The sequence below is a fragment of the Phoenix dactylifera genome, chromosome 1 (genome assembly GCF_009389715.1).
Source record: "Phoenix dactylifera cultivar Barhee BC4 chromosome 1, palm_55x_up_171113_PBpolish2nd_filt_p, whole genome shotgun sequence".
NCBI classification, from domain to species: Eukaryota; Viridiplantae; Streptophyta; class Magnoliopsida; order Arecales; family Arecaceae; genus Phoenix; species Phoenix dactylifera.
The window spans coordinates 2572492-2623557 of NC_052392.1; the positions used below are offsets into that span (position 1 = coordinate 2572492).

The 51066-nt window shown below is 40.0% G+C and overlaps 3 protein-coding genes and 1 long non-coding RNA gene across 4 annotated transcripts; 3 read left to right on the plus strand and 1 right to left on the minus strand.

Annotated features, from left to right (window-relative positions):
• Positions 1-15889: 15889 nt before the first annotated feature.
• LOC103698358 lies at positions 15890-17830 on the minus strand. The gene is made up of 4 exons (XM_039114898.1): positions 17759-17830; positions 17191-17676; positions 16177-16338; positions 15890-16069 (listed from the first exon to the last, which is right to left on the minus strand). The coding sequence occupies exons 1-4, from the start codon at positions 17828-17830 to the stop codon at positions 15890-15892; spliced, it is 900 nt and encodes a 299-aa protein (XP_038970826.1).
• Positions 17831-25328: 7498 nt separating this feature from the next.
• Positions 25329-26209, plus strand: LOC120109975. The gene is made up of 2 exons (XR_005510793.1): positions 25329-25610; positions 25700-26209. It is a non-coding gene; the product is annotated as an uncharacterized LOC120109975 (long non-coding RNA).
• Positions 26210-26631: 422 nt separating this feature from the next.
• LOC120104207 (nucleosome assembly protein 1;1-like) lies at positions 26632-28279 on the plus strand (the record flags this gene model as incomplete). The annotated part of the gene is made up of 6 exons (XM_039114905.1): positions 26632-26822; positions 26913-27090; positions 27190-27233; positions 27506-27698; positions 27794-27811; positions 27892-28279. Coding segments are annotated over 6 exons (681 nt in total), but the record flags the coding sequence as incomplete, so codon positions are not given.
• A 21095-nt stretch (positions 28280-49374) lies between these two features.
• Positions 49375-50255, plus strand: LOC120104208. The gene is made up of 2 exons (XM_039114914.1): positions 49375-49922; positions 50007-50255. The coding sequence occupies exons 1-2, from the start codon at positions 49851-49853 to the stop codon at positions 50253-50255; spliced, it is 321 nt and encodes a 106-aa protein (XP_038970842.1). The 5' UTR covers positions 49375-49850.
• Positions 50256-51066: the final 811 nt, after the last annotated feature.

A 51066-nucleotide genomic window follows, 5' to 3' on the forward strand; every position in this document is an offset into this window, starting at 1 on the left:
CAATGCTTCTCAAACATGTTGCAGTACAACTTGGTCTCTAAGCCATGAAAACCTCACCTAACAGTTATTGGTCCCATTTCTTAGTTAAGTCAGACCCACCATATAACCGTAGGAATAAAGTCGTCATTGGGTTCTCACCTAACAGTTATTGGTGCCCAACCCCACCTTTACCCTACAACATCTCATGTCTATAGAGAGGTCCAGCCCCCCGATGCAACTTGACCACTGTGTCCAGCCGAGACAAATCAACATCAGAAAGGCCTTAGCAGCTCTACTACAGTGGAAGACCTATTGACTTAATATTGGTTAATCAGGTATTAGTGTTTGCAACTTGAGCTCTTCATAAGAGATAATCGAACAATTGGCCAGGTAAGCAGGTGGGAGGCTCCCCTTACTTAGAGAGTGAGGTCCTAATTAAGTAACCACCTTTCATGCTTTCCTAGACACCAATTAGATTAATTAATCTAATATGACTTGCTCATGTCGGTTCACTCTCGACTTGATTGAGGAGGTTTTAATTTAGGTCTCAATTGGGTTTGTTACATCACATGTAAACCTATCTACCCGACTCTCATTCACATCACATGCAAATGGCACATTGCAGGCAGTTATAATCGCAGCAATAATTAAAGCTAAACTTTAAATAGGTGATGATCATAGATTCTAGTTAGGTCGTATTACAAGCACATGCACGTCAATCGATCAACTGGTCTTCAACTCTTGAATTGGTTCCAAGCCTCCTTGATTCGATCCTTGACCAACTCTTGATCCAATCGCCATCAACCGCTTAGACCCCTGCTCATCTCATGCATCATCTTCGACTTGATCGTTGACGTACATCACATCACAGAAATACAACCAGATATAAAATAAAAACAAAATAAATTACATCTCCCTTTTAGGAGGCACGTAGGCCTCTCAAAATATTAAATAAGATGCATGCAAGCATCTGAAAAATTACATGACATTGCAGATCACATCGCAGGTCTTTACATTTAATACCAAAAGGGTTTGAATCCAATGATCATCACCATATGCAACAATTATAATTTTCAGATCTGAGAATTAATTGATTATGTTATGACATAGGTTGCTGATCATGGTAATCATGATTCTAAACTTTGTAATCTCATTATCAATGCAATTAGAATCATCATCTTATCACATAAAAATCAGCATGCAAAAATTCAGCAACCCTGAAAAATCTGCATGCAGAAATTTTCAGCATGCATGATCATTCAATTTTCAGATCTAATAAGCCTTTAGATAATTAATTCTTACCTTAATCTACGAAGCCTAGGCTCTGATACCACTGTTAGAAACCCGCCCATGCCGCTGATATTTCAAAACAAAAATCAGATGGCAGCGGAAGGGGCATGCGCGGGATCAACGTTCATCGCATGAATGTCGTTTGATAACCGTTCGTAGATAGGTAACGATTAAAAACTTTTTATAACTTTAAAAAGATCAGATCTTCACCTTGTGCGGGTAGATGATCACCGCAAATCTGAGTTCGTGATTTTAGGAAGAGGGTTCGCTTGAAGCCGTTCAAGTGTTCGGCCTCTACAGGTATCCACACGAAGCAGAGATCCGATCAAAGCTCTCTCGTCTTTCCGGGGTGCTAGCTCCCTTGCAAAGACTTCTTTTGATGGCTGATCTCCTCTCTTTCTTTCAACTCTTGAATGTACTTGAGAGGAGGAAGAAGGATGAAGAAGAGGAAGAAGAAGAATCCCCACGCAGCCTTCTTTTCTTCCTTGCGTTGGATGAAGGAAGGGAAGGGGAGGAGGCCGCCAACACTTGGAGTTGTTCTTCCTTTGATTGCAGCCGAACCAAGGGAGGAGAGGGGGTGATGACGGCTGAAGAGAGGAGAGGAAGCACCTTAGGGCGTCAGCGCATGATCCCTCCCTTTTTTATAGCCATCTAGGGCTCCTACAATTTAGGAGCCCTAGACTAGATTCCTTAAGAGGGGGCGCCGGCCCCCTTCTCTCTTCATCCCGCACCAATCAAGAGGAGAGGGGCTCATGCCCCTCTCACATGGTTAACCTAATCCTCTTCCAATGAGGATTGGGTGCCCTTCTCATGGTTTAGTCCTAATCTAATTAGGATTAATCAAATCATGAATCAATCGGGTTCAATCTATGCTAGTCCTAATCCAATTAGAACTTGAATGAACCATGACTCAATTAAACTCTTCAATCCTAATCCAATTAGGAGTCATGTTGATTCATTAGATTAATAATTAATTAGAACTTAAGGAATCCTAATCCAATTAGGATTTTGTTTAATTCTAGTCCTAATCCAATTAGGACTTTAATTTGAATTCGGAGTCCTAATCCGATTAGGACTCTAGGAATCCTACTCCTAGTAGGAATCTAAACTTAATTCAAAACTCCTAATCTAATTAGAATTATAGGAATCCTATTTCAAGTAGGAATTCATTCCTACTCCAACTAGGATTCCCAGTCCTAATCCAATTAGGACTCTAGGAATCCTACTCAAAGTAGGATTTGTGTTTAAGTCCAATTAATCAATTCCCTTTGTTCCTTCTTCAACTGAATATCAATCGAATTGATTACTAGTTGATGACCCAAAGATTGATTCATAGATTGATTTTGATGATCACAAAACCTTGAAGTATAGATACTAATGTTTATGTTGCAAGGAGAAAGATATTTATGTTGCAAGGAACATAGCAAGTTGGAAGAACACAAGAAGGCCTCCAAAAGCACTCAAGAAAAGTTAGAAGAAAGCTACAATTCATTGGCCCAACTTTAAAGTTCAAAAGATTCAAATTGGAGGAGCAAATTCAAAGGAAAATAGTCGACTCCTGAGGAATTCGAGTCGACTCCAATGGTTGCCGGGTCGACTCCAAAGAAAGCGAGAGTCGACTCTCAGTGGTACACAAGGGAAAACTCAGAGAAGCAGTTTTTGGACACTGAGATTCGAGTCGACTCCCACAAAGTCCGAGTCGACTCCAAAGACAGCGCAACCCCAAGACAGAAGACGGTATTTTCGTCTCTGAGAGGCGAGTCGACTCCAAGACAAGTCGAGTCGACTCCAAGGCAGCGCGGCTCCAAAATACAGAGGATCAGTTTTTCCGACTCTGAGATTCGAGTCGACTCCCAGACAGCTCGAGTCGACTCCAAGGCAGCGCTACACTAAGATGGCACATGGCAGAAGACCAACTTTCGGAAACTGAGAGCCGAGTCGACTCCAAGGAAGTTCGAGTCGACTCCAAGACTGGATGAGCCAAAAGACAGAGAATCGGGAGTTCGGGCTCTGAGATTCGAGTCGACTCCCTGGACAGTCGAGTCGACTCGAGTGGACAAAATTCAAATTAGGATCCACGGACTACAGAGGATGAGCCGACTCCAAAATTGCCAGGTCAGCGCCAGAAGTTGGCGAGTCGACTCCGGGTTAAGTCGAGTCGACTCCCAGTCAAGACGGCAACTTTAATTCAAACTTGGAACAGTTGCCGAGTCGACTCCGGAAAAGCTCGAGTCGACTCCTGCTACAGCCGAGCCGACTCCTGATCGCGCGAGTCGACTCCAAACCCAACGGTCATATTGTCAGGAGCTGCAGACTGGTTCCAACGGCTCTATTTTTGTCTCTAACAGCTATATTCTTGTTTCCACTCCATCTAAAGCTATAAAAACAAGAAGAGAGCTAGGGGAGAATGCATGGAAGTGGGAGAGATCATCTAGGAAAGAGATCTCAAAGAGATTGCAAAGAAAATCTCCCACAAGCACAAAAGGGCCATCCAAAACGAAATAGAGAGAAGAAGAGCATCCAAGTGAATCCGAAAGCTTCCTCTCCATCCGTGTGCTGCCTCGGGGATCCTCTACTTCATGCCAAATCAGAAGAGGATCAAGTAAAGAAGAAGCCGAGCTCCTCCATCTTCAAAACTCGTTTGAGGGCTTCTCTTTACTCTATTTGTTTATATTGTCATATCTGCTTGCTTAAGAAGCTTTGATTTGTTTTTATTCTTTGTTTTAATATCTGGTAACTTGATTCAATCAAGAGATTGAATCAAGGGGTTAAAGGTTTGTTGGTGAGCCAAAGGGAAAACCAACGGTGTAAGGTTTGTTGGTGAGCCAAAGGGAAAACCAACGGGATTAAGGTTTGTTGGTGAGCCGAGGGTAAAACCAACGTGTAAGGGTTTGATTGTGAGCCCGGGAAAACAATCGGGGTTGGTTCTAGTCGGTGAGCCTGGGAAAACCGACCGAGTTCGTTGTGCGCTCGTAAAACAACAAGTTGGGTTGTGAGCTTGTAAAACAACCGACTGTAATCTGTAGGATTATAGTGAAATTCCCAAGAAGTCTTGGGGAGTGGATGTAGGTGCTGGGGTGCACCGAACCACTATATGTTTGCTGTGTTTGTAATGTTTTTTTGTCATTATCTAACTCACACACTTACTCACTTAGATAAATTGCTTGCTTAACTATTATCCGCGAATTCTTTAGTTGCAAGCATACTCAATCGAGTCACATTCTATACATCAAACTGTCGCTAAGTTTAACTTTCACTGCGCATATATACAACTTAGCATAATTAATCAAAAAGTGCTAGAAGTAGCTTAAAAGTTTTAAAAGACCCAATTCACCCCCCCCTCTTGGGTTGTATCTACTGGGCAACAAGTGGTGTCAGAGCAGGTGCTCAACTATTATTCGTAGTCTTAACCGACTAGAGCCAAAGATCATGACAACTCAAATAGATAGTTTTCTAGGAGAAGGACAATCAATTGATACACCTCCACTATTTAATGGCACAAACTATACACATTGGAAAATACGCATGCGAATTTTTATTCAATCACAAAACTATTATTTTTGGAAAATTATAATAAATGACCTTCACACACTCTCTCAAACCTTTAATGAAAAGGACTTAGCACAATTGAATGCTAATGCTATGAACATATTGTATTGTGCTATTCAAGAAACAAAGTTTAATGAAATTTCTGCATGCTTATCTGCTAAGGAGATCTGGGATACATTAGAAAATATTTATGATAAATCTCAGATTAGCTCTCATGTGCTTCAATCATATACTAACGATGAGATTGCAGAAAAGGGTGTTGAATCTCCCTCAGTCGAGTTGACTCCAAGTATCTCAGAGTCGACTCTCAAGTTAACCGAGTCGACTCCTATAAGGTCCGAGTCGACTCGAAGGCAAATCAGCTTTCTAAAGACAAAGAAGAAGAGGAAGCAAGAAGAAAGGAAGAAAGAGATAAAAAGGAAGAAAGCCTTGACCAAGAAAGAGTCAAGCAAGAAAATAAAAGTTAGGAGCAACAATGAAGATATTAGCTCCAAGGAACTACAAGAGGTAACTAACCTGTGCTTTATGGCACAAGAAGACAAGGTAAAAACTGAACCTACTTTTACATCAAATGATTTTCTAGAAGAATTTTCTTATGATGAATTATTAAATGCTTTTCATGATTTGTATGATGAATGTAGAAAATTAGCTGTGAAGAATAAACATCTTAAGAAACTAAATCTAAAAATTTCAAAAGAGAGAAATTCTAATGATGAAATACAAGATAAACTAAATTCTGAAAATGAAACCTTACGGTCAAACTCAGAACAGTTGATCCAGAAAAATCAGAACCTAATTAAAGAAAATCAAAACTTAAGCAAAGAAATTAACCAATTAAGATCTATTATTAACAAATTCACTGTAAGTTCAGAAAGATTAAAAATAATGTTTGAAAGCCAACATGCTGATTTTGATAAATCAAAACTTGACTTGACTCTTTTACTTAACAATAAATCTTTAGATAAAAGGGTTATCAATTCACCAAGGAAACCCTTAAATAAGATAACCTATTTCAAATATGAAAAGAATGGGCATAACAACTTTTCCCATCATTCTAACACAATTAAATCAAATGGTAAAGTTATTAGAATTAAACAAATTTGGGTTCCAAAAGGAACCTTATGTCCTAACTCTCAAGGACCCAAGCAAGCTTGGGTACCCAAAATGAAAATATGAGGATGTAGACATAGGTATGCCAAGATACCCATGGACCAAATAGATTCATACAAATGGGTGTTCTAGACACATTGAAACTCAAAAAAATATAGTCTTTTAGTAAACGTAATAATAATAAGAATAAGGAAATTAGTAATTCTTGCATCTCATCATTATTCTTGTTCTAGTATTTGATTAAAGTATGAATTGCATGTGTTTTGTGATATAGAAAATATTTTTGGAAATATAACCAAATCACTTCACATTATAAGATACTTTACTCACCATTGGATAAAGTTGCTAAATGATTAATCATTATTAAAGATAACTCTATGAATTCTCTATATGCTTGATTAAGAATTATTATCCACGGCATTATCCTTATTGACAATAAACACGAGAATGTGTACTTGGTGTACCTTTTGAATACATGTGCTTAAATACTAAGATCAAAGAATTCTTTTTGGCATGAAAACTTACCTTATGCTAGTATGGACCTAATTTCAAAAGACTTTGTCATAGGCTTACTTAGATTATATTCTGATAGGTCAAAGTTTGCTATGCATGATAACTAAGGAAACAAACAAAAATCATTTCTAAATCTAAAGATGTTGTTTCCATCACTAAGTTTTCAAAAGCTTACATTGGATGTGTTCTTGGCAAATAAAATTGAAATATTTTCTGTATTTGCTAAATCTTGTAAAAATGTTTCAAATGATAAAGGTTTCCAAACTGTGAAGATAAAGAGTATCATGGCACAGTGTTGAAAACCAAAATCCTGATAAAGTTTATACAGAAATTAATTATTTCAGCACCAAGGACACCTTAAGTAAAATAGGGTTAATAGAATTCTTGAAGAAATGAAAAAGACAATTGTGTATGATAGTCATCTACTTAAATGATTTTTTTTTGGGCTATCATCACTGCTTGTCATACATATGACTTCTATTAGATCTATTTTTGATGAAAACTTCTTTTGATCTTCTGAAAAACAGAAAATGAACTATTGCATATCTCTCATATTTTTCAGTCGTACATACTATGCTTGATATGTTCTTATGAAAATAATGCCAAATCTGATAAAGATATTTCTATCCTTGGATATCATTCATCAAGCAATGCATATAGAATATTCAATGAAAAGATTCTAGTTAAAGAAATATCAATTCAGTTTATTCTTTATGAGACTAATGATTCATTATCAAGATACTAAAATCAAATTATATATGGATATGTTTAATCTTTTACATATGACAATCTGAAAACTTGTTAATAATTAGAACCAAATTGAGTTTTCAGAAATGCACTTAATGAAGAAAAATTGGTGACTACTAAAAGATTCAATCAAGAAAAGATGAATTAGATCTTGATGAAATTCTTGCATGATTAGAAGTAAAGATCACCATTATCATTTGCTTGCTTTATGAGCTTTATATTCTGTCAAATGAATGTGTAGAATACACTCTTTTGTGGTTATTTCATTAAAAAGGGATCTATGTAAAATAACCACCTTATTTGAAAACACTCATTACAAATATGATAAAGCAATTTGTGATTTGGAACAAGCATCAAAAGCATGATAGAATAATTATTTAATAGACCAGACTGTGTGATCATTATGTGCCCTTGTGCAAGACTTCAATCTAACTCTAATGAATCATAATTTATTGATAACAAATGAATCATAATCTGAATTTTGATAGAAACAATTGGTTAAGGCAATTTGATCAAAACTTAGCTAGCATGCCTTATTGATAATTATCTTAAGCAAATAGAATCTAAGCTAAATTGATGTTGAAAATAAGAAATTAATTTGACCTTGATGAATCTTCCTATTGCTTCACATGCTTGTCCTTGAACAGTCTTGGTTAATGAAACTATCTCTTTAGTCCAAGTGACATATGTTTGCTTATATTCAGGCAATCTCTTGAGTAAAGTGACTCAACATTCAATGATTATCATATCTTAGGTTGAGTTACCTAGTTAAGAAATATGCTATATGAATGTTTTGTATCTTGAAGAAACTAATGACTTTCTTTCAAGAAAGAAAAGAATTTTGTTAATAATGCAGGATCCTTGAGCAAGAAAATGAGAGATTTCAACTTGAAGGATATCTCCACGTAAAGATACAATAAACATTCTCATGCAAACAAGAGAGAGGACCTTCTTCAGCCAAAAGTTCATACATAAGAAATCTAGTAGGTATTTGACTGAAGAATGCAGAATGGATTGGTAATTCTAGATACCTCTCTCATAAATTAATTGAGCAAAGTCAATAACTTAAATCTTAGTATGGCATGGTTAAAATCTTTAATTATTAATTCCTTGATATTATGTCTATATATATGTATTGATTGACTTATGCTTTTAGAAATTGTTTCATGGTTTGCCCAAACTAAAATATATCTTTGCCTATGTCATAACCATGAACTACACAAGTTTATGCTTAAAATTTTTGATTTAAAATGACTTGTGAGAAGCTATGAATTCTTGAGCACAATGAAAATGTTGTTTGCATAATATACATCTATATGATACATAAGATTATCTCTTTATTCTACTCTTTCATGTAAATTACTTGAGAATGACAAAAAGAGAGAGAGATAAAGAAAAGAAAATGGACATTGTTCAAGAGATGAAAAATCTGAGCAAAGGCAAGTACTTCAATCTTAAGGAAAAGCAAAACAAGCATAATATATTCGGCACATTTGGAAGGGATAAAATCTATAATTAATTACACTCAAACAAGGAGAGTTTGGAGTAAACATTTTAACCTTTCTATATTGCTCATCATAGGGATGGTGCCAATGGAGAGGCTAGTGGTAGTACCCGGCACTATTTGACCCAACTATTCGGTGTAGGGCATATTAGGGACGGCACAAGAGGGAGGCTAGTGGTAGTACCTCGTGCCCCTTCCCAACTCCACCGGATAGGGAGCAAATAGAGTATAAAGCATAAGAAAGTAAAAATGAAAGACAAAGTTAATAAAAGTATATAAGAAGAATCAAGTCAATTTTTTAATCACTTGAAAACACACTTTAAGGATGAAATCATTGCAAGATTATATTTAAATAGGGGGAGTTTATTTGAAAAGAATTGATTTTGATCCTTGACATTCTTGTACTTAGTATTTTAATGCATGACTTAACACATGGTATATTTTGCATATGGTATGATGTCTTGATTTATTGATTCTCAATATTTTGTAATGATTCATCCTTGGACAATTTGTTTGAATGTTTGAATTGCTACATAACATCTTTTGTTTGGTTCTATTGAAAAGAAATTTCAGATTTGTCATTCATAATCATCTCTAAAATCTGAAAGTCGAATAAAATTGTAGAAAGGAGAAGAGAAGAGTATCTCTATTTAGGGAAAATAAATTGATTTTGATCTATCTTTCTAATTGCCTAACTTTGATACATAATGTTCTAATACTTGTTAAAATATCCTTATTTTGTAATAATTTAAGATGAGCCACAATGTGAAAGATACATATCTCAAACTATGACTTAAAAAGCCTCTATTGAAAATCCTTATGAAATTCAGAATATGATTTTGTATAAAAGTTTAAACTCCATATGATTACTAAATAAAATGTTAATGTAAGAAAAACAGAATTTATTTTGATCGCTCCGATACACTTCCGAAACATATCATTTCTTATCTTCAAAGTGTACTCATATTGGTCTAAATGGTGTGTCTTTCAATGATCTTGATTACAAGCAAATATTTTTAAATATATGACTTTATTTTAATATTTAAAATTTTATTGAGCTTCATGTGTACATAGCTGAAAAACTGTGATTAAGAAATTGAAGTTTATAAATATATATACCTCAATGATCATCTATATGTTTTTCCCTCCTACATTATAAAAGACTTCCATTAATATAGTGAATGATCTTAAAGCCTAGAAATATTTCACCTCACTCAAATGAGTCTAAAAGAAAGAAAATGTAAATGGTTTTGAAGGAAACTGAGCTTCAAATGAATCATTTTTGATTAATATTTCAGTACATTTTTTCAAAGTTGAAGAGGAAGCATACCTTGTTCTTAAAGGATTAGAAAGAGTAATTGCTACAAATTTTGAATAATACTAGATTACTCTACATTCTCGATGTCATAGAATTTCAGTGTCATTCACGTTTATCACTATAATCTGAAATTCAACAATTTAAAATGATTAAAAAAGAATGCATCTTTTGAGGGGGAGCTTTAGATATTCAGTATCCTATCCCAAAGACACTTTATTTTGATGCATGCTTTGAATTTTATGGATTGATTTTGATGAACCTCCTTATATTGCAAGACATGCTTTAATTACCTTGAGATGAGTTCTATAAAGGTTGTCTTATCTCAAACCTTGAGTCTTATGAAAATAAGCTGAAACTTATAGAAAATATATTTTTGAGATTGACAATTTTGTTGAACATTATCTTAGGATTCTAAACTCTTAAATGGAATGATCAATTGAGGGGGAGAAAGAAAATTTCAGAAGGAGAGGTCTTATGGAACTTAATTACATAAATCTATAGGAGAGGGAAAGAATACTAAATGAAAAGTGATCCTAATACTCTCCAATATGTATCATCTGAAATTTAAATCTGAAAATCTTTATGATACACCTTGAGGCGTGTTATTTGGTTAGTATATCTTATGCATCACTCATGAACCAAATTACAAATCTTGAGAGCCTCTAACTTAATGAAAAAGGGGGAGAATAACGTGTAATTGACTTGAACTTTAGAACTTAAATTGTGTGCCAATTCATATTGTTATGTATCAAATTGTGCTTACTTTCTACAGAGATAAAAGAAAGTCTCTAAAGAAATCATGTTGCATGATTTCATATTTTGGTGTTTGTGCCCCAATGATCTTATTATCATTAAAGAACTTTGAAGTTATTAAGACTTAATGATCCAACATGATGATGTGTCTTTTACATATATAGGTTTTGACCTGTTACTCTGAAAATTAATTAAATTGCTCTCCTGTTGATAAAACACTTAATAGATTGGGCAAAAGATCTTAAATGAACAAGCTTTCATACTTATTATTGAAGAGATGTTAGACTTCCATTCGTGCTTTTCATTGAATATCATTTGTGGTACTTCTTGAATTAACCTAAGAGAGATTCCACCCACACTTGATTAGAAAACTATCTGTGGTATCAAATTAGAAAACTTCTTGAAATCACATTCAATGTGTTCTGCTCTGAAATTATCTTAATTGGCTCTGATCTGTGCTCACTAATCTGATTCCAATAATATTGCCTTGAGTTATATGATTCATATTCTTGCAATAATTCAACATTCAAATCAGAGTACAATAAGGAAAAGAAATATTTGAGTATTCTGATCTTTGTGCTTAATGTTTCCCTATTTTTTTTGATGTTGTCAAAAAGGGGGAGAAATATTTAAGTATATGCTTATAATGCTTTTTGTATTGAGTACAAATCAGCTTAAATTGAAATATGTTGATTGTGTTAAGCTGATTGAATCTAAAGCAGTATCATGAAGTATGTTTCAAATATATATGTTTTCTACTTCATGCAACTTAGCTATGTATTACTTCTAGAAAACAATATCATATTGCATATACTCCAAGTTTTGTCATCATCAAAAAGGGGGAGATTGATGACCCAAAGATTGATTCATAGATTGATTTTGATGATCACAAAACCTTGAAGTATAGATACTAATGTTTATGTTGCAAGGAGAAAGATATTTATGTTGCAAGGAACATAGCAAGTTGGAAGAACACAAGAAGGCCTCTAAAAGCACTCAAGAAAAGTTAGAAGAAAGCTACAATTCATTGGCCCAACTTTAAAGTTCAAAAGATTCAAATTGGAGGAGCAAATTCAAAGGAAAATAGTCGACTCCTGAGGAATTCGAGTCGACTCCAATGGTTGCCGGGTCGACTCCAAAGAAAGCGAGAGTCGACTCTCAGTGGTACACAAGGGAAAACTCAGAGAAGCAGTTTTTGGACACTGAGATTCGAGTCGACTCCCACAAAGTCCGAGTCGACTCCAAAGACAGCGCAACCCCAAGACAGAAGACGGTATTTTCGTCTCTGAGAGGCGAGTCGACTCCAAGACAAGTCGAGTCGACTCCAAGGCAGCGCGGCTCCAAAATACAGAGGATCAGTTTTCCGACTCTGAGATTCGAGTCGACTCCCAGACAGCTCGAGTCGACTCCAAGGCAGCGCTACACTAAGATGGCACATGGCAGAAGACCAACTTTCGGAAACTGAGAGCCGAGTCGACTCCAAGGAAGTTCGAGTCGACTCCAAGACTGGATGAGCCAAAAGACAGAGAATCGGGAGTTCGGGCTCTGAGATTCGAGTCGACTCCCAGGACAGTCGAGTCGACTCGAGTGGACAAAATTCAAATTAGGATCCACGGACTACAGAGGATGAGCCGACTCCAAAATTGCCAGGTCAGCGCCAGAAGTTGGCGAGTCGACTCCGGGTTAAGTCGAGTCGACTCCCAGTCAAGACGGCAACTTTAATTCAAACTTGGAACAGTTGCCGAGTCGACTCCGGAAAAGCTCGAGTTGACTCCTGCTACAGCCGAGCCGACTCCTGATCGCGCGAGTCGACTCCAAACCCAACGGTCATATTGTCAGGAGCTGCAGACTGGTTCCAACGGCTCTATTTTTGTCTCTAACGGCTATATTCTTGTTTCCACTCCATCTAAAGCTATAAAAACAAGAAGAGAGCTAGGGGAGAATGCATGGAAGTGGGAGAGATCATCTAGGAAAGAGATCTCAAAGAGATTGCAAAGGAAATCTCCCACAAGCACAAAAGGGCCATCCAAAACGAAATAGAGAGAAGAAGAGCATCCAAGTGAATCCGAAAGCTTCCTCTCCATCCGTGTGCTGCCTCGGGGATCCTCTACTTCATGCCAAATCAGAAGAGGATCAAGTAAAGAAGAAGCCGAGCTCCTCCATCTTCAAAACTCGTTTGAGGGCTTCTCTTTACTCTATTTGTTTATATTGTCATATCTGCTTGCTTAAGAAGCTTTGATTTGTTTTTATTCTTTGTTTTAATATCTGGTAACTTGATTCAATCAAGGGATTGAATCAAGGGGTTAAAGGTTTGTTGGTGAGCCAAAGGGAAAACCAACGGTGTAAGGTTTGTTGGTGAGCCAAAGGGAAAACCAACGGGATTAAGGTTTGTTGGTGAGCCGAGGGTAAAACCAACGTGTAAGGGTTTGATTGTGAGCCCGGGAAAACAATCGGGGTTGGTTCTAGTCGGTGAGCCTGGGAAAACCGACCGAGTTCGTTGTGCGCTCGTAAAACAACAAGTTGGGTTGTGAGCTTGTAAAACAACCGACTGTAATCTGTAGGATTATAGTGAAATTCCCAAGAAGTCTTGGGGAGTGGATGTAGGTGCTGGGGTGCACCGAACCACTATATGTTTGCTGTGTTTGTAATGTTTTTTTGTCATTATCTAACTCACACACTTACTCACTTAGATAAATTGCTTGCTTAACTATTATCCGCGAATTCTTTAGTTGCAAGCATACTCAATCAAGTCACATTCTATACATCAAACTGTCGCTAAGTTTAACTTTCACTGCGCATATATACAACTTAGCATAATTAATCAAAAAGTGCTAGAAGTAGCTTAAAAGTTTTAAAAGACCCAATTCACCCCCCCCTCTTGGGTTGTATCTACTGGGCAACACTAGTGATTCCTAATCACGATTCAACCATCGGATCGGTCAATACTACTAGTGTGTGTGACCCCATAGGTTCTACTCTGACTGGCAGTGAGATATATTATGATCTCTATCACAATATCATTGAAAACTCCTTTCAATGGATTGGAACGATTCCAACTCTACTCTTTAGGGTTTATCGATCATCGAGATAATCCCTGTGAGTCCCACCATCCACCAGTGACACCTAGCAGGATGTAGTAGCTATTCAGTAGAATAGAATGATGAACCTCTAGGTACAGTTATCGTGTGATACAGTCCTACTATCGTGGATCCCTACAGGACGGAGGTCATGGACAACTCGTCAAACCCCATCGTCTGTCATATGTGAAGATTTATTCGACTTAAGTTCGAGAGTGGAAAACTCTTTCTCCACTGTGCATACTGCCCCGGCCGAGGTCTTACAAACTCAGTCTTATAAATCACATAGGATCTCTTCTTATCTATCAAGGTCGATAGATTCCTTATAGGTGCATACCCTACTCCTACAGTGAACTTACTACAGCCAATCTACACTGCATGGACCCATATGGCTAGAGACCATGTATGTGTGCAGTCAAACTACAATAACCTCACTGTGAGTAGCCGAAGCACCGCAGGTCAAAGGACCAGTCACACTACTGCAACATCAAGCAAGTCACTGACGAGTGGATAGACATCCAAGTGACTTCTTGTATTGGTCACGCTCAGTACCCTTGTTCTTAACAAGCACCTGCACTATTACTTCAGTGTCGCCACACTGTGGACTCGAGTCTCGTCCATCCATAAGGAAAGTAATCTGTGCACTGATCTCATCGGATCGATCACCGTCCTCGTGATGATCCATCGATCAGGAGCGTTCAGAAATTAATCACTAATGATACATGGCTCAAATTCTCAACTCTTGAGAATATGCATTATCATCTTATTAATTCCTTGGACGATTCATAGACATAATAATATTATGAATGAAAAAGATGCCTTTCATTTATTCAATAATAATAAAGTCAAGTACAAATTATGTCCTAGAATTAATAATGTGTCAGCCAAAATTGGCTTCTAGGGCATACATCTAACACAAGGTACCTAATTTTCCATTTGAATTTTGAATTCAAATGATTAGATGGCGTGCCATTAAAAGGATGATCTACTTGTGTCGCCAACACCATGAAATTCAGCCTTGTCCATCTCGCCATTTCAACCTCCTCTAAGTCCATCTCGCCATAGCTGATAGGGATCTCTGAAAAGATCCTTTAGATTAGATCTAGGTCCTCTTTAATCTCTACAAACCATTCCTCCAAATTCTTCTAAGAAGGCAAATCAAAGGTTGATAGTGTCGGGAAGATCGGATTTCAGCAACAAGGGATCCAGCGCAAGCTAGCACTTCCATGGGATTGGGTCTCTCCAGGAGCTTCGCATGGATTACTCATAGAGGCCAGACGACTGTGTGGCTATGAAGCTCGAGCATCAGATCCATTACCTTCTGATTTCGTAAAGGTATGAATCTAGATTCAGAGTTGAATCTTATAGGATCCAATCTCCGAGAGTTAAACCTCTTTTGGGGCTCCTTACAGAGTAATCTTCAGAGCCTATTCGATGGGTATTCGGAGATTAGTTGGGTCATAGATTAGTTAAGTTTAGAACTTAATTAATAATTTTATTTCAGATCTGAAATTAATCATGCAATAATTTTTAGCATAATCATTTAAATGATCCCGGCATATTGTTCATGAGTTCTTGTAGTAGTGTTTTGAGATTTGATTTCTTATGAATGCTAGAATTAAAATGTTTAATTCGATTTTTCCGCTGCGATTTTCAAAATTAAAAGAACTATGTATGGCTTGATCCTCCTTGTGAATGGATACGTAAGCAATCCGAACAGGTGCAGCCATTGATTTTGAAAATTTTTAAATTTTAGTATGCTATCACTACTAGACTGCATAGATTTACTTTCATGTACATGAGCATGTTTCGACAGCTTGAAGCATTCGCAGTTGGATACAAAGGGGTGCTTCTTTCTCCAAAATAAGCCATTGTGGAATTTGAGTGCCTTCAGTGGGATTGGAATGGTAAGAATTTGGAACACGGATAGCTAAATTCAGTTTACTCCACCCATCATGGTAGACTTGGCTCGATGCGTTGGAAGTGATGTCTGGTGAGAACTGGAATTCAGGACAGTGACTTATTCTTAAGGTCTGCAGAGAGGAAAGGTTATTCGGCCCTGGCACGGTTCTGAGCCTGGGGCAATCCACTATCTGAAACTCCTTGAATGAAGATAGGTTCTGATGCAACAATGAGGATAAGTCGTGACAATGACTTATTCTTAGGGATCTCGCAGCCATTAACTGACAATGACTCAAGCGAGGATGGCAGTTGCTTGTTTGGCAATAGCTGGAGTTCCCAACAGTCATATGTAAACAAGTTTTGGAGAGATGTGAGGTGGTGTAGGCCGATCGCCAATTTCAGCTGCAGTCCTCTATTGTCATCCTCTTAAGCACAGAGAGGTTCTGGTCCAAGCGAAGGGAATCTGGAAACTTACAGAAAACAGGTATCAGGGATTGAAGTGATGATGGCAGCCACTCGACTGTCTGAGGATCTAGCACAACACAGTCATTTACACATAGATGTTCAAGGTCGGTTGAAGATGTGAGATCCAGTGTCTGTAGGTTGTAAAGAAAACATAATGATCTAGAGAACCCTAACCCAGAATCAATGTACAAATAGCGCATGTGGTTCAGGTTGCCAATTGAATCTATCAATTCATCTACGGCTACCCAATCCAATTCCAAAGCCCTTAATCACTGTGTGTTTTGTAGAATTGGAGGACATGTGGTTTTGTGAACAATTTGATATCGGCTTGATAATAATAATGTCCGCAGGGCCGTGCCTAATCGTCTTAGCTCAGTTAACCGGGGTTTCCTCAAGTCCCAAAATCGAGTTTATCTGATCACTACCTCCTATTGAGCCCTTTGCTTCATGATTAGGAAGCGGATTTGTGAAAATCCCCATAGATGGGTTTTGAGGAGGAGGAGCTTGGGCCTTGGTTTTGTTAGAGGACAGGGGCTTCATGAATATCTTGTTGCCCTGCATGTGTAAATGGCGAACTACAATGGGATACCACATGGCTTCTCAACAACTACTGCATGGCACTCTTTCTCTGAACTTAATTCTTCTAGATCATGCATCATATCATGCATCTTGAACAATCTGCCTTTGAAGAAATCAAAGAACGATCTTCCATGCAACTCATCGAAATATCTTTTACCAATGTCTTCCACGCTTCTTCATCTCTAGGTCCTATGTAACCTTGTGCCATCCACAATTTGACTAATTTATCTTCAGTGTAAACATGATCCTTGGGAAACATGGAACAGTAAATGAAACCAGGTTTGAGATATGCAGGCATGCGGCTGTAGCTTAATTTCAGAGCTCCCAAAATTTCATTTTTCTCATCTAATTCCCAAAGATCACTTTGCAGGACATTCAGCCAGCTATGTTCTTCGTTCTCATACCGTAGAAGGCCTCCCATTACCTTCACGGCCAACGGCAAGCCATGACACTAGCTTCTTGACAATCTGCCTGCCAATGCCCACCAAATTTGATTTCTCATTAGTAACTGGACCACCAAATACCACACGCTGGAACAGCAGCCAACAAGGATCATCAGGCAAGTAGCCAAGATGAAAAGAAGGCCACGTCTGCATGATCTTAGCAACCGGATCATTTCTTGTGGTCATGATAAATCCTACTGCTTCTGCACCAACAAAGGGGAGTTTCAAGGAATCCCAGCGACTCTGTTGCTCGTTCCACATATCATCGAGCACAAGCAACACTCGCTTTCCCTCCACTTTCATCTTAAGATGCTCTTGAAGCGTGCTTAGTTCCATAAGACTGCATGGTTCCCCTGTCACAGACTCAATGATTGCCTTTGTTAGCCTTGCAACATCGAAATCCACCGAGACACAAATCCATCCCTTCAGATTGAAATATTTTTGTACCTTAAAATCATTGTAAACCAGATGAGCAAGGGTGGTTTTTCCAAGTCCACCCTTGCCAAGAGGTAAGGGGAAAGGGGATCACCTTGGTGCAGACCTCAAGACCTTGGTGCAGATCTGAATTTAAAAAAAAATCAGATGACAGCGGAAGTGGCATGTGCGGGATCGACGTTCATCACATGAACGTTTTTCAAAAATCGTTCGTAGATAGATAAGGATTAAAAACTTTTTTTAAAAAAATTATGAAGATAATATCTTCACCTTGTGCGGGTAGATGATCACCGCAAACTGAAGTTCCACTACAAAAGAAAGAAGCAAAGCCGACGCTTCAATGCCGACGCTATGGAAAAGCGTCGGCAAATTTGGCCTCCCCTTGTACTTTTGCCGACGCTTATCATAAGCGTCGGCAATTCAAAGGAATAAACGACGCTTTTAAGCGTCGTCATAGTCCATATTTCCAACTCACGCTCGGAAGCGTGGGAATTGGTTATAGGGCGACGCTATTACGCGTTGTTGTTCTTCCAGACCTACAACGACGCTTATAAGCGTCGTCGAATGCGAGCACACCACCCTAACCCAGCGACCGATCCCGATCGAGCCCTTATTTCTCCTCTCCGGCGCTGCTCGAGCTTCCGTGTTCACTTCCGTCTTGCTCCTCTCCGGTGCCGGCGTCCGACTCCAACCCCTTCTCCTCCTCCCTCCTCTCCGGCGCCAACCGACCGACCAACCGAGGTATTTTTCTCCTCCTCTCTGCGCTCCCTTCTTCTCGCTTGTTCTCCTCCTTCTCCGCCTCCTTCTGCAAAGCTTCCGTGTTGCCAAACGACCGACCCCAGGGCCTTTGAGAGGAAACAAAGGAGAAGCTGGTGAAGTGCCCCTGGATTCGGTTCTTCGTACCATATCCAGAAAAAAAATTCCATTATGGAAAAGAAAGAAAAGAAAAGGGGATTCCTCTCTAGGGTTTCAAGTTGGGACGGTAGCAGCCTTTAATTTTAGGGTTTTTTGGGCCACGGTAAGGGTATCGTTTGCTCTCACTTCGCTGCTCCCCGCATTCCCATACCCAATCTCACCTCTTATTCTTCACCCCTTCTTCCTCCCTTCTTTCAATCTTCGCAGGGTTACAGTGGATCGATCCAGAGGCGTCACCAGTGGCTGGATTCCGAAGCTAATTACCACATCGGAGCTGTTGGGGAACAAGGGTTAAGATTTTGGAACAGATTAACGGCGTTGAGATCCGAGTTTGAAGCTCGCGAGCCGTTGTCTTCTCTGATCTCAGGTATGCACTTCTTTCTTAGGCAAATGATGTTTCTCGGTTTTTCTGAGGATTTTAATCGGGAAAGTATCGGGTTCCCTGTTGTTCATTCATGTAGTTCAAATATTTTTTGTCCATTGAAATTAATATGAGTTATTTTTGGAAATATATGGGGGAATAGGTGTTAAGAGTTTTTTGTGTCCTGGAATACTGATGGGAATCTTGATTATAATTGCTGCTATGTGGAACAGTAAAAGTAATGTATCTTGTTATATGGTAAAAGTGAGGAGCTTGAGGTCTAGCTTACTCCTTTTTTGTTCTCATATCAGGGATTGATTAAGCTTTTCTATTTGTAAAATTCCTGTCCTTCGAATTCTGGTTTAGAGCCGGATGAGGCGTTTCCCTGGTTGTGGGAAGACCGATTCAATTCCGAGAGTGATTTATTTTCTGGTTGGCTGTGTATGAGCTGCAGATGCGTCTGAAATTTTGATTGCAGGATGCGGTCCAAGTTATGTTCCGCCCCGGCTGTAAAATTGATCTCATTAGATGTTGTTAGGGCTTCAAGTTTGATTCTAGGGCACAAAAAGGTATCTGAGTTTGTGGGATCTAGATCTCTAATTTTGAGTTGTACTGTTGAAGATTGAAGCAGGTTATTGGTTGGGTTGGCGAAAGTATAGAGTTGGCCTTGTGGGTATATAAGCTGGTCGAGATGGCTCATCTCATAGTGCGTTTGGCAGGTTCTGAAATTTGCTGTGAACAGCGTGAAAGAGTAGAAAGAATAGTTTCTTTTGTGGGTTTGCAGGTTTTGATGTTTGGAGCATTATCATGCATTTGAAGGGAGATGGAGAAGGCATAGATGTCTAGGTCCTCTATGAGCTTGTTGGCAGGGACAAATGGGTCGAAGTGGCGGTCGGAAAGAAAGCTGGACTTGCAAATGAGGATGGGAGAGGGGTTGAGTTGAAGAGTTTGTGAGGGGATTAGGGGTAAGACAGAAGGTTTCTTGTATATGATTTCTCATAGATCAACCAAGCAAGCTGAAGGAATGTTACTTTCAGAAACTCTTATAGATTTTTTTCAAATGAAGTGCATCCAAAAAAATATTCTGTTTTATGCTATAGTACTCTATTTCATATTACAGAGCATTGGTATTGGAAGACAGGAAGTGTAGATGTTAAGAAACAGGAGAGAAAAACATCAAAGCTGGAAAGGTGGATACAGGTTATAAATGATGAAGGGGAAAACACACATTGTTGGATTTTTCTTAACTATATGTGTGGGTCTGTTGGGCCTTTGGTAGAAAACTAGCCTTATTCAAGTTGACTATGTGGCATCCTTAATTATTCTCGTTTTCAAGACCTTATTAGTAATGTTTTGCCATGTCGATGAGCATTTCAGAGATCTCCCTTGGAGGGAGTGATAAGGACTGTTTGATTCCATTTATTTATATAGCAGGATTACTTTTTTCAAGATAAGTCAAGGGCCATCAAGACCAAACTAAAAGTCTTTTAGCATTGCACATTGCAGTACGGTACAAGTACTGCTGAGCCTTTGGTAAGTAGGAATTACACTGTTTATAGCAACAAGTAAATGCTACGGATATAATTTGCTTGAAAGTGATCGCAAGTTCAAAAGCTTTAACAGGTATAGGGATTTTAAGTTTGAGGAATGTTTTTGAAAAACTAAATGACTAGATGATTAGGACTAGGTTTAATGTGCACAATGGTGTCAGTTCAATTTTAGCCGGACCTTTGCTTGTGGTGAAGAACCTATCTTAGCTTCTTTGTCCTAAACCAGCTACACTGAGATTGTAAGTTTGCTTTATGATGTCAAGGAATGCATACCAAAAAAATGTGGTCCAGGCTTCCAAATATGAATATATGATAAAACTTGCTGACACTGGAGACAAAAAGATTGCCTATGCTTCTTATTTCACCTCGAAAGGATTTCACTGGAGGGTACAACGCAAGATGAGATTTTGGTCCTCAAATTGCTGAAGGTAAGATCTTAGCGAATCTTACTATGGCTTTTAATCTCTATTCCTAATCCTGGACTGGTCACAAATGGGTCCTTCCAATGTCATTTTACTTTGCTAGCTGATGGACAAGTAAAATCCCTTTCAGTTGTCATCTTTGGTAACAAATTTTCCATCCCGTTTGCTCATGTTGTTTGTGCTTTCTACTGGAAGCGGCAAATCAGATAATGTTGCAAGATGCCTGTTTGACCTGCTGCCGTCTGTTATCCTTCCATGAATCATTTGGCTGGTTCTTGCCTTCCCTCCTTCTTTTTTGGGGGCAAATGACTTTATCTACATTACTTTTGACAATTCTTTTGTGAGAGTTTTGGGGGAACTGCTTAAATTCTCAAGAAAAAGCCTCAATTAAGGTGGTTTGCTTTAAGTCAGGAGGTTCATCAATCTATGGTGTGTAACTGCGAGATATTGATGGAATAAAGTTTAGTGGCACAGAAAAACGAGGTCATGAGGAGCTCGAGACTCCACCAAGATTCAAACTTGTTAGTCTGCATCAAAGCTTCGTGCTGCTGATCTTGATTTAAATTGTAGCTTCATTTATAATCCCTGAGCAATTGAATTAGATGATATAATAATATGTTATATTAGTTGATTCATCATGCCAATATTTGACTTTTCTCCTCCCATCCCATTTGTAAAAAAACGTTGAGCAAATTCGTGCCATTAATTTCAAGGAAGACATTCTCCTTGCTAGGGGCCATGCTAAAACATCAAGTTAGCCATAGTTGAAGGTACAGCTTTCAAAGTTAGTTTCTATCCCTTTAAATGTGTGCGTGTGGAATGAAAGGAATGCTATATGTTTTTGAAGAAGAATACTTCTGTTGTGAGGGTGGTAGCCTCTTTTATAGTTAACTCTCTACTTGTTTTGCTTCATGGACGGCCGGAAGGTGTCTTTCTATTGATAATGTTCTAAATCTTCATATAAAAGCAGAATAAAATTGGATGCTTCATATGAAGCAGAATACTTCATATGATAATATGGTGCATCCAATTCACATTCAATAAAAGCAGAATATAAGTTGGAAATCTTCTCTTCTTTTTTGTATAGGTTTAAATGTACAAGATGAAATACAGCCTAGTGGGATTATAGATGCTTTGATTCGTCCCAACTGTCACATGCATATAATATGGATTTTTGTTTTTTTCTGTTTCATGCATATACTATGGATCTGTTTCATGCACTGTGGAATGTGGATGCATTATGCATTACTTGCCCTTATGCATATTAGATCTTGATTCGTAATATCGTGGATTGGTGCACTTACCCTTATGAGAAATGATAAGATCAACTTTAGGCTCCTATGAAACTACATATGTGTACGGGAATAGATCAACTCGTGATAGTAGATGTTTGCCAATATTGATTCAATTAGTATCTTCTGACCTGGATTTCAAAACTGGGATCCAAGGAACCTTCAAAATGGACTAAATTGTCAACTTCATAGTGATATAATATCCGAGTCTTGCAGGTTAGTACGGTTAATTGAAATCTAAATTTACTGTCATGTCAGGAGAATGTAATATTGGTATTTAATTAAAGATAACCTTGATCGTGCAGAGAATTTTTAATAGCTCAGCGAAGTCTCAACCATAACATTCGTTCTACACCAAGGATTGAGCAACAATGGTTGGTTGAGTTATTTCCAGAATGGCTTTTCAAACAGGTTAGATGTCTAATATATAAAGCTTTTTTTTAAATTTTATAGAGAGAAATTAATCATTTCTTCTATAATTCTTTTTAGGTACCAATGATGATGGAGAGGAATTGTTCCGAGGAGTTAATAGTCATTGCTCGAGGTCCGAATAATATTGTTAACAGATATGGTGGGTTTATTAAAAATGGTTTTAAATTTCATCCTAAAGAGCGTGAGAAATTTAGAAAAACCCAAAATAGTGGGGTTATGGTTGAGGCGGATGGAAAAAATTATTATGGTGCTCTAACAGATATTTATGAGCTGGATTATTATGGAAATTTTAAGGTAGTATTATTTCGATGTGATTGGGTGGATATAAACTCATCTAGAGGTTTGAGGCAAGACATAAATGGATTCACACTTGTAAATTTTTCAAGGTTGATACATACTGGTGTGTTATTGAAAAATGATCCATTTGTTTTTTCATCTCAAGCTCGACAAGTATTTTTTGTGCAAGACTCAAAAGATAAAAATTGGTCTCTCGTTATTAAGACGAAACCTAGGGACTTGTATGATATGGGAAAAAGGTTGGAAGAGGAGGACGATGATACTTATACTCAGTGTATGCCTTATAATGTTGTGCCAACTGATGAAGTAAATGCGCCAATGAGTTTGATTAGGATGGATGTTGAATGAGAATGTAGTTTCATAATGGTAAGTAAAATTTATGAAGCATACGTTGAATGAGTTATTATATTCTCTTTTATTAGCCCTTTATTTAGTATAAATTTATCATTTAACCAAATATTGATTCTTTTTTGTACATACCAGGTAACAATATGCCCCGAGGGAGGCGATTTAGAGATGTGGAGTTCCAGCATTCTTAGGTGGGATCTACTTCTGAGCAGTCCCTGCAGTCCCAGCAGCCATATGAGCACCAGCAGCACGAGTCAGGATCTCAGCGCGAGCCTCCTGTTGATTGTCCGGAGGATGAGCTCCGAATCCAGGGTAATTCGATTTAAAGTTCATATTTTATGTTCATATTTGTCTTCAACTTTTTAAGGCATTTTATTTAATTTGAATAGATGGACAAGGGATAGTGAGGACGAGACGGGGACCCACTCAAGCAAAGGATGTGTGGAAGCTTCCTCCGGGTGAGAAGATCATCATCCGATGCAACGAATTGGGGCAGCCCATCAATAGAGCTGGAAGTCTTCTATCAAGCTTTTTAGGATCGGTTGCACGCAAGGGTCAATTGTGTCCGCTCAACTATACGAAGTGGAATGACATGCTTCCTTCGTATAAGGTTGAGCTTCTTAGACTCATACAGGTAATGAATTGAATTTGTTCTTTTTAATTTGACACCTCCTGCATGTTAATTTGCTTACTACCATGATTTTACTTTTGAGGTTTAATATTATTATAACATTCTGTATCTTGTTGTAGGGTAAGTTTGTACTCCCTCCAGAGAGCCATGATTGGGTGCTAAAGTCCCTCAACCGCAAATGGAAAGAATATAAAGCAAAATTGAAAACGGACTTCAAGCGTGAGGGTATGACAGAGGAGGAGGTTGCTCGTGTGACTCCTCCTGATGTATACCCTCAGCAGTGGAGGTAGCTTGTTCACTACTGGTTTTCTGAAAAAGGACAGGTCACGTATATTGTTTCAATATGTTATATTATCTTTATTATTAAAAAAGATTGCAAATATATACATTGAATAATATTATACTGTGTGCTTTTATTTTGGCAGACATATTCTAATATTGGTAGAGCTGCACGAGCATCTCAAGCAGTTCCTCATACTTTAGGCTCGAAGAGTTATGCAAGACGTAGAAATGAATTCGTAAGTTTGTTTCAAACTATTTGAAACTCTACTAACATATAGCACGTATCATGATATATAGTTTGGCAATATACTTTCCGTATGTGTAGATAGTAGAGCATGGAAGGGAGCCCGGTGAGGTAGAGTTTTATAAGATGACCCACACTCACCGAGATGGCAGCTTTGTCCGGGACGAGTCGAGAGATATAGTTGTATGTATTCATTTTTTATTTGATCATAATTATTTTATTAATTTTACTTCCTTTAAATTATTAATGTGACTGTTTATTTTTTTGAGAGAGATATAGGAAAGAGCTACAAATCTCATTTCAGAGCGCGTCGGAAAGTCATCATCATCCGACGCGGCCAGTCGCATCGAGGCTCAGGTCTATGCAGAATTGATGAGCCCAGAACGTTATGGATGCGTGAGGGGTTACGGTATCGGAGTTACCCCCACTCAGCTGTCTGCAGTGAGCCGATATACCCAAGATGCCAGACAAGGTACTAGCACTGCAGAGGTTTGTAGTTTGAAGACAGAGATGGCACAGATAAAGCAATCATATGAGACAAGGATAGAGGAGATGAGGCAGAGTCATATGACTGATATGGCGGAGTTGAAGCAGAGCCAAGAGTTGAAGATACAATCTTTGCAGGATCAGCTTGACCATATTTCATCTTTTTTGCAGAGATTTGCTCCTCCTGTACATAACTAAATATATTTGAATATTTTATATAATTATAATGTATTCTTGTATGAGCGTGATGACTTTCGTATTTTTAGTTTCTAAAGTATTTTTTTCTTGTAGGTTGCTGATACTTCATCTACTCGTAGAGATGATGATGCCGTCGACTCTTGATACATCGTAGATTGTGTACTTACGATGAGATGAATGTTTTTAGATTTTTTTAAATTTTTTTTTGATACTTACCTCAATTTCCAAAATACGATTATGCCAGAACTTTGATAAGTATAGATCTTGGAAAGGACTTTAATTAGTATGTTCTATGTTGACTTGACAGGAACATGGTTTCCAAAATCTTATGTATAACAATTAGTTTGTAGAGTTTGATCGGTTTAAGATAGATAATGCAGATTCGGTCAACCTCAGCCAAAGGAAGAAACACTATCTAGACACTCCACTCCATTTTAGGTCCTAACGGGCTCCAGGGCCAATAGACCGGTCCCATTACTGGTATAATGGTATAACCCTTGCACTATTGACAAGTCTTCTCGCTCTTTTCTCTGCAAATTAGTGACTGACATGGATCATTTGCTGCTACTTGGTACAGGTCCAGCATCCCAGTAATGCTGAGTTAATCCATAGTGGATTTGCAGGGTGAGAATTTTTAACACGTATTACTATTGCTTGATCAATTGAAGTATTGAATTGGCATCATCCAGCTAAAAAACATGCATTTGTTAGTTATAGAAATTTAAGTTGTATGCCATATTTTAGGTGGTTAATTTTGTTTAATTTGCTTTATGATCACTTTGCAAACTGGCATTTTCTGATTGCAATACAACTTTCTTATATGGTTTACATGGTACTGTTGTGGTAAATGAAGGTGATTCATGTAATGATCGAGGTTAGTGTACGTGCCAGTCTGTATTCAATCTTTGATTTGTAAACCTACTTCACTGATTGACTTCAGTTTTCTAGATGGCCTTTGAATCTGTATTATAGATGCAGGCTAAACTTATGTGTGATTCAAGAATGATAGAGATGTTGCTATAATGTTTGGAATTGTAACCATGGTGCTTCATAATTGAACAGTAAGATGGTCATCCTTTCTTGTGCATGATTGACTTTCCCTGCTAGTTTGACATGCTTGTTGAGTATCCAACTCTCTGATAAAGAGATGTTTATAACACAATTTTCTGGCTTGTTTTGCAGCCGAGTTATTGTTTGCATGTATTCAATGGGCACAACTCCCAGGCGACATCTCTTGATTTTCATCCAAAGAAGACAGATCTCCTCTGCTCTTGTGATGGCAATGGTGAAATTCGGTTATGGAGTGTCAGCCAGTTTTCATGCTCACGTGTTTCTAAGGTTAGTTTTCATGATTATGCTTTTATATGTTCACCTTTGGTTGTAGTCCTCTGAAGATATTCCTCTGTTCTTTTGTTCCTTCTATTCCTCATGAGAGTATGATGCATTTCTTTTGTTCCTTCTATTCCTTGTAAATTGGATATATGACTTATGAAAGTTGGATTATGATGATTCCAGATTCAAGAGCGTGATGAGGGAGCTCTCAAGTATCTAAAGGATATCAAGTGGTGCAGAATAGATAATCCCAAGGGTTTCAAGCTTGAGTTTTTCTTTGATCCTAATCCTTATTTCAAGAATGCCATCCTGACAAAAACGTATCATATGATTGATGATGAAGAACCGATCCTAGAGAAAGCAATAGGGTATTTTCTTTTCTATTTATTGCTAAATATTTTTCTTATAAGTTTTTCCTTCTCTATTTAAAATCTCATGCCGTTGTTCATATGTTGCAGGACTGAAATTGAATGGTTGCCAGGAAAGTGCTTGACTCAGAAGCTTCTGAAAAAGAAGCCAAAGAAGGGCTCAAAGAATGCCAAGCCCATTACCAAAACTGAAGAATGTGAAAGTTTTTTCAATTTCTTTAGTCCACCTCAAGTCCCTGATGATGATGAGGATATCGATGAAGACATTGTAAGTTGACATCATTACCTGCCTTCCTGGAGAAAAATAAGAAACTATAAGGACTAAATCAAATTAAAACAATGGCTTATCTTTTGCCTCTTTGAACAGGCTGAGCAGCTACAGAGTCAGATGGAGCAAGATTATGATATTGGGTAAGCCCTTTTTTCTCCCTCAAGCAGCCAACCGAACCTACTGCAGGTTGAAGAAAAAACAGGTTAGAGGGAGGTGTTGATTATGGAAAAAAAACAAAATCAAGTTAACATTTGCAGAGGCAGTTTTTGATTATCTCATCTCTGGCATTTTGGTTGCTAGTTCTTATATTGATTTGCCTATAAGATCAGGATTGAGATAAGCCTTCTGATTACTGTGTAAGCTCATGCATGCTCCTAGATGATGCTGAGTGGGTGGTGTCATTGTCCTGCAGGTCCACTATCAGAGACAAGATTATTCCTCATGCTGTTTCGTGGTTCACGGGGGAGGCTGTTCAGGAGGATGATTTTGAGGACTTAGAAGAGGATGATGAAGATGAAGATGGGAAGGATGACGAGGAAGAGGATGAGGAGGATGAAGATGATGATGAAGAAGAAGAGGAAGAGGAAGGAAAGACCAGGAAGAAGGTATGTGTCTGAGATTTCTAAATTTTACTCTTTTTAGGTCTGAAATATTTGAGAATGGTGTGCTTACTTTTGATCTGCTTTATTGTCCCAAGCAGACAGCTACAACAAAGAAGGTGAGATATGTACTCACCCACTTGATCTTAATCTGCATAGTTCTTAATCTATATTCTAAATGATGGTTATCTTACTGCAGAAGAGTGGAGGGGATGGTCAACAAGGGGATCGGCCCGCGGAGTGCAAGCAGCAGTAAGGCTTTTCTGGAATGAAGTATTTTTCGGGCTTTCTAGAGTGTAGGTTGAAGTATCTGTTTTCAGGTGTTGGCTAAGTGAAGTGATGCGTTCTCATTCCATGCTGTTGTTTTATGTGGAAAATATGAGGAAGAGGAAGTTTTGGTGTCTTCGACATTTTTATACTACCTTTAGTTTATTCTTTTACTCGCCTTGCGGGAGACGGTTGTTAGATTATTTGTATGCCTTTTTGGTCGGGGAAGATTTTTGTACTGCCTTTCTAGCGTATACCCGGATGAACTATTAATTGTTATATTTATATATAATGATTATTGTGCCTTCCTGATTTTTGAATATGATGCTAGTATGTTTTCATGGTTCTGAATGTACTGTAGAGGCTTCTGTAATTTATGTATGCAAAGATTGTTTTTTGGGGGTTGATATGTTCCTTCTCAAAGTCGTAGAGGGATCCATGGTTTATGGTGAATGCCTACATCCATTCTGTCTTGAGAATTTTGTAATTCCTTTTTGTGCTGTGGTATTATTGTCTTGAATTTTAGGGAAAAATAAGAACAAGACGATGCATTTTTTTTTTTGTTAAAAAATAGTACGGAGAATAATTGATTCAAATAGTTTTGTTGTGAACTGTGAAACATGGATGCCCCTTGAATCGACATCCAGTATATTCTCTCCCCTCCCAGGCACATCTACTGTATTCTCTTCCTTTTATTAGTCATTTCTCATAATATGCCAATAAAAATGCCATTGCCAATGTTATCGCGGCCTACCTCATGCTATTGCCAATGTTATGTTCAGCTGCTCTCCAAAAGTTACTGCAAGTTACTGCAAGTTACTCCAAATGTTATGCTATTGCCAATGCTTTGTATTTAATGTTATCGCGGCCATTTGGATTCTAAGGGAGACCACCCCCAAAAGTTGCTGCAAGTTGCTTGGCCAATCTTCATACAGCACTCTTGATGGAGCTCTCAATCTTCCCACCATTATAGAAATCTTTTTGGTCTGGATGAAAATACAGCATGCCCACCTGTCTGGAGGACTGCAAGAAGAACTGCCATGCAACGAGTTCCTCGTTCTAACCCATGGTTAACGACGCTTTATTGCGTCGCTCAAGTAGCATACACCGACGCCTTTAAGCGTCGGCATAGTCCAACACAACATACGGTGGGAAGCGTGGGTTGAAGTACGCCGACGCTTTTAAGCGTCGAGTTTGTATAAAATGAACGACGCTTTTAAGCGTTGGCATAGTCCAAAACAAAATACCGTGGGAAGCGTGGGTTCAAGTACGCCGATGCTTTTAAGCGTCGGGTTTGTATAAAATGAACGACGCTTAAAAGCGTCGGCATAGTCCAACACAAATACGGTGGGAAGCATCGGTTGAAGTACGCCGACGCTTTTAAGCGTCGGGTTTGTATAAAATGAACGACGCTTAAAAGCGTCGGCATAGAGCGACGACGCTTTTTTGACGCGTCGGGTTAAACCCGACCCACGCCCACCTGCCCGACGTCTGACCCACGCTTTGCGATGCGTGGGCTGGAAATTCGCCGACGCTTAAAAGCGTCGGGAGAGACCAAAAAAAGCGCCGGGAGATATCCTTTCTTTTGTAGTGTTCGTGGTCTAGGATGAAGGTTCGCTTGAAGCCGCACACGTGTTTGGCCTCTACGGGTATCCACACGAATCAGAGGACCAATCCAAACGCTCCAATCTCCTCGGGGTGCTAGCTCCCTTGCAGAGATATGTTTTGATGGCTGATCTCCTCTCTTTCTTTCAACTCTTGAATGTGCTTGGAAGGAGGAAGAAGAAGGAGGAAACCTGACTGCAGCCCTTTTGTTTTCCTTGCATTGGATGAAGGAAGCAAGGAGGGAGGAGGGCCGCCAATCACCTTTTGTTTTCTTCCTTGCTTGCAGCTGAAGACCAAAGGGAGGAAGGGGGCTATGACACAAGGGAGAAGAGGGCTTCAATTGCATGCCCTAGGTGCCGCCCCATACCCTTTATAAAGCAAGTGGAGCTCCTAACTTTTAGGAGCTCTGTTCGTCCGATTTCTGTCTACCTAAAAATATGTTGGACAGATCGTTGTTAGAACCGACGAACAAAAGTTAAATTTAAATTTACTCTTACCTGCTCTACTCGAAGAATAGTGGTTGTAAGAGGTCGATCCACAGGAAGGCGATTGGAGTTGCATAAAAATAAAAACGTTCACTCGGATTCAAAATTGATTTTTGAATGATCAAAGGAAAAACATTACGTTGGGGATGTTGATGGATTCTCTAGTCTACCGGAGAATGTTTTTTTTTTATTGAAATTAACTAAAAGACAGGTATTTAAATTCAAAAAGCATTTATTTAATTAATCAAAGAAGAGTTTTGGCATAAATTAAAATGGATAAAATAAGAGGATTGAAGCGAACACAAATTGCATGAAGGAAGATTTAATTGTATTGCATAACAAAGAAGAAAAATTACAGAATTTGGAGAACGGAAATTAAAAATAATAGAAATTAAAAACTTTAGCATAAATAGATCTCTCTATTAAACTAAAACTAAAAACCCCAAGACAACATGCTCTCAAAATAAAACTCTTACTAAAAACATTACTCTCAATCAAAATAAAAATAAATAAATAAGAACAACATGATACCCAAAACAGAACGATTAAACACCAATTAAAAATATAACATTTAAAAGAAAAACAAATAAAACAAATAATAAAAAAAACAAAAGAAATGTAATGCTCTGTTTTCAAATCTGAAAACAGAGCACTCAACTTCTTCCTCTCGCTCGACTTCTCCCCCCCTCCTCTGTTCTTTGGAGCCGATCCCCAACCGAGCACACCCCTCTTCTCTTCCTCCTCCTTTTATAGCCGCGGATGGACGCCTGATGCAGAAGGAAGATGGCAGACGCGGGGAGGAGTCGATCACGGACGCAATCCGGGCTGCTGGCACGCGATCTTCAGATGGAGAAGGAAGATGGCAGATGCCACGGGATGCCGTGGGCTGGGATCACGGGAAGGAGCTGGAATCGCCGGTGATTGCGGGGGATTTGGAGACAGGCGAGCTGGGAGGGGGGGCTGATCCGAGGGTGCACAGAAGAAGGAGGCACGGATGGAGGGATCGGCTGGGATTTTTCTTGCTGGGAGAGACGTGGATCCGGGCGATGGAAGGAGCTGGAGCCTGGCACGGTGGCTGGCATGATGCGGATGGAAGATGGGGACGCATGCGGCTTGGATCACGGGAGAGGGGTTTCCTTCTTTGGGTGGGCGTTCATGGCATGGGAATCACTGGGGTGCTGCTGTGATCGCGGTTAAGGGGCTGGAGTTTCCTTCACGGACGCGGGATCGAGGGGATCACGGATTGAATCATGGGAGGTATCGCGGTTGAGGGGCTGGAGCGCTGGATCTTGATCACGGGATGAGCTGGGAGCGTGGATTCGGGATGATGGCCGCTGACATGGATGCGGTGGAGACGCGGTGAAGACGCTAGCTTCCTTCCTCGGGCCACGAGGGGGATGCGAACGGCTGGGATGGGGCTTCGGCTTGATTTGGGAAGGAGCTGGGACTCTTTGAAACGGACGGTTGCTGATCGTGGGATCTGGATTACCGGCTGCTGGACTGGATCGCGGAAGATGACGTGGCTAGGGGCGTTGGGATTGAAGGCTGAAGATGATGGTGATCTGATGGACGGCGCGGATGCTGGCACAATGCGGGGAACGAGCTGATTGGGCTACTTGCACAAATAAAACATTAATTAGTTAATTCTATTATTAATGATTAGCTAAAATACTAATTAAGATGGTCTGACGATTGCACTTTTGTGCTCTCATCACATCCCTCAACCAGCTTATTGCTAGTCTCTAGCAATTTAGTGCGACAATGATAAAATGGGAGTGCAAAAGTTTTATTTATTATATATATATAAATATACATGAGCTAAGATAAATACTCACTTTCGTAGAGCATTACGATTGCACTTAGCACGTGCAACAAGCCGTTAAACCCCTAGGTTACCCTAGTGGACGAGTGTTGTCTCGTGAGGGTTTGCAGTGATGTTACCCACAAACTTCAATCCCAAAATAAAATTTGTTTTATGAAATGAAAGTCTAATTTCAAGTACATAACTGATAAAAAGCACACAAGGTTTTAATTACTAAGTAGCCCAATTTCTAGGTTAGTATGCAATTTAAGTTGAAGTCATTAAGTTTTCCGTTAGGGAGTTGTAAAACTTATTTATACTTGAGTGCTCAGTGAAGTTTGGACCATGCACCAGCTAAGGTTTCGGATCTCCAAAATATCGCTAATATTAGTAGTTTCCAAGAATTGGTCGGAAAAGACCTATTTGCTGATTCAAAATCATCTTATCTGCAGAATTTCGAGAGTTGTGGATGTTTACTTTAATACCTCATGGGTTTTATCTGTAATATTCCAGTTTACTCGAATTTTTACAACGACGGCTTTCACACTATTGTCTTTCTTAAGGTCAATATACATTTTTTTTCATTTTTACACTAATTTTTTTGTTTTTTTTTATTTTGATTTTTTTTTTTGCATTAAAGAGAAATGATAATGTATATATTGTGCACTTTTACTCTTGTGATGATTCCTCCATGTAGCGAGCAATTAGTCGACAATTCTCACACCAGTTGGCATGAGGTGTCGGGCATCAAGACTCCCCTACGGACCTATGCTCGGGTTCCTCATCACAAGCCCGCTGACCATTGACAATAGGTAGCCCTTTTCGATGCACCTGACTAAATCCACCAAATAGTTTTTTTTTTTTTTTTTGGACCAGAAAAAGATGGTTCATCAGGATTCGAGGTTGCTACCATATTCTCAACACAATGTCGAACCTATACCTTAGAAAATGCAGGCCAGATGTGTTGTGAAATTCAAAGCACTAATTAGCTTACAACTCACTAAAAGGAACTTAATAAAAAGAACTCACTTTGCACTACTTCCAACTAGTCATTGGGCTCTTAGATTTTATATACCTTGTGTGTTGTAGTTTTTTTTAAAAAAAAATTAATTTTTTTTTATAAAATTCCAAATGCTTAAAAATACCCCCAAACCTAAATCTAACATTGTCCTCAATGTTAAAGAAAATTTAAAGCAGTAAGAGGACAGAGGAGAAGTACCTGATATGGGTGGGTTAATTGAAAGTTGGGACAAAATCCCCCAAACCTGCATGTTAGTAATTTATTGAACTTTTTTTTTTTTAAATAGAAGATATTTACATGTTGGGTTGCCTCCCAAGAGCGCTAAGTTTTATGTCTTCAGCCAGACAAAATGTAAATCTCCCTTTTTTTTTTCAACCATTATCTAAGAATGGTTTTGGACAAGTCCGATGAAGAACAGTCGGCTGATGACGATCTATGCTCATAAGGGGAACAGAACTAAGAGGCGCATGCTTGACCCCTTCCTCGGAATGGGCAAGGTAAGCTTCTAAAGGGTCCTCATTATAAGTTTGTAAGGAAGTCTCCTGAACCAGACTTTCAATCATGTCAACTTCATTGATTTCTTTGTCGTCTGGTGGTTGTTTACTTATGTTGAAGACATTAAGCTCGACTTTCATGTTGCCAAAAGATAACTTCAGCATCCCATTTCGACAGTTGATCACAGCATTTGCTGTGGCTAAGAAAGGTCTACCTAAAATTATAGGTGCGTGACTGTCTGGATGTATTGCAGGTTCAGTCTCAAGAATAACGAAGTCCACAGGATAGTAAAACTCATTTACTTTCACTATTACATCCTCTACAATCCCCTTGGGGTACTTCACTGTCCTATCTGCTAAGAAAAGGGTAATATTTGTAGGCTTTAATTCCCCCAAACCTAATTTTTGGTACACATAGTAGGGAAGTAGGTTTACACTGGCTCCTAAATCTAATAGAGCTCTTTAGATGATCGTCTCTCCTATTTTTATTTCAATAGTTGGGCAACCAGGGTCTTTGAATTTCGGGACAATCTGTTGTTGAATGAGAGATGAGGCTTGTGCAGCCATAACAGCTTGCCTAGGAATACTTGTTTTTCTTTTGACCGTGGTGAGGTCTTTCAAGAATTTTGTATAGGAGGGAATTTGTCTTATGGCATCGAGAAAAGGTATATTTATTTGAACAGTTTTAAAGACTTCCATGATTTCATCAAAATTAGATTGTTTCTTGGAGTCCTGAAGTCTACTGGGAAAAGGAACCTTGGGTTTGTATGTTTCTATGGGTTCTTCCCTTTCTTCCGGTTTGTCCTGTTCTTGACCCCTCTTCTGAATAGGGTTCTTATCGGATTCAGTTTTATTTTCTTTTTCATTTTCAGAAAGTTGGACTTTATTGTCCACTTGCTTGCCAGACCTTAAAGTGGTAATTGACTGGACTTCATAGGTCGGATTTCCATTAGAATTGATTTGATACTGACCTATCTGACCTTGATTTTGTTGTCTACTAGGGTTAGGCACTGGTTGACTAGGTAGTTCACCTTTCTTCCTATCCCCTAGAGAGTTAGCTATTTGGCTCAGACTAACCTCAAGTTTTGCAATTGCTTGCGCATGGAATTGGTTAGTCTGGGCTTGGGCTGTGTTGGTCTGTTGTTGTTGCTTGATAAAATTTTGTTGTTGTTTCATCATATTAGCCATCATGGTTTCTAATTGTGAAGGTTGCTGTGGGATAGGGGTATTATAAGGCGGTACAGATGGAACCAAAGGTTGGTTCATTTGTGGTGGACCTATCCTGGGAAAGTTGTTCTGAAAATCTGGTGGACCACCTTGATGCTGAATAGGTTCATTTTGCTTGTATGAGAAATTTGGATGGAACCTATTATCAGGGTGGTAAACTGGGCTGAACGAGTTGGGAGTGGGCTTCTTAAAGGCACTATATGAATTTAGAGCATTTGCTTGCTCGGCCTTTATGTTAGGCAGACTAGGGCAGCACTCCACTAGATGCTCAGGACTGTTACACAAAACACACAAACTATATGACTCGTGATCCACTTTCATGACGGGATTTGACTCTTTGTATGAACTCGAACTAGTGGAAACAGTGAAAGCATCAAACTTTTTACTCAAGTTGTTCATTCCAGCCACCAGATTGGACATGACATTTTTGAGTTCTGGATCTGCTTTCATTTCATAATTACCTGGTTTTCTAGACCCAAACTCATCTCTAATTACTTCCTCACCATAGCTACTCCAATTTTGGGCATTTTCAGCTAAGTCAACAAGAAATTCATAGGCTTGATCCGGGGTTTGGTTCATGAACCTACCCTTGTGCATGGACTCAATCATGTTTCTATGTGCTGGAGGTAGTCCTTTATAAAAGAAGTGGACCAGATCAGCCTTATCAAGCCCATGGTGTGGGCATTTGACCAACAAGTCATGGAATCTTTCCCAAAGTTGGGAAAATTCCTCCTCAGATTTTCCTCTAAAAGTTCTTATGGCATCCTTAATTTTTTCAGTTTTTACCATGGGATAGAACTTAGCCATGAACTTTCTAGATAGTTGTTCCCATGATGTGATGGAATTTGAAGCAAGGGAATATAGCCATGCAGCAGCACGATCCTCTAAAGTCATGGGAAACAATCTTAATTTAATACCCTCTTCATCTAAGTTTTGATTTCTAAACGTTTGATAGATTGTCAAAAATTTGTTCAGATGAATGTAGGGTTGTTCACTCTCGAACCCATGAAACTTGGGTAACATGTTTATTGTTGCAGCCCGAATCTCGAATTGGGCTGCATTATTAATCGGTAATACTATGCAGGTAGGGGGACTAGCGGATGCGGGTGCAAACAATTCATTCAGGGTTCTAATATGTTCACCCATTGTAGAGATCGACGGTTGGTTTACAGTTCGCAGGTTGTGATGAAAAGTTCTGTCAATCTCAGGATCAAATGGGGTTAACTTATCCCTTAATGACCTTCTACCATGCATACATTTTCCACAACTTAATTAGACTCAATTTTTTAAACGAAATCCTAAAAGATAAGAAGAAGGGCTAGACCAAGATGACCACAATCAACACCACACAACAATTTGACCCTATTAGTCTTAGAGCTAAGTGAGGTTTAGTAGCTTCTTAAATCTAGTTGCACAGAGATGTATCAGGTTAAAAAGTTCCTGAAATTCTCTCCTAGATTAGACAGCTCCTAATCTCCCTTTCAGATTAAGCTTGAGCTTACCAGTTAAGCAATCCAGTAATCAGTAACCAGGAAAGTCCCGGGGTGTGTGGTGGTGCCAGAAGGGATACACCGATACCACAATACCTGTAACAGTTCTCACTGTTGTAAAACTTTTCTAGACATCACCAATTACTAAATTCTCACTGGAGTGGCTTTCAGCCGCTTCTTTCTAAGAGCCTAATTGAGCTCGAAAACCCTAAGGCCAACGTCTAATTTGATTTTAATTTAATTTGGCTTAGGATAAGTATGCAAGGTGGTGATTTTTGGGCTAAGGACAGGTAATGACTTCCCGACCTTATCTTTTTAATGGGTTTTGCCCTTAATTACTTTATGCAAATGCTTAATACTAAATGCAGCAAATAATCAATATTTTTTTTTTAAAGTTTATGCAATGTCATTAGGTTGTACTGATTAAATGAGCAAGCAATTTTTTTATTTTTCTTATTTTTTTAAATTTTATGTTGTTTTTCTTTAATTTTAATTTTTTTTTTAATTTTTTTTATAGCAATAACTTGAATGTAAACTAAACACAATCCTTATGCGTCAGTCAATCTCCGAATGCCCGTTGAATAAGCTCTGGAGATTACTCCGTGAGGAGTCCCAATAGAGGTATGATCACCTCGGGGGATTGCACCCTATCAATTATTAGCAAAAATAATATATATATATATATATATTTTTTTTTGAAATTTTTTTTTTAATTAATTTTTTTTAACTTTTTTTTTAAATTTAAATTTCAAATTTCGAATCACAGAATTCAAATTTTGAATTTGAATTTTTGAATTTTTGAATTTTGGAAATTTTTTTCATTTTTTTTACTTTTTTTAGAAAACTTTAAATTTCGAATTTCAATATTTCAGAATAACTAATAAAAAAAACTTATAATAACTAATAATAACTACGAAATTGCTAACTAAAAAAAAAAAGAAAAATGAATAAAAATCAAAACTTACTACCGGAGTGCGTTCACTCCGGGTATCCAAAATCCGATTTGATCTTCGTGATCGTTCTTGCTTCTCGATTTGCCTCCCCGACAACGGCGCCAAAATTTTGTTAGTCCGATTCCTGTCTACCTAAAAATATGCTGGACAGATCGTTGTTAGAACCGACGAACAAAAGTTAAATTTAAATTTACTCTTACCTGCTCTACTCGAAGAATAGTGGTTGTAAGAGGTCGATCCACAGGAAGGCGATTGAAGTTGCATAAAAATAAAAACGTTCACTCGGATTCAAAATTGATTTTTGAATGATCAAAGGAAAAACATTACGTTGGGGATGTTGATGGATTCTCTTGTCTACCGGAGAATATTTTTTTTTTATTGAAATTAACTAAAAGACAGGTATTTAAATTCAAAAAGCATTTATTTAATTAATCAAAGAAGAGTTTTGGCATAAATTAAAATGGATAAAATAAGAGGATTGAAGCGAACACAAATTGCATGAAGAAAGATTTAATTGTATTGCATAACAAAGAAGAAAAATTACAGAATTTGGAGAACAAAAATTAAAAATAATAGAAATTAAAAATTTTAGCATAAATAGATCTCTCTATTAAACTAAAACTAAAAATCCCAAGACAACATGCTCTCAAAATAAAACTCTTACTAAAAACATTACTCTCAATCAAAATAAAAATAAATAAATAAGAACAACATGATACCCAAAACAGAACGATTAAACACCAATTAAAAATATAACATTTAAAAGAAAAACAACTAAAACAAATAATAAAAAAAACAAAAGAAATGTAATGCTCTGTTTTCAAATCTGAAAACAGAGCACTCAACTTCTTCCTCTCGCTTGACTTCTCCCCCCCTCCTCTGTTCTTTGGAGCCGATCCCCAACCGAGCACACCCCTCTTCTCTTCCTCCTCCTTTTATAGCCGCGGACGGACGCCTGATGCGGAAGGGAGATGGCAGACGCGGGGAGGAGTCGATCACGGACGCAATCCGGGCTGTTGGCACGCGATCTTCAAATGGAGAAGGAAGATGGCAGATGCCACGGGATGCCGTGGGCTGGGATCACGGGAAGGAGCTGGAATCGCCGGTGATTGCGGGGGATTTGGAGACGGGCGAGCTGGGAGGAGGGGCTGATCCGAGGGTGCACAGAAGAAGGAGGCACGGATGGAGGGATCGGCTGGGATTTTTCTTGCTGGGAGAGACGTGGATTCGGGCGATGGAAGGAGCTGGAGCCTGGCACGGTGGCTGGCATGATGCGGATGGAAGGTGGGGACGCATGCGGCTTGGATCACGGGAGAGGGGTTTCCTTCTTTGGGTGGGCGTTCAAGGCATGGGAATCACTGGGGTGCTGCTGTGATCGCGGTTGAGGGGCTGGAGTTTCCTTCACGGACGCGGGATCGACGGGATCACGGACTGAATCATGGGAGGTATCGCGGTTGAGGGGCTGGAGCGCTGGATCTTGATCACGGGATGAGCTGGGAGCGTGGATTCGGGATGATGGCCGCTGACATGGATGCGGTGGAGACGCGGTGAAGACGCTAGCTTCCTTCCTCGGGCCAAGAGGGGGATGCGAACGGCTGGGATGGGGCTTCGGCTTGATTTGGGAAGGAGCTGGGACTCTTTGAAACGGACGGTTGTTGATCGTGGGATCTGGATTACCGGCTGCTGGAATGGATCGCGGAAGATGACGTGGCTAGGGGCGTTGGGATTGAAGGCTGAAAATGATGGTGATCTGATGGACGGCGCGGATGCTGGCACAATGCGGGGAACGAGCTGATTGGGCTACTTGCACAAATAAAACATTAATTAGTTAATTCTGTTATTAATGATTAGCTAAAATACTAATTAAGATGGTCTGACGATTGCACTTTTGTACTCTCATCAAGCTCCTTGATGATATTCCAAGAGGGGCGCTGGCCCCTCTTGTTTTGCCGCACCAAGGAGGAAAAAGAGGAGGGGCGTATGCCCTTCCTTCTAGGTTAAGGTCACTTATGGTTAGGTCCTAATCTAATTAGGCTTAGACCAAGGGTGAACCAATTTTGGGTTTAATCAATGCTAGGCCTAATCCAATTAGAACTTGAATGAACCATGACTCCATTGAACTCTTCAATCCTAACCCAATTAGAAGTCATCTTGATTCATTAGATTAATAATTAATTGGGACTTAAGAAATCCTAATTCAATTAGGACTTATTTAATTTTAGTCCTAATCCAATTAGGACTCTAATTCGAATCCAAAGTTCTGATCTAGTTAGGACTTCTAGGAATCCTACCTAAGTAGGAATCCAAATTGAATTCAAAATCCTAATCTAATTAGGATTGTAGGAATCCTACTCTAAGTAGGACTAGCAGTCCTAGTCCAAGTAGGATTCCCAGTCCTAATCCAATTAGGACTCCAGGAATCCTACTCCAAGTAGGATTCGTATTTTAAGTCCAATTAATCAATTTCCATTGTTCCTTCTTCAACTGATTATCAATCGAATTGATTACTTGTGATTCCTAATCACGATTCAACCATCGGATCGGTCAATGCCTCTAATGTGTGTGACCCCATAGGTTCTATTCTGTCTGGTAGTGAGATATACTGTGATCTCTATCACAATATCATTGAAAACTCCTTTTTATGGGTTGGAACGATTCCAACTCTACTCATCAGGGTTTATCGACCATCGAGATATTTCCTGTGAGTCTCACCATCCACCAGTGACACCTAGCAGCATGTAGTGGCTACCCAGCAAAATGGAATGATGAATCTCTAGGTGCAGTTATCGTGTGATACAGTCTCTCTATCGTGGATCCCTACAGGACGGAGGTCATGGATGACTCGTCAAACCCCATCGTCTGTCATATGTCTAGATTTATTCGACTTAAGTTCGAGAGTGGAAAACTCTTTCTCCACTATGCAATCTGCCCCGGCCGAGGTCTTGTAAACTCAGTCTAATAAATCACATTAGATCTCTCCTTATTTATCAAGGTCGATAGATTCCTTGTAGGCGCATGCCCTACTCCTACAGTGAACCTACTGTAGCCAATCTACACTACATAGATCCATATGGCTAGAGACCATGTATGTGTGCAGTCAAACTACAATAACCTCACTGTGAGTAGCCGAAGCACCGCAGGTCAAAGGACCAGTCACACCACTGCAACATCAAGCAAGTCATTGACGAGTGGATAGACATCCAAGTGACTTCTTGTCTTGGTCACGCTCAGTACCCTTGTTCTCTAACAAACACCTGCACTATCACTTCAGTGTTCCTACACTATGGACTCGAGTCTCGTCCATCCGTAAGGAAAGCGATGTGTGCACTGATCTCATCGGATCAATCATCGTCCTCATGATGATCCATCGATCAGCAGCATTCAGAAATTAATCACCAATGATACATGGCTCAAATTCTTAACTCATAAGAATATGCATCATTTTCTTATTAATTCCTTGGACGATTCATAGGCACATAAACAATATGAATGAAAAATATACCTTTTATTATTCAATGATAATAAAGTCAAGTACAAAATTATGTCCCAGAATTAATAATATGTCGGCCATATTGGCTTCTAGAGCATATATCTAACAATCTTCCACTTGCACTAAAGTCAATCAGCCATATATCTCAGCCCCATCTTCTCAAGGTGGGCTTCAGTCTTCTGCTGACTCAGCTGCTTAGTGAACGGGTCCGCCACGTTATCCGCGGAGTCTACTCTTTGCACCTCAACATATTTCTTCTCAACGTAGTCGCGTATGAGGTGATAGCGCCGTTCTATGTGCTTTAACTTCTGATGAGACCTGGTTCCTTTGCAAGAGCTATGGCACCATTATTATCGCAGTGGAGTGTTATGGCATCTAATGACATTACATCCAACTCTGCAATGAATTTCTTGAACTAGAAGCCTTCCTTAGCAGCTTCAGAGGCGGCGATGTATTCAGCTTCCATAGTAGAATCAGCAATGATCGGTTGTTTAGAACTCTTCCAATTCACCGTACCACCATTGCACAAGAACACATATCCAGACGTAGACTTTCTATCATCGACATCTGTCATGAAGTCTGAATCCATGTATCCTTCTACCTTTAATTTTGATGTTCCTCCAAAGACTAAGAACAAATCTTTAGTTCTTCTCAAGTACTTAAGAATGTTCTTCACAGCAGTCCAGTGCTCCTCGTCTGGATTTGACTGATATCTGCTAGTGACACTCACTGCAAGTGCTATATCAGGTCGTGTACACAGCATAGCATACATGAGGCTTCCTATTGCTGAAGCATATGGAATCTTGCTCATGCATTGAATCTCTTCAGATGTGTTGGGGCACATGTTCTTTGAGAGATAAATTTCATGCCTAAGAGGTAAGAGACCCCTTTTAGAGTTTTCCATGCTGAACCTCTTCAGCACCTCCTCTATGTACATTTTTTGTGATAGGCCAAGCATCCTCTTAGATCTATCTCTATAGACCTTAATCCCCAAAATATAGGATGCTTCCCCAAGATCTTTCATGGAGAACTCTTTTGACAACCAGACCTTGATCGAGGTTAGCATGGGAATATCATCCCCAATCAGGAGGTCATCCACGTACAGTACGAGAAAAACGACAGCACTCCCACGAACCTTTTTATAAACAAATGGTTCTTCTTCATTTTTGATGAAATCAAACATTTTGATTGCATCATTGAAACGAGTGTTCCAACTCCGAGATGCTTGCTTTAGTCCATAAATGGACCTTTGCAGCTTGCAGACTTTGTGATCTGCATCACTGGAAGTGAATCCCAAAGGTTGCTCCATATAGATATCTTCATCAAGATATCCATTCAGAAAAGCAGTTTTCACATCCATTTGCCAAATTTCATAATCATGGAATGCTGCAATGGCAAGCAGTGTACGGATGGATTTCGCACTGACTATACCCTTTCGCCACCAACCTTGCCTTATAGGTCTCTACCTTTCCATCCGAACCTATCTTCCTTTTGTACATCCATTTACATCCAATAGGTACAATACCTTCTAGTGGATTCACTAAGGTCCATACTTGGTTGGAATGCATGGAGTCTATCTCTGACTTCATGGCTTCTATCCATTTCTCGGAATCGATATCTGATATCGCTTCGTCGTAGATTTTGGGATTCTGTATTTGTTCCCTATCTTCCATGAGAAATATTTCCTCAGTATCCTCTTCAAGCATACCTAAGTATCTATCAGAAGGATGGGAGACCCTACTTGATCTGCGAGGTGGAGGAGGGACAACGTGTACTGACTCTGTATGAATGGATTCTATAGAATCCATGACTCTTTGCAGGCTTTGTTTCTTCCAAGTAGACTTTCTCTTGGAACCAAAAGTCAGCTTAGCAGCAAGGACAGTGCCCCTTGAACCTTTCAAGGCTTTCTCAGCAGTTATCAACATATTTAGTAGTTCAGTCTTAGTGCATTCAATCTTATTCATGTGGTAGTTTACTATAAACTGTCCAAATGAATCAGGAAGTGACTGTAGGATCAGATCTACTTGCAATTCCTTGTGCATGTTCATTCCGAGCTTCTCAAGCTTCTCTAGGTCGTGGATCATGGTCAGACCATGATCATGGATAGACTGCCCCTCGCGCATCTTTGCTTTGAAGAGCCTCTTGGACACTTCAAAATGAGCTGTGTGACTCTGTTCACCGTACAACTCTTGTAGGTGTGCCAACATCTCCCTAGCAGTCTTCATGTTCTCATGCTGGCATTGGAGTTCGTTGGACATGGATGCCATGATGTAGCACTTGACTCTAACGTCATCATCCGTCCACTTCTGATGCGTCTCACACTGATCATCAGTAGGACGTGCTGGTAGTCTAGGGATATCTCTTTCGAGTATGTAGCCTAGTTTCTCACAATTCAGAACAATTTTGAGGTTTCTAAGCCAGTCCTTGTAATTGGTTACGGTCAGTCGGTTGGTCTCAAGAATACGGGTCAAAGGATTTGAAGCTGACATTGTGATCTGCAGAGAGTAAAGATTCTAGTTAGACTTTGTACTTGATCTTAATTTGTTCTAAGATCTTTTAGAACAAATATACCTTCCACTATTTTCTCGAATCCCTTACACTCCTCTGGTAGGAAAACAAAAATCCTTCGCGACTAGGATTTCTAGTGGGTACTGCGGTCCCACCGATTTACATGGCACCTCACCTAACAGTTATTGGTGACATATAAATGGATGAGTGTACAAATCTTGTACAATGCTTCTCAAGCATGTTGCAGTGCTACTTGGTCTCTAAGCCATGAAGACCTCACCTAATAGTTATTGGTCCCATTTCTTAGTTAAATCAGACCCACCATATAACCGTAGAAATAAAGTCGTCATTGGATTCTCACCTAACTGTTATTGGTGCCCAACCACAACTTTACCCTACAACATCTCATGTCTATAGAGAAGTCAAGCCCTCCGATGCAAGTTGCCCACTATGTCCAGCCAAGACAAATCAACATCAGAAAGACCTTAGCAGCTCTACTACGGTGGAAGACCTATTGACTTAATATTGGTTAATCATGTCTTAGTGTTTGCAACCTTGAGCTCTTCATAAGAGGTAATCGAACAATTGACCAGGTAAGCAGGTGGGAGGCTCCCCTTACTCAGAGAGTAAGGTCCTAATTTAGTAACCACCTTTCACGCTTTCCTAGACACCAATTAGATCAATTAATCTAGTATAACTCGCTCATGTTGGTTCACTCTCGACTGATTGAGGAGGTTTTAGTTTAGGTCTCATTGGGATTGCTCCATTAGTTTGCATCACATGTATACCTATCTACCCTACTCTCATTCGCATCACATGCAAACGGCACATTGCAGGCAGTTATAATCGCAGCAATAAATAAAAGCTAAACTTTAAATAGGTGATGATCATGAATTCTAATTAGGTCATATTACAAGTACATGCACGTTAATCGATCAGTTGGTCTTCAACTCTTGATTCGATCTCTGATCAACTCTTGATCCAATCGCCATCAACCGCTCAAATCGCCGTTCATCTCATGTACTATCTTCAACTGATCGTTGATGTACATCACATCACAGAAATACAATCAGATATATAATAATAAATTGCATCCCTTTTAGGAGGCACGCAGGCCTCTCAAAGTATCAAATAAGATGCATGCAAGCATCTGAAAAATTACATGACATTGCAGATCACATTGCAGATCTTTATATTTGATACCAAAAGAGTTTGAATCCTACGATCATCACCGCATGCAGCAATTATAATTTTCAGATCTGAAATCTAATTGATTATCTTATGACATGGGTTGCTGATCATGCTAGGCATGATTCTAAACTTTATAATCCCATTAACAATGCAATTAGAATCATTAATTTATCACATAAAAATCAGCATGCAAAAATCAGCAACCCTGAAAACTCTACATGCAGAAAATTTTCAGCATGCATAACCTTTTAAATTTCAGATCTAATATACCTTTTAATAATTAATCCTTATCTTAATCTACGAAGCTTAGGCTCTGATACCACTGTTGGAGCCCGCCCATGCCGCAGAAAATTTAAAAAAAATTCAGATGGCAGCGGAAGTGGCATGTGCGGGATCGACGTTCATCACATGAACGTTTTTCAAAAACCGTTCGTAGATAGATAAGGATCAAAAACTTTTTTTAAAAAAAATATAAAGATAAGATCTTCACCTTGTGCGGGTAGATGATCACCGTAAACTGAAGTTTGTGGTCTAGGATGAAGGTTCGCTTGAAGCCGCACACGTGTCCGGCCTCTACGGGTATCTATACGAATCAGAGGACCAATCCAAACGCTCCAATCTCTCTGGGGTGCTAGCTCCCTTGCAGAGATATGTTTTGATGGCTAATCTTCTCTCTTTCTTTCAACTCTTGAATGTGCTTGGGAGGAGGAAGAAGAAGGAGGGATCTTGAAGAAGAACCAAAACCTGACTGCAGCCCTTTTGTTTTCCTTGCATTGGACGAAGGAAGCAAGGAGGGAGGAGGCCGCCAATTACCTTTTCTTTTCTTCCTTGCTTGGGGCTGAAGACCAAAGGGAGGAAGGGGGCCACGGCATAAGGGAGAAGAGGGCTTCAATTGCATGCCCTAGGTGCCGCCCCATACCCTTTATAAAGCAAGTGGAGCTCCTAACTTTTAGGAGCTCCTTGATGATATTCCAAGAGGGGCGCCAGCCCCTCTTGTTTTGCCGCACCAAGGAGGAAAAGGAGGAGGGGCGTACGCCCCTCCTTCTAGGTTAACCTAATCCTCCTCTAAGGAGGATTAGGAAGGTCACTTATGGTTAGGTCCTAATCTAATTAGGCTTAGACCAAGGATGAACCAATTTTGGATTTAATCAATGCTAGTCCTAATCCAATTAGAACTTGAATGAACCATGACTCAATTGAACTCTTCAATCCTAACCCAATTAGGAGTAATCTTGATTCGTTAGATTAATAATTAATTGGAACTTAAGAAATTCTAATCCAATTAGGACTTATTTAATTTTATTCCTATTCCAATTAGGACTCTAATTCGAATCCGAAGTCCTAATCTAATTAGGATTTCTAGGAACCCTACTCTAAGTAGGAATCCAAATTGAATTCAAAATCCTAATCTAATTAGGATTGTAGAAATCCTACTCTAAGTAGGACTCGCAGTCCTAGTCCAAGTAGGATTTCCAGTCCTAATCCAATTAGGACTCCAGGAATCCTACTCCAAGTAGGATTCGTGTTTTAAGTCCAATTAATCAATTCCCATTGTTCCTTCTTCAACTGATTATCAATCGAATTGATTACTTGTGATTCGTAATCATGATTCAACTATCGGATCGGTCAATGCCTCTAATGTGTGTGAGCCCATAGGCTCTATTCTGTCTGGTAGTGAGATATACTGTGATCTCTATCACAATATTATTGAAAACTTCTTTCAATGGGTTGGAATGATTCCAACTCTACTCATCAGGGTTTATCGACCATCGAGATATTCCCTGTGAGTCTCACCATCCACCAGTGACACCTAGCAGCATGTAGTGGCTACCCAGCAGAATGGAATGATGAACCTCTGGGTGCAGTTATCGTGTGATACAGTCCCTCTATCGTGGATCCCTACAGGACGGAGATCATGGATGACTTGTCAAACCCCATTCGTCTGTCATATGTCTAGATTTATTCGACTTAAGTTCGAGAGTGGAAAACTCTTTCTTCACTATGCAATCTGCCCCGGCAAGATCTTGCGAACTCAGTCTAATAAATTACATAGGATCTCTCCTTATCTATCAAGGTCGACAGATTCCTTGTAGGCGCATGCCCTACTCCTACAGTGAATCTATTGCAGCCAATCTGCACTGCATGGACCCATATGGCTAGAGACCATGTATGTGTGCAGTCAAACTACAATAACCTCACTGTGAGTAGCCGAAGCACCGCAGGTCAAAGGACCAGTCACACCACTGCAACATCAAGCAAGTCACTGACGAGTGGATAGACATCCAAGCGACTTCTTGTCTTGGTCATGCTCAGTACCCTTGTTCTCTAACAAGCACCTGCTCTATCACTTCAGTGTCTCTACACTGTGGACTCGAGTCTCGTCCATCCGTAAGGAAAGCGAAGTGTGCACTGATCTCATCGGATCAATCACCGTCCTCATGATGATCCGTCGATCAGGAGCATTCAGAAATTAATCACCAATGATACATGGCTCAAATTCTTAACTCATAAGAATATGCATCATCTTCTTATTAATTCCTTGGACGATTCATAGACACATAAACAATATGAATGAAAAAGATGCCTTTAATTATTCAATGATAATAAAGTCAAGTACAAAATTATGTCTCAGAATTAATAATGTGTCGGCCATATTGGCTTCTATGGCATATATCTAACACTAAATACATAAATCACTAACCCACTCATGAGCTACAAACTGTGATGCAGAGTACTCCGACCAGAATCTTTTTGCTTAGATAACTTTTCTCCTACATAATCAAACTGATTATTATAAAAAAAAATCAAACAGTAGACTAGTAATTTAGATTGCCTACCAGCATCCATCAGGTGTCCATCACTAAGGTCTCTAAATCACTTCTATCACTTACCTGGACCGACTAATGAAAGAAGAATCAGACCAGATTAAAACAATAGAATAAAGTCCGGGCTAATACAACAAGTATGATTTAAGATCTCTTTTTACTAACGAGTTTTGGGGAGAAAAGAAAAGAAAGGAAAACTTTAATGAGGATGGAAAAGAAAAGAAAGGAATAGAATAGACTTTCCTCTCCTCTTGTTTGGGAGTTTTAGGAGAAAAAAGAAATTACTTTCGTTCCTCTTGTTTGGAAGTTTGGAGAGAAAAGAAAAGAAAGCATATCTTTTTAACATTTTTACTAAAATATCCTTATTATAAAGGGGCATGTTTATGAGTAGAGGTGTAAATGGATCGGGTCGGACCGGGTCATTAGTGACTCCGACCCAATCTGGATCCTTGCTCGGGTCCTAATTTTAGAAATGTTAAAACAAAAGATGCCCTAGGATATATTTGTCCTTTTAATTTGGTACTTCTTTAATTTAAAGATAAAAAAAGTATTATAAAAAATTTATTAAGTTCCAATTTCTTTCTCTCCAAATTCTTCCACTTATGGGAGGAAAGAATTTGAGATGGGCATCGAGCCGTGCCGGGCCCGGCTCGGCCCAGGCCCACCGGGCTATAGACCAAACGGGCCGTGCTTGGCACAGCCCGCTTAACCTAAAGGCTAGGCTCGGCACGGCCCTAGGCCCGTGGGGTGGCAGGCCATGCCGGGCCCGGCACGGGCCGTGCCTGGCACGGCCCGTCTGTCCAAAAAAAATAGCCGTTATGGGTGGCCCATAACGGCTATTTTTTTTGGCCAATAACAGCTATTTGTGGCTTTTTACGCATGTTGCCCCTCCCAACAGCCATAAAACGGCTAATTTAAGGGGTATTTTGGGAAAAAAATTTGAAGCGGCTGGCCCGCGGGCCGTGCCGTGCTTGGCCCACGAATCGTGCCAGCATAGGCCCTTATGGGCCGTGCCGGGCTCGGCCCGCGGGCCAGAAATTCTTAACCCAGCCCGGCCCCTTTTTATGAGTCGTGCCTAGCACGGCCCATTATTGTAGCCCCGCTTCGTGCCGGGCCGTGCCAGGCCATGGGCGGCCCGGCCCAATGCCTACCTCTAGAAAGAAAGGAGAGAATTGGAGCCCAAAATTTTTCATCCTATTCCCTTCTATTTCATTTTTTTCTTATCCTTTCTCTCCACTAAAAAACTTCCAAACATTCAAATTTTTAAGTTTCTCTATCATTCCATTCCCTCTCCCCAATTCCAAGTGGAGCCTACGGGTAAAGAGGTCCATTGAGGAGGCCAGGGCTCGTAAGGGGAAGAAAACAAAGAAAGAGAGAGAAATACGGAGATTAGAGAGAGAAAGAGAGGATGGGCTTTCTCTCTCCTTCTTCTTTCCACTGAGACCCGAATCGTCAACCTCATGAATAGAGGGAGGAGGACTCAATTGATCAACGTGGTCCCGCGAGGCGGCAGCCAGAGGCGGTGGCGGGTGGCAAAGAACGGCCAGCGACGGCCGGTGGGAACGGCCGTGCTCAACCAAAACAGAGAGAGAAAAAAAGAAGAGGGGCAGCGCCGCTAACTACCTCGGTGGCAGCCAACCCGGCCCAAAGGAGCGGTGACGGATGTGGGGAACCCACTGATGAGGGATGGAGGCGAAGGACTTTAGCCGGCGGTGGCGATTACCGGCGGATCTCGACGAGAAAAGAGGAGACGGCTCTCGAAACAGGGGAGGCAAGCAACCGGGATCTTAAGAGAGACGAAAGGAGGTTTTGGGCAGCGGCAGTCGTCCGGGGTGGCACGCCGGCCACCGGAGAGGAAAGAGGAAGGAGGGAGGAGTGGGGAGTTGAGCGGCGATGGGTTGATCGAGGAGAAGAGGGGTTTAAATAGAAGCCGCGGGAAAGGGGATGAGCCCGGTTGAACGGCGGCAACGGCCGGTCGTTCACCTGTTGCAACAACCGCTCACGGCCGCCGGCCATTAGCACCGGCCCTGGGGGTTTCACGCCGGCCATGCCTCCCCCAGCCGCACCTCAACGGCAGCCGCTCGGGCAGGGGATCGCGATCCCCCCCTGTTCCGATTCCTTCTTTTTTTGTTTGTTCGATGGGAGTGTACAGATTGAAGCAGCATTTTGGCTAGGAAAAAGGCTCCTGAAGAGGTGTATAATGAAAGAAAATCTTGAAAGATACAGGGCTAGCAACAAATGACAATCAGAGGATGAAGGACAATCTTTAGATTTACATTCAAATGATGACGATAGACGCAAGGGAAGGCAGTTCAGAAATGATCAACGCTTGGTCATTTTGGGTATGTTGACCCAGGATGGGGACATGGAGTTGCTCAAGATGAGAAGAAAAAGAAGATAAAATGTAATTATTGCTAGAAAATAGTCAGTGGTTGTATAAACCGGTTCAAACAGCATTTAGCTAGAATTCCTGGGGAAGTTGCATTTAGCAATCATGGAGTGTTGAAGCATTGCTTCTTTGTTGTTCTTGTTCTTCCTTTCCTTGACAGCTGCATGGTGGCAACAACATGGGGATAAATTGTCTTGACGTGCAACGAATTGCCATTCGGATATTGAGCCAGACATGCACGTCCTTTGGTTGTGAGCACCATTGGAGTATATTTGATCAAATTCATTTTTCAATGCATAACCGCTTGGCTTAGAAAAGATTAAACGATTTTGCTTATGTCCATTACAACTTGCGTATTAGAGAGCGGCAATTAAAGAGGAGTACTGATGACTCCATATCTCTTGACATCGGCATGCTAGAGAGCTTACTAGATAATTGGGTTGTTGAGTCTGAGAAGCCGCCTTTGCAAGAAGATGAGATACCAGTTATATTTTTCTTTTACCTTTTGCTGTGTTTATTTTTTTCGCTTGATTATAAACTGAATCAATTTGCTCTCTTGTGAATATAGGAGATTCTTTATAATGGGGTGGAACAAGCAGAGGCATATGAAAATGAGGTGAATGAGAATGAAGGTTCAGATATAGCGTCAGGGAAAGCACATACAGAAATTGCAGCATTAACTGAAATAGTTGAGCCATTAGAGGTTCATCCTGCCACTATGGGTGCTGCAGCTGATGAAGATGATGCTGATCTTGATTTCCTGGATGATGATTTGAGTTATTGCTGGGGGAATATAAGTCACCCCGAAAGCACGTGAATATATCACCGGCACGTGATCAGAGACGCCCGACCTCGGAACGCTTGACCTCGGAGGCACCCGACCTCGGATGTGCCCGACCTCGGGGCGCCCGACCTCAGAACTCTCGACCTGGTGCCCGACTTCGGAGCTCTCGACCTTGGATGTGCCCGACCTCGCCATTCATCCACCGCGATCATATCTTTCTGCAGCCCGATCAGAGACCATGCCCTGCCACCGTCGCCCGCAATTAATGCGCGTGGCCTCTGCAGATCTCCGGCTTACTCCACAATTAATGCATATCTTCGGCTTACTCAACAATCATTGCGCATGGCTCCTGCAGACCTCCGGCTTACTCAACAATTAATGCGCATGGCTCCTGTCATCTACGGACCTCAAGTCCTCCAGACCAACCAGCTCGGCTGCGTCCGGTCAGCTATGACAACTTCCTGGCTCCGGTCTGATCTCCTACGGCAAGGCATTAATGCACATGATCGTGCACTAATTCATGCGACGTGCTCAGTCGTACGGTAACCTTGCACTGTCACATCGCAGGTAACCCAGTACCCCTCTATAAAAGAAGAACTCCTCCATCTTAGAGGGGGGGACGCTGGAACTCTGGACATATATTCTCTCTCCTCTTATACACCTGCCCCCTCTGACTTAGGCATCGGAGGGTCGGCGCCGGAAACCCCAGCCACCGGCTTTTTGCAGGTCCTTCCATGGAGGACGCCATCCGCTGACGCCGCTCGACGACGGACCGCCGCTCGCCGATCCTCGCCGGAGCTGCTCCTTCTCGGCTAACGGCCGCCCCCGGGTCCAAATTCCAGCA

Bases quoted from the DNA above. Each gene is read 5' to 3' on its own strand.
- LOC120104208 (XM_039114914.1), top strand. From the start codon at position 49,851: ATGCTAGAGAGCTTACTAGATAATTGGGTTGTTGAGTCTGAGAAGCCG. The intron at 49,923-50,006 runs GTTATATTTTTC...TTGTGAATATAG, and splicing joins TGCAAGAAGATGAGATACCA to GAGATTCTTTATAATGGGGT.
- LOC103698358 (XM_039114898.1), bottom strand. From the start codon at position 17,830: ATGCCACTTCCGCTGTCATCTGATTTTTTTTTAAATTCAGATCTGCAC. The intron at 17,677-17,758 runs GTGATCCCCTTT...AATGATTTTAAG, and splicing joins GTCTTGAGGTCTGCACCAAG to GTACAAAAATATTTCAATCT. The intron at 16,070-16,176 runs GTGCTTAAGAGG...TGGGAACTCCAG, and splicing joins GCTTGGACCAGAACCTCTCT to CTATTGCCAAACAAGCAACT.